The 72,089-nt window shown below is 44.3% G+C and overlaps 1 protein-coding gene across 10 annotated transcripts; it reads right to left on the minus strand.

The window, feature by feature from the left end:
* Positions 1–5,144: 5,144 nt before the first annotated feature.
* Positions 5,145–52,737, minus strand: LOC147619720 (extra-large guanine nucleotide-binding protein 3-like). 10 transcript variants are annotated; one of them, XM_086825549.1, is made up of 9 exons: positions 51,051–52,737; positions 50,828–50,965; positions 50,567–50,671; positions 50,133–50,300; positions 49,587–49,776; positions 7,506–7,753; positions 6,853–6,897; positions 6,683–6,764; positions 5,145–6,382 (listed from the first exon to the last, which is right to left on the minus strand). In XM_086825549.1, exons 1-9 carry the CDS (start codon positions 52,098–52,100, stop codon positions 6,363–6,365), a joined length of 2,046 nt encoding a protein of 681 aa, XP_086681675.1. In that variant the 5' UTR covers positions 52,101–52,737; the 3' UTR covers positions 5,145–6,362. The 10 variants fall into 10 exon arrangements, with proteins under 10 accessions (XP_086681675.1, XP_086681677.1, XP_086681669.1 ...); XM_086825547.1 differs by lacking the exon at positions 5,145–6,382 and adding an exon at positions 6,383–6,496; XM_086825550.1 differs by lacking the exon at positions 5,145–6,382 and adding an exon at positions 6,463–6,491.
* Between the last annotated feature and the right edge of the window lie 19,352 nt (positions 52,738–72,089).

Raw genomic sequence — 72,089 nt, forward strand, 5'->3', positions numbered from 1 at the left:
ACCTAAAGCTTGCAGGAAAAGGAGGCATGTTGTCGAGTATGTAACAAATACCATATGTCCAATCTAGCCCAATATTGAGTGAGAGCATTATGGTGATAAGTGAATCCTAAAGTTCCAACCATAGTAAAAAGCCAAAGATTAGTGCTATTTGTTTGTAGAATGAAATTATCCCAAGCCTGACGCTCAACACATGCACCATATGAGAAAATCCAGATGTATTATCTCCCCTTTGTGGAGAGTTGTTAAAATCTCCACAAACACAAGCATTTGACAACCAAGGATAAGAGTTGAAGAAATTCCAAATCCTTTGCCACTCATGGGAAGATTAAGATGCATACTCTTCTGCAAACTAAAAAATTTCACCTTGCAAAGTATATTGCACAATGATACATTCGCCCAATGAGTCAATGTATTCCAATGCTAACTCTAGTTCATGTCGCAAAAGAAATGTAACACCCGAGAATTGTTTGCTTCCAGTATAAAAAATGTCATATCAACAAAATGGCCAAACTAGCCACCATACTGATGCTGATTGTGTTCTTGCAAACAAACTATATCTGGTCTCATCATATGTACATAATCCCATAAACATATCCATTTATAAGGATTGCAAATAGCATATACATTATTATAGGTGACACTTTATTGGAAGCATCTTATGTACATGACAGAGAAATGAGAGGATTTAACTCTCATCGATATGTGCAAATCCCCCGGATCCCACAATACATTCCAAATAACATCATGCTTGTCAAAGAGCTAAGTACCTGCAATACAAACTTGATTTTATCCATTGTGCCACCTCATTTGCAAGAGGCATCTTGCCTGGAAAGAAGACCTCTGTAACATTTTCAGAGAACTTCTTTAATGGTGAAACCACCTAAGGGAGAGGAATATCATACCTGAAATCCGGATCCAGTAATTGCCATTCTTTTTTATTGTTCACAAAATCATCAATCAACATATCATGAACAAAGCGTTCATCAAGAGAAAGCTCCTGGAGAGATTTACCAAGCTCACTACAAAGAACCTTGTTCTTGTGCTCATCATTCTTGTGAGCATGATGATAGACCTTGATATTCACATTCTAATCCGAAGCCAACTGGTCTGGAGAAGAAGCTGTCAGAATGCGCAACGGAGATGATGACCAAATCTGGGAACACGAGCAAACGCAATGCAGAAAAAACAGCACAAGAGAGGGAGAGAGATAGAAGCGTGTAACTCTGCTCTATATACACAAAGAAGATCCCGAATATGATACACCATGTGGCAAGGGCTGTGGGGCCATTTTATATGGCCCCCATACAGCAGTCGGCCTACTGTAGGCAGCCGACAGGACTCCAAAAGTGCCCACGACTGTAATCACCAGTCGGCCAGCTCATAGGGGTGTCGGCCAGCACCAAGAAGGTCCACGACTTGTCCACATACAATCAGCAGCACTAAGAGGATTGATGCAATCGGCTACAAACAAGGACATCCTGCCACCTCAGGGCTGCCTCCCAAGCCACAGAAAAATGGGAAAAAAATACGGAGAGGGGGGAAAAATGAGAAAACACCTACAAGGGCGAGCATACCCACAACAAAGGCCCTGGTGTCTACAGAAAGACAGGAGATGACTTCTAACACCCCCTCTCAGCTCCTGGCTGTGAAACCAACAACAAGGAGCTAGGGTGCCGCCTGATCAAATCCTGAGATAGTGACTTCGTGAAGAGGTCCACCGTACTGTCCTCCGTCGAACAGAACTCTAGCAAGATGTCATCAGCAACGATCTGCTCACGAACAAAGTGCCTCTGGATGACCATGGGTTCCTCCAGTGGAAGCCCAATCCTGCAATGCAACCTCTGCAACCTCACCACCTCACAAGCAACATCACAAGCAGCCCGGTACTCTGCCTCTGTCAACGACAAGACAAAAGATGAATGCCTCTTACTGCTCCATAAAACTGCTCCTGGGCCTGAAGTAGATCTCGTCGTGTCCGGATCTCTTCCCCAAACTGAGTCACTCCAACCGTGGAGTCGGACTCCTTCCATCAATCCCCCTCATGTGTAAAAGAGTCCATGATCCTTCGCATGCCACAGAAACCACAAGATACGCAATCCTCTCTCCCAAAGAGTCATCTGCAACCATGAGCTCAATTGCCTCATCAGGAAGCTCACGTCCAATCTGGTGTCCATCAACCAAATCAATGAACCATTCTTCTTTCGAGTCAAAGAGACATCACACTACTCACAAGGATCAACACATGTTACGGTGCAAAGCCAAGTTCTGGAAACCTGCTGAAGACCACGCAAGGCCTTCTGAAACCTGTCAACCACCCCCTCTGAATCCGAAACCACAAAGCCTGGAGAATGCACCTCCTTCTGCAAGTAATCAACTGCCACCTGCCTGGCTTTTTGAGAGGTCCCCGTGGAAAGAACATCCTTATCTACAGGAGTTTCTTTGTCCCGAATACTACGAGACATCAAAGCATAAGTTACCTGTTCAGTTTCCTCTGACTGACGAACACAAGAACCACCGACATCAGTACTGGAAAGTTCATGCCAATTGCTGCCGTCTACTGGCAAGCTATCCACCATCTGGTCCTGAAAAGCCTGCACCTGCAGCGTATCCACACTTAAGTGGCCATTACCAGACTGCCACTCATCACAAACTTGAGGACCTGGGAGAGAGTGCTGAAAGCTTGTAAACTCCATTCTCCACTCCGCCTTCCCAAACCACTTGGCCTGTTGCTTTGTCCCGGAGAGCAACAAAATGCTCATCAAACTCCACCCGTACGCCAGTCTTGCAAACTTGATGCTCTGACAACATATGAAAACCAAGTGACGGAACATACAACACCTGGGAGGAATGCTTCCCCCCCTGCCATCGGGAACTATCATGATTGCTGCTGAGGAATCTTCACCCTTCTCGGTCTTCCGCTTGGGACACTGCCTCCAATAGTGGCCTTTCTCGCCACAATCATTACAGGTCCTCTCTGCCTTTAGTTTCTCGCGGTCAGCGATGGACTACTTCTCAGAAGACTTCTCCGATGCAGCCTTCCCTTTGCCCGTGTTACGGCCTTTCGACCATTGGCCAGTTAAGGCCTCTGAACCTCCACCCTGAGGAGGGTTCGTGAATCGTTCCTCCTGGTCGAAGACCATGGGTACAAGCTCCTCCCACGTCATGGTGCTGAGCTTGCCATTGGTAATCAAAGACGAGTAAAATGCTGAGTACTGAGAGAGCAAATGCGACAGCAATGTTATGGCCATGTCCTCTGACGATACCTCTTTCCCAGCCTGAAGAACTTCCTGCTGAAGAGCCTGCAACGTGTTAATATGCTCTCGCATCGTCAACGACTTTGCAGGGCTCATAACCCGCATCTGTACTTCCAAGGAAATCCTCTACATGATTGATTACCTACGGTGTGCAGTTGAGGAAGATAAACGAACGGACCCTGGCGTTGACACGATCCCACATCTATGCCTGTGCCTCCCGGTCCTTTCGGATCAACGGTAACTCCCCTTTCTCTACTTCCGGCCGTGGAACCCCAACAACGATGAAATCAGCAAGGTCGTAAGACTCTAGAACAGATTCCATCATAACCTTCTATATGCCGTAGTTGTTCCCATCCAACTGACGGTAACGTGGGGAGTGTAGGGATCTTCACATGCCTCTTGGCCATCTCTAACAGATCTGCCATTGCGGGGATGTACTCTGAAAAAAGGTGGGTCAGTGGGAACAAAGAAGAACTTACACCTGCAAGTGGCTGTCCAGCAAATCAGCCTGCCGTCCTCTTGCTTCTCCTTTTCCCAAACAGTCCCGTACAGTCCACCAATCAGCAACCTAACAGTCCCCCTCTTGCTCACACAAATCCCAAGAACTATCACGAGCCAAGGGCTCTGATACCATGTCAGAATGCGCAACGGAGATGATGACCAAATCTGGGAGCAAGAGCAAACACAATGCAAAAAAAAACAGCACAAGAGAGAGAGAGAGAGATAGAGGCGTGTAACTCTGCTCTATATACACAAAGAAGATCCGAATATGATATACACCATGTGGCAAGGCCATTTTATATGGCCCCCATACAGCAGTCGGCCTACTGTAGGCAGCCGACAGGACTCCAGAAGGTCCCAACACTGTAATTACCAGTCGGCCAGCTCATAGGGGTGTCGGCCAGCACCAAGAAGGTCCAAGACTTGTCCACATACAGTCAGCCAGCACCACTAAGAGGATTGATGCAGTCGGCTACAAACAAGGACATCCTGCCACCTCAGGGCTGCCTCCCAAGCCACAGAAAAAATGAGAAAAATGGGGGGAAAATACGAAGAGTTCGGGAAAATGAGAAAACACCTACAAGGGCGGGCATACCCACAACAAAGGCCCTAGTGTCTACAGAAAGACAAGAGATGACTTCTAATAGAAGCCATGCTGAACCACGCAGTGAAGAGATACAAAACTATTCACTATACACATGCCCTTACACACACACATACAGTCTCTCTTAGAAAGGGCCGTACAATGGAGCGAAAAAACGTACACACGCACACACATGCGTGCACATATGCAAGCACACACATGCACACAAGTGCATGTGCACGCATACACACGCACACACATGCACGTATATATACATGTGCATCCACAAACACACTCTTGCATACGTGCACATAGACATACACGAGCATACACAGACACATACACGTAAGCACATGCACACACAAGTGGACACAAGATGTTGCATGTGCACAAGTGCTTTTATCAGTACATAATCATATGCATGCACACGGAGAGTCGATACACACAATCTTAGCGTGACGGTAACATGAAAGCTGCCTTCATTAAGGCTTTAATACATATACAAACATGCACACAAAGACATACACGTGCATACACATCGACCCACACACGCGCACGCACACACACATATGGGGCAACACACACAATCCCACACGTGTGTACACAAAGTGCACACGCTCATAGTCTCCCAGACCCTCTTTGCGTACACACTCATATAGTCACACAGACCCTTGCAGTCTTTTGCATACATTAATATTACTTTGATCTTTCTCTCTTTCTCAGAAACCATGCCCCCTATAGAGAAATTTTCTTGTTGAAACCACAAGAAACACAAGTCGATGAAAACCTCAAACGACAAAGCTCTATAAAATCTAGCTGTCGTATCGAATTTAAGAATTCCGAAGCTTCGAGATTTAACTTGTTCATTATAGTCACCTCCTTGTTTAGAAGATCATAAAGTAAAGAAGCACTAAATACAAGGATCTGATCAGGCAGAAATAAAAGGGATGCTGCTTCTCAAAGCAGTAATCGCGGATGCATTCATCTGTGGTCAAGACAGCGGTCGCCTAAGCTCTTGCTTCTGTGAGGATGAGTTTTCATGTACCGGACCCATTACACAAAACCCATTTACAACTATGGCCGTTATAATGAATGACATATTGTTGAGACCTCTATCAGGAAATGATCAATAATCCTTGTAAGATTCTGGTCGAGAGGGCATTCTAAAACCGTTTGGTCTTCAATCTTGTTGGTGGCAATTTGCCTTACATCTACAACATCTTTCCTTTGATGAAGGATAAGACTATGCCAAATTTTGTTCTTGGATGCCCTGTTTAAAGTTTCATCAATCCAATCTACCCTTGTACAAAAGGAGACCCCCTTCTTAGGCGCATCATGAGAGGACTTGGACATTCAATGTGGTTGCTTACATCACGGTGGTTAAACATTTTACACGAAGAAAACTTGCACATGGATTGCAGCAGCTAGCTGCTGATGTGATGTGAGCATTTTGACCTTCACTCAATGTCGCACAAGGGGTGAGAAAGAACTTGTGTCCGTACTGTACATCGAGTCCCCCTGCATGGTGGACAAACTGGCTGCATTCAACTCCCACTTGAGGATCTCTTTCACATATTGAAAGGCAGCATCAACAGAAGATTGTTCCCTAGCCTTCAACAGAAAAGTGTAAAGCTTGCGGCCCATTGGATTGATCATTTCAAAATGCTTTTTGAACTTGTGGGCAACGTAAGTGTAAGCTTGTTGTGCCAACAACTCAGAGGTCTGGGAGGACCTGACAGGATCAAAGTCCGAAAACCATTCACAACTGGTAAGAGGCGCTATGTGGACCTTTTCTTCGAAGGAGTCATACTTGTTCAAGAGTAGGACAACTGGTTTGTTTTGGAAGTAACGATGTTTGAGGATACTCTCGAACAATTGTCGACTCAGCAACATCTTGTTTTGAAGAGGAGCCTTTCCATCGGACCACATTTGGTCGTACGCATCCAAAGCTACACAAAATACGACAGCATGTACATCTTCGAACATTTCCAACCATTTACACCCATCAGCCATGCTGTCACCGTTTATTCTGATGAGATGATACCTGCATAAAATCGCGGCAGGAAACAACAACAATAATAGTGTCACACGAAAATGCAGCCACCCTCTTTTGTGTACTCTAAACCGCCCCGCAGGTCATCAAAGCCAGGTCTCTGAGCTTTTAAGACATGCAAACACACCAAAAATAGTGGAGCAGTCACTCCATAATAACAACCGTATTGTAATCAAAAAGTGATCCTAACATTTAAACATGAAGTAAGGCTGCAGTAAAGCAAGCTGTTGATTTTGCACCCTTCGACAGGAAAGCAATCTGGTCTGGTGATATCAAAGAACGGGTATTCACCTGACTTCTGCAAAAGGCTGGTTAAAGTTCTCGGTGTATGCCCCGGACGTTGCACCATTTTCACCCAGGAAAAACTCAAACTCTGCAAGACCGGAGCCATGTGTGAGTCCTTCGGCATATACAATGTCACGATGCGAAGGGTCGTAATCATTTGATGATATCTCAACCACCTGTAAGAAAATACAGACTTGGCTCTTCATCTGTGCAGCTTTCAGCTGGAATTTCACCAAAAAAGACTAGTAAAAGTGACATCGACTTCTAAAAATAGCATAAAATCCAAAAGACTAGTAAAAGTAACACTCGACTTCTAAAAATAGCATAAAATCCAAAAGAACTACTTATGAGAAACCTCCCTAAGCATGTCATGCTAAGGCATACCAGTTAGTAATATCCTCTTATGTTCAACTCATTCTATGCTCCAGCTGTTAAGACCCTCAGACATGAAAATGCTACAAGCTATTCTCATCGCCAGCCTCGAGACACATTTCGACACCAATCTTATGCATTCAGCAACCAATCTTTATGCATTCAGCAACCAAAGACACCTAGGCTTGTGAGAAGTTGTCATTTCATCCAACTATAGGAACAAAGAGACAGTAATACATCATGGAACAGCCGAAGGAAGACTTGATTTAATTCTTGTCTTCATCCTTGGCTCCTTTTAACACAAGGAAGGTCAAATCTGCAGTAGGAAGGTGAAAAAACCAGCAGAAATCCAAGTTTGCATATGGCATGCGGAACGAATACAGCACACTTTTCTTGAGTCTTCTAGACTTTAAAAATTTTATGTCATCCTAGAAAAACCAGGAGGAATTAAACAAACCCTATCAAGGAAATGCCCGGCAACATCAGGTAGCATGTGCAGTTCAGCCCTTCTTTTATATGTAGCTTGAACTGCAGGATCTTTCCACATTTCTTCAACGAGAGGCGCATACTCCCGAGTTGCAGCAGGAAAATATGCATCAAGGTGTCCATTTGCCATTATATTTAAAAACAAATCTGCTTGATCTTTCAACCTAGCGTTGATAGTATAAGTGCTCTTTCTGTCTGATTGAACTTGTCCGCCATCGCCTGCAATTTACATCAAACTCTATATGAATGGCCTGCCTTTGTTCTGAGATCATAAAAAGGGAGGAAAGGAAGGGGGGGAGCAGGGGCTGGGGAGAGAGAGAGAGAGAGACTTTATTAACGTCTCCTAAAGACCCAATGGGCCTACGAGACCAAGTCTTACGTATGTTTCATGTGTAAACTGAAAATCATAGCATAAACATGGAGACATAGAAAAGCCAAAGAAATAAGAGAGATCTTAGCTCGCTGAAGCTCCCGCCGTCACCCCCCCTGCTCACCCCTCGCCATCCCTCCCTCGCGCCCTGTCCCCCCCCCCCCCCCCCCTTCAGTTCGCCTTCGCGCCCCCTCCCCTCGTCAGCGCCCCGTTCCCCCCCCCCCTCCGCCAGCCCTCTCTCCCCCCACCACCTCTCCTTTCGCGCTGCTCCCGCCCCCCCCTTCTTGCTGTTTCTTCGCCGCCTTACCCCCCCCCCTTCTTGCTGTTTTTTCCGCCCCCTGGGGATCCTTCTTTTTTTTTATCCTCCCGCCTTCCCTCTCCGCCCTTCGCGTGCAGCTCGGTTCTTGCAAGTATTGCTTTCGCTCCGCCTTCGCCACAGCTTCAGACTCTGATGGAGGCTCCTCCCGCCCCCCTCAGAGGGACTCTTCTGCAGCCCCCTCGACCGCCCTTGAGGATACCCCCATCAGGCTTTCTCTTTCGCCAGAAGAGGAAGCGAGCCTCGCCGCAGAGGTGGAACGCCTCCAGGCACATTCCACCATCTGCCGTATAGTCGGCACTCGCCCCAGCAGAGGGGAGATCCGGGATCTTCTTCAGGCCCGCCTTCTTGCAGATGTGGGCAAGATCCTGGATGTACAGCTATTGGGCCGTGGACATTACCAGATCGAGTTCGAGGCCGCCCAGAGTGTTGCCAAGGTCCTTGCCATGAGTCCCCTTGACATCAGGGGTGCTCGGGCTTTCTTCAGACCTTGGCAGCATGGATTTGACCCAGCAGCGGGCGGAGCAGGGAGAGCGCCTTTTTCATGTTACAGTTTGCTTCCCTGGACTCCGTCGGGAGTATCTTCCGCTCCTCCCCCGGCTCGGAGCATTGGTGGGCTCGGTACTAGAGACTGGCCCCTCAGCTGCTTCAGTGGTGGCCAGGGCAGCTGGGCTACCTTCGGTCAGAGTGTTGGTGTCTGACATCTCCTCCCTTCCTAAGGTCATTCAGCTACCTAGGATAGGGGGGGGATGGATAGATCAGAGAGTGGAGTTCTCGGGGCTCCCGAATCAGTGCTTCATTTGCAGGCAGGTCGGCCATCTGGCCAAGGCCTGCCCTCGCAGGAGACCCCGACCCTCACCACAGCAGCAGGCTACTGATGGCCCGCCCACAGATTCGGCTCGGCAGGCTGCCTCCGAAACACCTGCTCAGGCCACAGAGGCCTCGGAGTGGCAGCCTGGACAGGGGCGCCGCCAAGGGAGACAGACTGGGACAGCAACCTGGACAGATAGCGCAAGGCGGCCAACACCAACAGTGTGAACATGCATGACAAGAAAGTATTGCTTGGCTTGGTGTTCCCAGTGGAGAGTAGCATGCGTTTGACATGAAACTGGGGGTTGGGGAATCAGTAACTACTCCTTGGAGTTGGTGGATTCGACTTGGAGTTGGACAGAGAGAGATGATTTGGATGTTTGTATTATGGAGACTCATTAGTCTTGCCCATTTATTTGGGCCATGGATATTTGTATTATGGAGACTAATTAGTCTCACCCATTTATTTGGGCCATGGTTATAATACCTACACTTATGGGACTGTTTTGTCTCGCCCATTTATTTGGGACATGATTATGATATATGGACTTACGGGATTGTATATGGTTATGATATCCAGACTTCTGGGACTGATTTGTCTTGCCCATTTATTCGGGAGATAATTTTGATATTGGTATTATGGAGACTTAAATTTAGTCTCACCCATTTATTTGGGACATGGATTCTTTTAGTTATAAAAGACTGTCTCGTCTCGCCCCTTGATGGGACATGATTTATCTTGGATATATGGCTTGAAGCTTAAAGTTTCAAACAACTTTTAAGAAGCTGGGGAGGATTTCACTAACCCGAACATTTCCCATTATGAGAGGGTTCTAGTGGACTTTAGGACGTCTAAATATTTGGAATGTACAAGCTGGGGATGGGGGTTTATCCAATACAAAACATCTAGCGCCTGAAGCTTGGTCTAGGTGCTCGAGATGGTTTCTTGGACACAGAAATGGGCATTGGAGCTCAAGTGTCAAGTCACAACAAAACGCGGAGTTTCAACCCGAAACATTTCACCCCGTGACAAGTATGGACCGAAACGTCGGACCAAAATGCCTATATATATAAATCAAGAGGTTTCTTTAGTCATTTCAATTTTGAGGTTTCAGATGGCATTTCACTGAAACTCCGACATGTTTCAGCCGTTTCGTGTTTCAAGGCTCCTAAAACGTATTTCACAGTGGCATTGCTTGGGAGAGACCCCACTAGAGTTACATGCTGCATATGTGTACGATCCTTGGTCCATCTAGGGAGCTACTGAGAATCCAATGGGCCATCAAGTCATCTCCAGGGGTACTCTCCTCTGCCACCAAGAATAAGCTCATAATGGAAGGCTGTGAGGTACAATGCTGAGTCCAGGTTCTGTGCTTTCTAAGAAAAGAATCTATATGTGAGTGTAGCTCATCATGAACATCCCCAGGCACCACTAGTCCAAAAGTCAATAATCCTGGATGATGGGCAAAGCCCTCTTCGGAAGAGAGATGAAAATCTCTCCCTGGATCTCATAGTATACTGGACACCTGCAGATGCAGTGCTCTTTCATCTGCAGAGACTAATATCCTCTCCTCCTTAGCAGTCCGCCTTGAATTAATCCCTTGATCTCCAGAGCATATCCTACAAGACAAACACATAGATGATGGTGCCATTGGCACACCTCCCAACCATAGCTACCGCAAAGCACCCTTGAGCTATGAGGCTAGACCTCATGAATCAGAACAAGGGTCAAAAAAAGTTGATACAACTTCCCATGGATTTATGGGTTGATTCAGTTAACTCATGACCATACAAATGTGTACTCCAGGCACTATACACAACATGAAATGCGAATGGCACTAGCGACTCGTGGCAAGCACTCACACACATAGTTTGGCATTTCTATTGAGCTGTGCAGTGGATTGGAGCTAGGTTGTACTTGGTGGACCTCATTGCATTTCAGTTTTTTCTTGGTTCCAACTCCAACCATTATGTTAGGATGGAATTGGATTGGTAAGCAAATTAGCTTATAGGGATTTTGTCATTCCAATAGCAAGGATCTGCTGCAAGGGTTCCACACTGGCTTAAGTAAGAGCCAGGGAACTTAAGCGGATGCTATGGTGGGATATACGAATTCAATGTTACGCTTACATGATTGTCCCCATTTGGATTCACAAGGGCGTGAATCTATAATAAGGGGGAGATAATGTTACATCCCTAACTGAGCCTTGGGCCAATGTTAAACCGGGGTTAGGATAACCCGGGGTTAAGGGCATGTGCTAACTCAAGATTAGGGTTAGGGCTTAGCCAAACATAGGGTCTGATAGGACCCGCCCAAGGGCTAAGGGCCAGCAAGGATGAGATCGAGATTGGCCAAGAGTCAATAAAAAGCTAACTAAACCTAGATTGAGGTTTATCTTACGGAGTAGCCGAGGGTGAGTAGTCTTGAATCTCAGTCCAAAACACAAGAGGATAGTCTCAAGGAATGCTACGTTTACCTAGAATAGTACTGTTTCTCAAAAGAAACAATAATCCCACTACCAAGTTGCTATGCATATATGTGTACGGATGTGCGTATACATAGCATGATGGATATGTTATGCAAATGTGTGATATACACAGCATGACCTATACTAGACTTTCCAGATGCCTATGATTCATGTAGGTACTCTAGCCCAGGATCGTAGCAAATGCAGATGACATGTGTTGCAGGATCTAGCATGTTGGGATGATAGCAGGCTTTCTTAGGGTGCATTGTCACATGCGGAAGCTCTCGGAGTCTTCTTTCAGCCCTGAACACCATACTAGAACATGCTTGATGCAAAACACATACACAAGATAGAGGAGAGAGAGAGAGAGAGAGAGAGAGATAGCTGAGTATTCAGTATATTCATATGGTACAAAAAGGGTACATCTTGGCTAGCCCTTGGCTGCCCCTCAAAAGGTGGTAAATCACCTAGTCTATAACCCTCATGAGCTAATGTGCCCTTTAATAGGGCGTGGCGTGAACTTCCCTATGGATTGGCCGGGCCGACTTGCTATCAGCCAGGTCCCGGACAAAGTCCCTTCAGTTTGTTGCAGCCGATAGGTGGTTCCACACTTGGACGCCCGCCCGTCCATACTTGGGTGTTCGCCCGTTAGTCTATCCCTAACTCAGCTCGCCAATCAGCCTGCCTAGCTCCAAGCTTCCCCAAACCTCGAAGCTAGTCAACACGGTAGATACACACTGTGCACATGACATACTCCCCTTCCTCTAAGAGCTCACTCCTGAGCTCACTAAAAAGCCATGGTAATCTCTCTGAAGAGTAGTCAATGTCTCCCATATAGCATCCTCCTTAACACGATTCTTCCACTTGATCTTGTATTCCGTGATAAGCGTATTACGCAATCTTCTTTCACGAAATCCAAGAATCTTTTCAGGTTCGTGTGGAACAAATGTCATGTCCTCGACATCTATGATTTCTTGAGGAGTAACTAACTGGTCTGTTCCACCCAGTACTTCCTTAAGTCTACTAACATAATATACAGGATGAACTTTCACATGAGAAGGCAAATCCAAGTCATATGCGACTAAACCAATCCATCGTGTAATACGAAATGGTCCACAGTATCTAGGGAATAATTTCGGAGATCGACCTGTCCGTTAAGTCTCGAAATCTTTCGGAACTCGCACATACACCATCGTTCCTTTAGAGAACTCTCTGGGTGAACGATGTCTATTAGAATAAAATCTGTCTCGGTCTTGAGCACTTCTAATAGATTCCTTCGCAACTTGTAACATTTCTTGCATATCTTGCAAAAAAAATACGTCATGCTGAAGTCCTGAGAATCCCACTGTAACAGGTGATCTAGGTTGAAAACCATACATAAGCATGAAAGGACTAAAACCTGTACTCGTATGCTTAGTACTATTATATGCAAATTCTAACATAGGAAGATAATCCTCCCATGAACTCTGTCTTTTGGATACATATGCTCGAAGCATATTCTCCAAAATCTGATTAACTCTTTCAGTCTGGCCATCAGATTGAGGATGATCTGAGGAACTCAAATTCAAAGTTGTTTTCAACTTCTCAAAAACAAGTTTCCAAAAATCACTTGTAAACTTAGAGTCCATATCACTGACTATGTCCTGCCGTAACCCATATAGTCTAAACAATTGCTCGATAAACTGTCTTGCTAATTGCATAGCTGTAATTTTCTTCCGGGTCGGTAAAAATCTAGCCATTCTTGTCAAGCGATCTACCACAACCCAAATAGAATCGTGGCCTTGATGTGTTCTTGGCAATCCGGTAATAAAATCCATGGAAATACTTTCCCATTTATTACATGGGATTTGCAAAGGATGCAACAACCCAGCCTGTCTAAAGCATTCAGCTTTATTTGCTTGACAAACTTGACACTTGAGAACATAATCTTCTACATACCCTTTCATCTTTGGCCAATAAAAAGTGTGTTTCACTAATGATAATGTCATGTGTTACCCCAGGGTGTCCAGCAGAAAGGGCATCGTGACACTCCTTAAGAATCTTGGACCTAATGTCCGGGATCTGTGGTGCACAAATTTTGTCATTACGGAATAGTAAACCATTCCGAATCATCCACTGACCTCCTGCTGCAGCCGGAATGTTAGGCTGCTCAGTCATTGATTCTTGGTTAATCAATGAGCTCCCGTCCTGGATCTTCTGTCAAAATGGACCAAAATATCTATCAGTTCTGCAAAGCCCTCTCAATGACTGAAATAAGTCGGTAGAAATCTCAGTGAACGACAAAGTATTCACCTCTCTAATTCGACTAAGCGCATCTGCGACACTATTCATGGACACTTTTCTATAACGAATCTCAAAATCAAAATCTTGTATTAATTCAGCCCATCGAGCTTTGCTGCCTCTCAACACACACATACTTAATTGACTGATGATCAGTCAAGATCACAAACTTGGAGCCATACAAATAATGTCTCTAAACCTTGAGAGCGTGAATCACAGCATAAAGCTCCTTCTCCAGGGTTGGCCAACGAAATTGAGTGTCGTCTAGCTTTTTACTTTCAAAAGCAACAGGTCTACCATCTTGAAATAGAGCAGCCCCGATGGCATAGTCACTGGCATCAGTTTCAAGAACATAAGGCCGACTAGGATCGGGTAATGCTAAGATAGGTGCTTCCTTGACCTTATCTTTCAAAAGTCTGAAGGCCATATCCAGATCGTTATTCCAAGTGATAGGCTGATTCGACTTACGTCCACAACCTTTCAACAAGTCGATCATCGGTAGTGTGAGCTGAGAGTACTCCCTCACAGATTTTCAAAGAAAAACAATAAGACTGAGAAAAGAATGAAGTTGTTTCACTGTTCGTGGTATAGGCCAGGCCAGAATCTTCTGAACTCGGTCATAGTCAATGCTCAGTCCATCTCTAGTGATCTTGTGTCCCAAGTAAATGATGTCTGTCATGAAAAACTTACATTTACTTAATTTAGCATATAGTCGATTCTGTCTTAAAATAGTTAAGACAATCGTGAGTTGTCTAACGTGATCCTCAAGAGTACGATTATATATCAAAATATCATCCAGGAACACAACCACAAATTTTTCCAAATGTTCACGAAAAAGATCGTTCATCGTTTGCTAGAAAGTGGCTGGAGCATCGGTTAAAAGGTAATACGAGAAACTCATAATGCCCATACCTAATCCAAAAGGCGGTTCTTTTGACATGTCTTTCATGAATACGTATCTGGTGATAGCCAGTACGTAAATCTATCTTCGTGAAATATTTTGCTCAGGCTAACCGATCAATCAGGTCATCTAATCTAGGGAGAGGATAACGGTTCTTAATTGTCAGCTTGTTCAATCTCTTGTAATCTATACACATTCTCGAGGTGTTGTCCTTCTTTCTCCTAAGCAATACAGGTGCATCCTAAGGTGATTTACTTGGACCGATTTGTTCCATCCTCAAATAATCTTCGAGTTGTTTGGCCAACTCATCTTCCTCAGCTTGGCTCATCCTGTAAGGTAGAATACTAACACGGTGAGCACCAGGGATCAGGTCAATACGATGATCTACTGCCCTTTTAGGTGGTAAGCCCGATGGCAGTTCCTTAAGAAATACATCTTGAAACGAATCAAATATCTTCTGTAATTTTTTGCTTTCAAATACACTTAATTCATTGACATCCATAGAAGGGATGAGAAATGAAGAAAGTGGAATCAACACACAATGGAAAGCAGTATACAAAGAAGAATCCATTATATTACCAAAATCAACTGTATTTACAAGAGGTCCCTAAGAGGGATGTATACAATCACCTAAGATACTATATTAGGTGTTCCTATGTTCAAAAGAAAAAATATGACTAGACCAATCTATCTGGACTTGAAGAGTCTTAAACCACTCAATCCCTAATAACAAGTCTACATGTTCTAGGTGCATAATATAGCCTTAGAGTATCTTTGTAGTCCTAAATCCGGATCGGTAGCGTCTCCACCTTTCGATCCCATACTTGCCGACCCGCAAGTAGGCATACCTCATAGGTATGATCGCTGGGTGTTGTGTCAAGACCCAATTTCTGCACAAGTTTGTAATTAATAAAATTGTGTGAGCTGCTAGGGTCTAGAAGAATGTTGATTCTATGGCCATTCACTTCTCCATAAACTCGGAGCCATAAACTCGGAGAAGATCATGCAAGACAAAAACTTTAGAGTTGAACAGACAATCAGAACATAAACTCGAGCGAGAAAGTACAGTAACTGACGTATCTTGCAAAGACAACTGGTTAGCTACCTTTGGCTTGGGTCCTGCGTTGGTCTTTGCACCCTTTTGCTTCGCGCACTTGTTACGCATATGTCCTTTTTCTTCGCAGATGAAGCAACATCTCTCCTTCTTGAGCTTCAAAGCCTTAAGGAGACGTTTTTTCTTCGCTGGGATCGAAGTTGAATTCTTCGAAGGTTGGTTCGAAGACTTTCCTTCTGTCGTGCTAGTCATCGGTGCGGAGAACTTTCTTTTGTGCTTGTTCCCCTGCTCGATAACGGGTTTAGACTTGGAAGAGACCATTGTATCATCATAGATACGAGCGGAATGAATAGCCTCGTCCAAAGTTTTGCATTTATTGTTTTTAACTTGTAAACGGTATGAGTCGGGTAAACCGGCTATGAAGAAACCCAAAAGAGTTGTGGAATCCATCTTCGTAGTCTTCATCTCCAAGTCCCTAAATTTCTGGAGATAGACCTCATAAGTGAGGTTCTGCGAGGTCATGGTCAAAGTAGTAAACCGGGCAACAACATCATAGTCATCCTCTTTCTTGAGGAATTCTTTCTTGAAGACGTCTTCAAACTGTGCCCAAGTCGTTGGTTTAGGGTTGAGTTCTTTCCACCAAAGCAAAGCTTTGCCTAAGAGGAAACGTACTACTAATTGGATCTTTTTTCCATCGTCATATGGATGAAACTGAAAATGGACTTGCCACTTATGGAGCCAAGTATCTACTATCTTCTTGGTACGCTGCTTTTGCTCGCCCCCAAACTGTTCCAGAGTAATATTGGGGCCTAAAGCAGATGCCAAGGTATCCATACCCGAAAGAGTAGATAGGGTAGTGGTCAACAAAGAGATGGAGTTCTGTAAAGCCTGCATCTGCGCGGCGATTTGTGCTTGACGTTCTGAGGAAGAAGCTTCTAGAGCAACTTTAAACTCTTGGAAATCTGATTTTGAAACAAAATCGTCGAAAAGATCGGCATCAATGGCTTCCGTAGCCGGCAGGTCTTCACGTTCGAGAATGGGCTCCAACTCGGATTCTTGGGTCGACATCTTGAAGAGGGCAAGAGGAGAGAAAATATTTATCTTGCACAAGGAGAGTGCTAGAGAGCTTGAGAGATGTGTGGCAAGTAGTCCACTTAAGGGGAATATATTGGCTTCCCCAAAAGCTAACTTAGCTTTTGCTTTTGTGTTTAAAAAATAAATAAAATAAAAATTATATATATATATATATATATATATATATATATATATATATATATATATATATATATATATATATATATATATATATATATATATATATATATATATATATTCTGTTTTCTTTAAAAAAAACACTTATAAAGCAAAGCATGGGCTTTTTAAACCCTTTCTAAGGTTTAGCAAAAAAACGAAAGCTAAAAAAACCTTACCCGACGCTTGCTTTTCGTGTTTTTCTACAGCGCCGACAAGCCACCTTGCGTCCACGTTCCAGCCACCCATACGTCTGCGTGCGTGTGCCGCCTGCAATGATGCTTCACATGTCTACGCACAACGGGTGCCTGCCTGCCTGCGTGTACTCGTCTGTGTGCACAAACACGCCTGCACTCGCCTGCGCATATACCTGGCCGACTGCACCTGCCTACGCATACTGGTGACCGCCTGCGCCTGCCTGTGCATAGCAGCCCACGTTCGCATGTTTTACTTGCCTGGCTGCGTGTACATGCGGGCTTCTTTGCACATAAGGCTGCGCTACAACCTCACAGGCGCTACTTCTCTATCTCTCTCTCTCTTGCATACAGCCGACTGGCTTTTACTTTTTCCTCTCTCCTCAAACTGTTTACACAGTTGAAACACCTACAGCCCTTCTTCTTGCTAAGCAAACCAACCCTTAACAAGACCAAAACCTTCATCACGGGTTCCTACGATGCAAAAGCAACATACTGAATCTGAAAAATCAGCAGTAAAAACAGCAAGCTTCTCGAACTCATAACTTTTCTTTGACCTCTTTCTCTCTACCTACCGACTTACTCATTCACGAGGCTTGCTCTGATACCACTGTCAAATCCCCATAGGATCTCCTCGTGGAACGCTCCTGGTACAAGACTCAAAACCTGCAAACAAACCAAACAAACGTGAAGGGGGTGCAGGCTTGACTCACCTCCCAACCTTGACAGCCGTGGGCAAGCCCACAAGACTTGGCTGTCCCCACCGAGCCACGAGCTGAGATAACTAGATGGGCGTACCGACCAATCTCTACTTCGTGACGTCCCATACCGCCACGAAGCTACCCTCGCGGGCCTCGAGACTGCTGCCGGCCTTGGCTGCATGAAGCAGGTGCACGCCTGTACTAGATCCAAGCTCCTGACCATAGAGCTCTCACAAAGACACGCGAGACTCTATATGACTAATGACTAACCTTGGCCACCATTTTATAGGCTCTTGGCCGGTCATCGGGCGTCCATACTTGGACGCCCGCCCGTTCATACTTGGGTGCCCGCCCGTTAGTCTATCCCTAACTCAACTCGCCAATTAGCCTGCCTAGCTCCAAGCTTCCCCAAACCTCGAAGCTAGTCTTGTGTGCGTGTGGCACACAGTAGATACACACTGTGCACATGACACATCCCCCCTGCTAAACTTGATGACGGTATTTCAACTTCTGACTGTCATCATCCCATTGTCTATTCACAGAGTCCAACCTATCATCCTTTCCTCTTCCTGGCAAACTTTTCACTAAAAACCCAGCCCGGTCTCCAAATCAACTCCAACTTTGATGAAGATCTATACATCCGTTCCATCCTGTCCCCTTTCTCTTCATGCCCTGTCTCTGAACACTTTCTCTAGTCTTCTTTTCCTGAGTATTAAGTCTGGCACTCCCACTCCACCCCTTGGAGGATCATCCTCCCTTGGAACCGTTGCCTAAAAGCCTTTCCTGGTGTGCCCCAAGTGGCACCCGACTCATAGGACTGCCATTCCCCTTGGGTCTCGTGGAACACCACCAACCAACCTCCTCGAAACTTCTTCCATGGCTTGTGTTCCTTTCCTTGGACTGTGCACCTTCATCTTGGACTAAATCTTGCTAAGCCTCATGTTGAAACAATGTTGCTTGGTCCCCACACCACCAAAAGATCAAGACACGGGCGATGGTTTCATCGATGCGCGACTCAGTAATGGTGGGTGGGACATGGGTAGCAAAAATGTCTAAAAACCAGCATGAAGCTCTAATACCAATGTCACATATGGAAGCTCTAGAAGTCTTCTTTCAGCCCTAAATGCCATCCTAGAACATGCTTGATACAAAACGCATACACAAGATAGACAAGAGAGAGAGAGAGAGAGACAGAGAGAGAGAGAGAGAGAAAGAAAGAAAGAAAGAAAGAAAGAAAGAAAGATTTTATTAACGTCTTCCAGAAGACCGAACTCGGCCTATGAGACAAATCGGTGTACCTGTATGGGGTATCCTCTGTCATCCCAACAAAATGAAAAAGTACTGAACTAAAAAGCTGAATCTGGGTGTGCAATAAGTACAATGAGTGGTGAAGGGGATGGAACTCTACTACTAGGAGAATGCAAAGCTATATGCATGGAGTATACAATCATGATATGCAACCTAGCTAGCTCCATCATGTACCATACTGGGGGTATAAAATGGTATACATCAATGAAGGGAGAGAGAGAGCAGAGTATTCAGTATATTCATATGGTACAAAAGGGTACATCTTGGCTAGCCCTTGGCTGCCCCTCAAAAGGTGGTAAAACACCTAGTCTATAACCCTAACATATGACTCAATCCATGAAGGACTGAATGATCAAAACCATGAGCTAATGTGCCCTTTCATAGGGCATGAACTTCCCTATGGATTGGCCGGGCTGACTTACTATCAGCCAGGTTTTGGACAAAGTCCCTTCAGTTTGTTGCAACCGACAGGTGGTTAATCCTCATAAAACTGGCTAACAGCCCCCTGACTCATCCATAAGGTCCTTCTGCCCAAACTAGCAGTAACAACTCCTAAATCTGGTCCTATTCTGGTTCTTTATCTTGTTGCCCCTTCAAGAAATAGCTCTGAGAACAGCCTGTACATGTCTTGCACATGACATCCCCCTTTGCTAAACTTGATGACGGGATTCCAACTTCTGTTCTTGGATGACTGTCATCATTCCATTGTCTATTCACAGAGTCCAACTTGTCATCCTTCCCTCTTCCTGGCAAACTTTTCACTAAAAAGCCAGCCCGGTCTCCAAATCAACTCCAACTCTGATGGCGTGTGTATTGATTACAGGGCGCTGAACAAGAATACCATCAAGAATCGATTCCCCATTCCGAGGATCGATGACATTTTGGACCACTTACAGGGCTCCACAGTTTTTAGTCGGATTGACTTGAAAAGCGGGTATCATCAGATACGTATTAGACCCGAGGATGTGCATAAGACAGCATTTCGAACCACGTTTGGGTTGTATGAGTTTTTGGTTATGCCCTTTGGTTTGACAAATGCACCTGCCACATTTAACAGAATGATGGACAGGATTTTCTGGCCTCATAGAGTGTTTGTGGGCACATTCTTTGATGATATGATTGTGCATTCACAAACTGAGGAGGAGCATAGAAGGCATTTGGCCATTGTGTTTGCAGAACTCCGGAACCATAGGCTGGTTATTAATGGCAAGAAGAGTGAGTTCTTCTTGCAAGAGATACACTTCTTGGGGCATATTGTGTCTAAGCATGGAGTCCGTATGGATCCATCGAAGGTGGAAGCAATTCTTAATTGGCCAGATTTAAGGACCGTGCATGATGTACGCAGCTTTTTGGGATTGTGTTCCTATTACAGGCGGTACATACGGTATTTTGTTGAAATTGCTTTGCCCCTTCATGCCTTAACAAAGAAGGCAACTCCGTTTAGATGGGTTGATTAGGAAATTACAGCCTTCAAAAAGCTTAAAGAAAAGCTTACTTCGGATCCAGTATTGGTGTTACCGGACCTCCGAAAGGCTTTTGTTGTCCAGTGTCATGCATGTGGAAGTAGCATTGGGGCAGTTCTCATGCAGGAGAGACATGTGATAGCCTATGAGAGTAGAATATTGCAAGATGCCGAGAAGCATTTACAGGTTTATGAGAAAGCGATGTTGGCTGTAATTCATGCTCTTTCTACATGGAAACACTATTTGCTTGGGGCTGATTTCACTGTGCAGACAGATCATCAGACCTTGCGTTATTTCCTCACGCAAACTAAGCTTTCAAAGAAGCATATGCGATGGGCAAACTTTTTGTCTATGTTTCACTTCCAGATAGTGCATGTGGAAGGCAAAAAGAATATAGTGGCAGATGCTTTGTCACGCAAGCCACAGGTCTGAGCAGTTTCACTTGCTTATCATCATGAGCTTGATGAAATGAAAGAGCAGTATGCCCATGATGAGGACTTTGAAAGGTTGTATGATCAGATATCTGAGGGTCAGCGGCATGAGCACTATACTCTCAGAGATGGGTTTTTGTTGATGCATGGCAGACTGTGTGTTACCAGGCCATTGCGACTCAAGGTTATGATTGAAAGTCATGATGCAGGTCATAGAGGTATTGACACCACGGTAAAAGCAGTGGAGACTTTCTTTTATTGGCCAACCTTGAGAAGAGATGTTGATGCTTTTGTAAGGCACTGCATCGTATATCAGAAGGTAAAGTTTGACCGTCAAAAGACACCAGGGTTACTACAGCCTTTACCTATTCCAGATAGACCTTGGGAGAGCATTGCCATGGATTTTATATTTGATCTTCCACGGACACAAACGGGTAATGATGGCATTTGGACTATCATATGCAGGTTCAGTAAGCAGGCTCATTTCATTCCCGTGCGTAAGACGATCAAAGTGGATCATATGGTGAGTTGTTCATGGCGAACATCTTCAAGTATCATGGCTTGCCTACGTCTATCATTAGTGACCGTGATCCACGGATGACGAGTTTATTTTGGAGAGGGTTGTTTGACAACATGGGTACAACTCTCAAGTTTTCATCTTCATTTCATCCACAAACAGATGGTCAATCGGAAGAGGCTAACTCTACAATGTTAGATCTTCTTAAATGTTATGTGTCAGAGCACAAGCAACAATGGGAAAAGTAGGTCGGAAAAAAAACGCTCGCTGAAGCTCCCGCCTCCCCTCTCCCTGCTCGTGGTTCTGCATAGCGCCCGTCGCCCCCCCTACCTGCTCGCCCCCCCGCCTGCCCATCGCTCTTTCCCCCCCTCCGCTTGCATTGCCCGCCGCCTGGTTTTTTAGCCCCCCCCCCCCGCCTGCTTCCGCTGTTGCCCCCCCCCCCCCCCCCGCCCCCCCCCCCCCCCGGCCCCGTTTTTTCTCTGTTCCGCCTCGCTTCCTTTCCTCGCGCCTCCCCCTTGTCTTCGCGCCCCCCCTCCACTCTGCTGCGCCTCATCCCCCCCTGCCGCCTGCTCGCTTCCTCCCCTTCCCTCTTGCGCGCAACCCCCGCCTTCCCCCTTTTTTTGGGGTTTTTTTCTTTTTTCTTTTTTCTTTTTTCTCCTTCGCCTTCTCCCACCCCCCCCCTCTTTCTTGCTTCCGCCCCCCCTTGGGGTTTTGTTTTTCTTTTTCGCTCTGTATCCCGCCTCTCTGTGTGCAGTTCGGTTCCAGCAGGTTCCCGCCTTTGCCGCAGCTTCAGACTCTGATGGAGGCTCCTCCCGCCCCGCCTCAGAGGGACTCATCTGCAGCCCCCTCGCCCGCCCCCGAGGTCACCCCCATCAGGCTTTCTCTTTCGCCGGAAGAGGAAGCGAGCCTCACCGCAGAGGTGGAACGCCTCCAGGCTCATTCCACCATCTGCCGTATAGTCGGCACTCGCCCCAGCAGAGGGGAGATCAGGGATCTTCTTCAGGCCCGCCTTCTTGCAGATGTGGGCAAGATCCTGGATGTACAGCTTCTGGGCCGGGGACATTATCAGATCGAGTTCGAGGCCGCCCAGAGCGTTGCCAAGGTCCTTGCCATGAGTCCCCTTGACATCAGGGGTGCTCGGGCTTTCTTCAGACCTTGGCAGCATGGATTTGACCCAGCAGCGGCGGAGCAGGGAGAGCGCCTCTTCCATGTTACAGTTTGTTTCCCTGGTCTCCGCCGGGAGTATCTTGTGCTCCTCTCCAGGCTCGGAGCATTGGTGGGCTCGGTACTAGAGACGGGCCCCTCAGCAGCTTCAGTGGTGGCCAGAGCAGCTGGGATACCTTCGGTCAGAGTGTTGGTGTCTGACATCTCCTCCCTTCCTAAGGTCATTCAGCTACCTAGGATATGGGGGGGGTGGATAGATCAGAGAGTGGAGTTCTCGGGGCTCCCGAACCAGTGCTTCATTTGCAGGCAGGTCGGTCATCTGGCCAAGGCCTGCCCTCGCAGGAGACCTCGACCCTCACCACAGCAGCAGGCTACTGATGGCCCGCCCACAGATTCGGCTCGGCAGGCTGCCTCCGGGACACCTGCTCAGGCCACAGAGACCTCGGAGTGGCAGCCTGGACAGGGGCGCCACCGAGGGAGACAGCCACAGCAACACGCCCAGAGACCGCTGCAGCAGCAGCCACAGTCTCAGCCTCACTGGGTTCCCGTGAGGAACAGCTTCGCTCCCCTTCAGGAGGAGACCCCTGCAGCGACTGAGGACCAGGAGATGCCAGCTCCCCCTCCTTCACCCCCCCACCCCCGTCCCCTCCCACTGCCTCGCTTCCACCATCGCCTCCTCCCGCCCCCGTTTCGGCAGCGGCTCCCTCTCCACCTCCCTCGCCTCCCCCTCCTCCCCCTCCGCCCGCCTCACCTTCCCGGGAGGCCCTGGCAGTTCCTTGGCGCTCACCTGCAGTCCGGAGAGCGCTGAGCACTGACCTCGCTCGAGCATCACAGAGGAGACCTATGCCGATTAGGGCCTCACGGATTTCATCTATCCGCAGTCGGCTGAGTCGCCTTGGCATTAGACAGCGCTCGGAGGCCTTTGATTATACCTTCACTCGGCTTTTTGGAGCAGAGGGCCCCCATGAGCCAGCACCCATTTGAGTTCATGTAGTGATACCTCCGGCCCGCAGGGAGGAGGCACTAGACTCAGCGGTGGCCTTCTCATTCCCTCTTTGTGGACCTTGTGACCGGGAGTGGACTCTAGAGCTCGCTCTCAGCACTTTGAAGACTCAGGCAGTTGAGTTTTCTCACCACATGAGCGATTTGGAGATGACAGATGTGATAGGCCGACTTTGGGAGTTGGCTCATTTTTTCTTGGACCCCGGGAGTGTGGATACCTCAGGGATTCGGCATTTGGTCGTGCGCATAGTGGCAGACTTGGCACGCGACCCTGGATATGTGAGTATACACGAGGTTGCTCTGTCAGAGCAGGAGGCAGTCGCCATGGGCCACAGCCACTGGCGCCTGATCCGGGATTCTTGCAGTACACCGGGTGGGCAGATTCGCAGCCGTTCGGATGGGGACTACTCTCCATCCAAGCCGCTTGCGAAGGCCCGCCGTACGGCTGAGACAGCATCCACCTCAGCAGGGCATCCATGAGGATCATCTCATGGAATGTACAGGGCCTTGGCGGAGCACACTTTATACGCTATCGAGGTTGCTTGAGGCAGGAGCTTCAGAGATGCCTGGTTGGTGGCAGCATTGACATTTTGATGATGCAGGAGCACCACTTGGGTGAGAGCAGGATCCGGAGATATGGTTCGGTGATGCCTGGTAGATGGGACACTTTTTGGTCTGCAGGGTTTGGTCCTTTGGGTGGACAGGGAGGAGTATGCATGGTTATTGCAGATGTATGGCGGCAGGCCATTGTGGATCGAGGGATCATTGTGCCTGGTAGAGCACAGTATGTCATTCTGAGGATGCATGATGAGCTATTGGGTGTGCTCAACATCTATGCGCCCAATCATGCTAGTGCCAGAGCAGAGTTCTGGACTCAGGTTACAGATGCATTGCCAGAGGCCGCACATTGGTGTGTTGGGGGAGACTTCAACATGCTTGAGGACCCGGCAGATAGGGTGGGAGGCAGTCATGTTACAGTGCACGGCACGGAGCTTGCAGCTTGGGACCGGTTTTGCATGTCACTGAGGATCACTGATGCATGGCAGCATGGGGCTTTCTCCCGGTCTCAGGACAGTCTTAGTTTCTCTCAGTCGGATCGCCGGCAAGGAGGGTCTAATCTATCACGGATTGATCGCTTTTATGTGGGCGACTGGTTAGGGGAGCGAGGGGGCTCCGTCGGCATTCTCGCTGGTACCTCATTTTCAGATCATGCGCCAGTTATATTGACACTGGAGGAGGGGACCCGGGAGCCCAGCTTGCAGTTGAGGATCCCAGAGAGGGTACTTACAGATCCCAGTCTCGCTGAGGACATTGAGAGGATCTGGCATGATAGTCAGTGCTCTGACCAGGATGCAGCGGGCCAGTGTGCCCAGGGACTCATTGATCTTAGCCCTTTTCTACATGCTGCAGCTTTGACACGACTGGGAGAGATTCGCGAGCGGGAGCAACGGCTGAGACGCAGCCTTGCTTCGCTACAGCGCCTTCAGGAGCAGCAGCCTGCATGTGAGTGGGTGGCGTCCCAGCTGAGCCAGGCACACCAGGAGGTTAGAGAGGTCGAAGAGCAGAGACATGAGTTTTACTATCGTCGTCAGGCCTCTCAGTGGACGCAGCTTGGTGATAGAGTGACTGGAGAGTTTTTTGAGATCACTGGACCCCGTCATGCGCGAGCAGGAGTCCGCCAGCTTGGTAGACCGGATGGATCGGTAGCTACTGAGCTCGGGGAGATCAGAGCCATTGCTACTACATTTTATAGTGACCTGCTTTCAGCAGAGCCAGCCATTGAGGATCGAGATGTTTGCAGACAGACTGTGTGGGCCCATGTGCAGAGGAGGGTCACAGACCATATGCGTACAGTTCTAGGTGCGCCTCTGTCAGAGATTGAGCTTGCCGAGGCCTTGAGGGTCCTGCCGCGACATAGTTGCCCAGGGGAGGACGGACTGACGCCGGCCTTTTTTATGCGCTATTGGGACCTTTTGGGGCCAGGCCTCCGCAGGGGCTTTCAGCATGTTTTGGACACTGGGGTGATGCCGCAGAGCTTTTCAGAGGGCTTGATCTATCTTATCCCCAAGGGGGAGGGAGTATCAGATGACATTCGACATTGGAGGCCTATTACGATCCTCAATACTGTCTACAAGGTCTTGGCAAAGGCCTTGAGTTTGAGGATCCAGCCCTTCTTGGGGGAGTTGATTCATGCTACTCAGACAGGATTTGTCAAGGAGCGCAGTATCCTTGACAACATCTTTACTTTCTGGGAGGCGACGGCCCGAGCTAGATTTCTTGGCGAGGACTTGGTCGTGATGCTTCTCGATTTTGAGAAGGCATACGATAGAGTTGATTGGGGTTTCTTAGAGGGCACTATGCTTCGCCTGGGCTTTGAGCCAGGATGGATCAGAGGGGTGGCAGCTCTGTATTCCACAGCTCGCAGCCAGGTGCTGATTGCAGGAGGACGGGGGCCAAGTTTTGAACTGACCAGATCAGTCCGTCAGGGGTGTCCTCTCGCCCCTTTCCTTTTTCTCTTCTTTGCGGAGGCTATGAGTATGTATTTGACGGCAGAAGAGGTTGGTTTGAGAGGACTGCAGCTCCCAGTCCGGGGGGAGGACCTGCTTGATGCTGAGTTTGCAGACGACACGGGCTTATTTTTGCATGGCCATGAGGCCAATCTTATTCGGGCTGAGCAGTCGCTCCAGGTTTTTAGTGCAGCTTCGGGAGCATTGATCAATTGGCGCAAGACAGTGGCCTTTTGGATCAGTAGTGCTCCCACTCCGGCATGGAGCCCGGACCCCGGTTTTAGATGGATTCCTCCAGGCACAGCAGTGCGGTATTTGGGATGCCAGATTGGCCTAGATTTGTCACCTGAGCAGCAGATTGCCCCGCTTCTTCTGAGCATTCGGAAGAAGCTATTGTATTGGAGTACAGCTCGACTATCCTTGGCTGGGAGGGTGGTGGTGGCAAATCAGGTGCTATTAGCGACCATGTGGTACATTACGTCTTGCTGGATTTTCTCGAGCTCTTGCATCAGCCAGGTACAGAGACTGATCAGGAACTTTCTGTGGTCTGGGAGGGACGGTCAGCCAGCTCGGGCAAAGGTTGCATGGGCAGTTATTACACTTCCGCTGGCTCAGGGCGGTTTGGGCATTATAGATCCAGTCGATCAGAGTAGAGCCTTATTGGGGAAGCTTATTGTTCGGGGGTTGCTTCCAGGCGCTGAGCCTTGGAAAGAGCTCCTCTTGCAGCGATTACAGGCTCGGGCGCCCCCAGCAGGGGGTACTTGGGCACCAGAGATTCGCTGGATCTTCATAGAGATGAGGAGGACAGGCCTCAGTAGAGGATGGGAGGACAGATTTGCTTTGAGTATCCTGAGAGCTTGGGAGCTGCTGAGACCAAGGCTCTCTCAGCGGCCTCCTTCCTGTGTTGAGGAGCGAGCCAGGCAGCCGCTCATCTGGAGCCCAGCGGTTCGCACGGAGCAGGGTCATATGCTGGGTTCTCGGCCTCGTCTAGCCTGGGGACCTTTAGCGGGCAGGCCCAGCTCGTAGTTTTGGAGACTGGCAGGCTTTCTGCAGTTTACCAGAGGAGATCCAGGTGGAGAGGCTGAGTCACTTCAGAGGGGGGTTGATTATGAGGGATGATATACAGGAGGCACTCACAGAGGAGTGGTTCACGCCTCTCGAGCCAGTGGCCCCACGATGGATGGGAGCCTTTACACAGTTGGAGATCCTCATTGCTGTCAGAGCTAGCACTGAGGATGGCAGATGCCTCTACTATGAGATTCAGGATGAGGGCAGACTCCAGAGAGTGGAGGTGGAGTCACCTTTGGTTGCAGAGTGCACCTTTCAGATGATTCGGGTAGTGGCCGCCGCTTCCCGGAAGTGGCATATTGACCCCGACCCTGCTGATGTGCTCCCGGATTGGCGCATATGGGCATATGCAGCGCGCCCCTTGGCCCGGCTACAGTGGGACCCCGGGGAGTACGAGTGGCATGATCCTTATGCATCCCTTGAGGCCACAGAGATCACCTTTTTTCAGTATACTGTTCGGCTGGGACGGCATATTTTGACGGCGAGGAGGACGGTTTCTCCAGCGGCAGCGGGGCATTGGCGACTACAGGGACTCTCACAGGAGTTCCTGGAGGATTTCTGGGCTCAGCTCTGGGCTAGTCGGCAGGCCCGCAGGATCTCGGCTTTTCAGTGGCTGGTCGCCCACAGGGGCTCAGCAGTTGGCACTTGGCTTGTTTACAGCGGTCTTCCGGCGGCCTGCGTCCGATGCGGCCACCCTATGGAGACACAGAGACACTGCCTTTGGGACTGCCCTCAGGCACAGCAGATTTGGCTGCGGATGCTGCGTATTCTGGCCCCCCTCTCTCCAGAGGGTATGTTTACGTGGGGTGCCGCTGCTTGGTCGACTTCGTCAGGGCCTGCTATGGGCTATGAGATGGAGCAGGGCAGTCAGGCCATCAGATTTATTAGGGGCCAGCCTCGCCTGGTTCCGGCACCGGATTTCTCATCCGCCAGCTGGACACAGGAGAGGGATTTACGATGGGAGCTCCTCAGCAGCCTCACCATCTGGTTCACTTGGAGGGCCCGGTGCTTTACGGCCTTTGAGGGGAGATTGGAGCCACCAGCAGAGACTATACGGGGGATTTGGCAGGAGTTGATCCACACCCTGCGAGGACAGTACGACCGCATCCGGGGAGACTCGGATGAGGCGATCTTACGGCGCCAGGCCTTTCACACCACTTGGCGCTGTGGCCCTTTCTACACCTTACACACGGGATCCCCCCGTTGGCACTACAGGCCACCTGTTTGGCTCTTCCCCCCCCCTATTGTATGATTTAGCCGCTCAGTTCTTTGTACTGATGCTTGTATTTTGCAGCACCTAGGGAGAGTCTCCCGGGCTGCCATGGTGTATTCGCTGCTCTATCTCTCTTAGGAGCAGGAGAGATCTTTTGTAGCCCTACGGGCGTTTTTATATAACTAATGAAAGGATCTTTTCTTGGAAAAAAAAAACAATGGGAAAAGTATCTTCCTTTGGTGGAGTTTGCATACAGCAACACTGTCCATACCTCGACGGGCAAGGCGCCTTTTGAGATTGTGGAAGGAGGGAAGAAGGTACCACCCATTTTGCATACTAAGGATAAGATCTTTGAGGCTGATCAGTATGTGGAAAACATGGATGAAGCTTATCGGAGAGTTAAGTTGGCAGCTTTAGAGTTTGCATTGGGTGATTGGGTTCTTTTGCGATTTGAAAAGGCTAGGCTCAAGAAGATGAAGGGTAAAGAGCGCTTATTCCCTAAGTTGAGCATGCGTTATTATGGGCCTTTTCAGGTATTGGAAAAGATTGGTGAGGTGGCCTATCGTTTGAAGCTACCAGATCACTGGAGGATTCACAATGCTTTTCACGTGAGTCTCCTTAGACCTTTCCGTGGGGATGTGCCTGAGGATGTATCAGATGAGGCTCAGCCGGAAGTTGAGGAACTTGATGAGGTTCTTATTCCAGAGCAGATACTGGCACATAAGGAAAGAAAGGTACGAGGTAAAGTTTCCCGTCGCTATCTTGTGAAGTTCAAGAACTATTCACCGATGGCCCAATTAAATTTGTTTTTATGTCTAGACTACAAGTGGAAGGGTGACTGCTAGTCTACCACACTTTGGTTTCTACCAGAGGCCGGTTTCAACAAGGCTAGTACTATGTAAATAGGATCAATCTATCTATGGGGGCAAATGTATCGTAAAAGTTAAACCCATTGACCAGTGCAAACCCCTTCACCACCATGAGCCTTGCCTCTTGTACTTATGCAATATATCATAAGACTTGTACTTGGCCTTCCAAACTAACTTGGTGCCAATAACCTTCCATTTTGTAGGACAATCCACAATATCCCAAGTGTAGTTTCTCAAAATTTAATTAAACTCTAATTCCATAGTGCTTCCATTAAGCTAGCCATATCGTGTGCTTTGGCCGACAGCAGGTCAGCCAGTCCATAGGGAGGTTCATGCCCTATAAAAGGGCAAATTAGCTCATGGTTTTGATCATTCGGTCCTTCATGGATTGAGTCATATATTAGGGTTATAGACTATGTGATTACCACCTTTTGAGGGGCAGCCAAGGGCTAGCCAAGATGTACCCTTTTGTACCATATGAACATATTGAATACTCCACTATCTCTCTCTCTCTCTCTCTCTCTCTCTCTCTCTCTCTCTCTCTCTATCTTGTGTATGCGTTTGCATCAAGCATGTTCTAGGATGGCGTTTAGGGTTGAAAGAAGACTCCCAGAGCTTCCGCATGTGACATTGGTATTAGAGCTTCAGTCTGGTTCTGAGACATTGCTGCTGCCCATGTCCCACCCACCCTTACTGCATCGCGCATCGATGAAACCATCACCCGGGTCTTGATCTTTTGGTGGTGTGGGGACCAAGCGACATTGTTTCAACATCAGGCTTAGCAAGGCTAAACACTAATTTAGTCCAAGATGAAGGTGCACAGTCCAAGGAAAGGAACACAAGCCATGGAAGAATTTCCAAGGAGGTTGGTTGGTGGTGTTCCACGAGACCCAAGGGGAATGGCAGTCTGGTGAGTCGGGTGCCACTTGGGGCACACCAGGAAAGGCTTTTAGGCAACGGTTCCAAGGGAGGATGATCCAGTGCAAGACTCAGTACTCAGGAAAAGAAGACTAGAGAAAGTGTTCAAGGACATGGCATGAAGAGAAAGGAGACAGGATGGAACGGATGCATAGATCTTCCACGCCAAGAACCATTCTTCTTTTGCACTAAGAGTACAGGTGAGCAAAAGGGTGATGAGCTAGGAGTATTCGTCTTCTGTATCAGACATGCTGCTGAATTTTTCAGCGATGACTTTCCTCAAGTCAACCACGAGCTCACCCCCTTAAGAAAGTTGATGATGGGTCCCGGGGACGGAACCTTGAAACCGGCCTCTGGTAGAAACCAAAGTGCGGTAGACTAGCAGTCACCCTTCCACTTGTAGTCTAGATATAAAAACAAATTTAATTGGAGCTAGAGTGGCCCAAAAACTGTAATGAAACCGACACCTGTTGGCCCCAAAGCTTGGCGTCCCTTTCGGTATTTCTTTATTCAAATTCAAAATGATGTAAAGCTGAGTACAACAAAACCAGCCAGGAGAATACACCTGTATGTCCAATCTGGCAGCCCACAAGACCTCTTAGCACAGAGGATTCACACACAGATCTGTGTCCCACAAAAGCAACACTCTGTGTTTCCCTCTGATCAGCCAAGACCATTCAGCAGGGCAACCATGAGCACACATCTGGCATATCCGAAGTACATGGTTCCACAATTCAGCATAAACATACATCCACTGTCCAATCTCTGTTTCCACCCTTTCAATCTGCCATACCCCTCCTCTCACAAGGGGCCAGATAGCACAACTTTGCAGCAGACATAAGCCAATGGAAAGAAAGATAGATGGACGAGTTCACAGCTTACCAAATCAGCACGTGGTTCTACACTCGAGAAGCCAATCGTACCAATCTATACTTGCCTTCTTGCAACCACTTGTCTGATGTGCCAAATAAACTCTGGGAAAGATTTGCCTGCAGTTGGAGACGCACTGCTCCCTACTGTTCAGGTCTGAACAGATCAGCAACTAGCTGTATCTACCCGTACAAGTCAGTAGAACCCTACTGTACCTGTCCGTATAGTTTCTACAGGCGCCTGTACTGTACTGGTTAGTACAAAATAGGAGCCGCCTGCTGACTGTATCTGTCAACGCAGCCTGCACTGTCCTGTCCAACGCAGCCTGCACCTGTCCTGTCCATACAACTGTACCAGCAGTCGTACAGCTGCCACGTGGATTGTACCTGCAGCTGTACCTACCTGCGCTGCCTGAAACTGCTACTGCAGCCACCTGCAACAGTCAGCAACAGCCGCCACCAGTACCTACTATACGGGTCCCTGTCAGCGCCACCTGTACCTGCAGTCGTACACTTGTACCTGCAGTCGTACAGCTCTGTACAGCCTGTTTTCTTCTCACACACAACAGCAACCAGACCTCTATGCAGCAGTCGACTTGTTTCCCCTCTTCTCCACGCTTGCTTCTTGCACGAATCCCCAAAAGCAAGAGAGAGAGAGATGAGAGTGGCGTGTAACTCCAAAAGTGGAGTGGCCTCTCTCCAAAATTGTCCTAGGGTCCCAACTTTAATAAATATTAAAGTTCCCTAGGGGCCACTTAGGCCTAGGGGCAACCCATGAATAAAACATTAAAATATTAATGTTCTTGTTCCTCTCTTCACACCTGGAGATGTCCACACATCATTATCTCTGTCCGGGCACCCCAAATGTGAATCATTTAATATTTTTGCTCAGCAACCACCATGCCCACACTTGTGCTGCTCCATTTTCACAGGGTCATGACACTTGTCTACTCATGGAAATTTTCTGGTATTGCAAACAAATGTGAAGTTAACATTTATGAATGGCCATCTCAAGGAGGAGGTTTTTGTGGTGCGAACACCTGGGTTTGTGATACCTGGTTTAGAAAACAAACTCTGCAAACTCGGGAAGGCATTGTATACGGTGAAACAAGCCCCTTGGAAATAGTACCATCATAGATGCTTTCTTTTTAAGCGTTAGTCTTTCTAAAAGCCTATGAGATGAAATTTTGTATATTTTCTCTAAGCAGGGTAAGTACATGGGCATTAATGTCCTTTATGTGGACGACAATAGACATAGGAGATATTGAGTTTATATGTTGGTATGATAAACCTTAGCTTATACATATAATTTTTTGGCAAGAGTCAGATGGAATCTTCATTTATCAATAAAAGTATGCTAGAAAAATTTTAAAGGCATTTGGCACGGATCTTGTTGATATTGAGATCAGTGGTTTTCTCGGATAGATTTATTCTGTTGGATTTAGGGATTGTTATATTCCTCACGACTCTGGTTCGAGTTGGTCTGTCTTTGCCTCCACTTAGATAGTTGTATGGACAGTGAAACCGATCCCGTCAAGTGGGAATAGACTCCGTTGGACACCCACACGCGTAATAGCACAACTTAATATCACAATTTGAAATGGACAACTTAATAACAACTGAAAATTGAAATGAAATAGATGGACACCAGCACTGGGGCCGGAACGGGCCGACCCCCCCCCCCCTCAATATATGATATATTATTGGGAGTATTTAACAAATACAATGCTCCATGGGTTCAATGAACCAGATGATGTCCATGTACAAATGAATACAATACCAAACAAAAGGCTCGAAGTAGATGTTCGAAGGAGAGCGACCACTTGAGTGGTCCAGTCTCTACGGTCCTATGCCTTCACTGGACTCCGTGGAGAGCGCCCCACTGGTGTTCGAGGACCACGCACAAACAAGCGCTCCCGTACTAACGCCTGGCTCTCTCGATCTTGGCACCTTCAGACTGTGGTTCTCCAAAAGGACTACCCGGCACCGAACGGGTGTTAGCGGTAGAGAGAATTCTTTATCAGATTTACAACAAAGTTCTTTAGTTAAATCTGAATTCACTTACTTGTAGCTCACAGATGGAAGACCAATACCCGAGGTGTTTGTGCACAGCTACTAGTGGTGGACACCAAGACATGGCAGCCTGTCGAGGAGGATGAGTAGTAGCTGCCTGTGGAGAAGGTGTAGCCACCTGAAGAAGGTAGATGCCACCTATGGAAGGGAGACGCAACCGCCTGCAAAGGAGCACAGCCGCCTGCTATGGAGGAGGCGGCGGCGTAGCTGCCTGCAAGGGGAGGATGAGGAGAGCAGCCGCCTGCAAAGGAGCACAGCCGCCTGCTGTGGAGGAGGCGGCGGCATAGCTGCCTGCAAGAGGAGGATGAGGAGGGCAGCCGCCTTTGGAGAGGTGACGCCTGGCTGTAGGAGCACAGCCGCCAGTCTGAAGAGGAGAAAGTGGCGCAGCCTAAAGATGCATGGAGGAGCATCTGCCTGCTGTGATGCTGAAACCGCCGGGCTGCAGACTGTAGAGGAAGAGGCGTGGAGGAGCAGCCGCTATACAGAGGAGGCAGCCGCCTGCTGGAGAGGAAAGGGAACACCTGGCTGCAGCCTATGCCACCTGCAGTGTAGAGGGCAGCCAGCTGGTGAACAAGCGCAGCCTGCTGGAGAGAGGGAGCCGCCGGCTGCTGCTGAGGTGGTGGAGATGGCGCAGCCTGAAGAGGAGGAGACGATCGCCAGTTCTCCTTTTACGAAGGGTGGTCGCTCTCTTTTGTAGAGATTGGAGAAGAGTAAACGACCACAGCTGGCCGGCTCCCCACATTTGCATGGGGGCGGCCAGCTTCATGGTGTGGTGTGGGTAGGTGGCCATGCACCCATCCCCACCTTGGCCCATATGTGGGTGCTCATAATGGGTGCCCACTTTTAAATGAGTGTGAACTTATCACCTTATAAAATGAAAGGTTAGAAATAAAGCTATTAAACCAACAAGTGCAATACACTTACCACCTGTTCACATGCAACAAAACTCGTCAGAAGACAGAGCAAACTTCACGACTCATTGGCAAGCGTCCCCGCTTAGTAAGTGGCACGTCAAGCAGGCAAACACAAGAATACAAGTCATGCGAAAACAGTTTCGAACATGCAAAACATGAGTGCATGTGCAAATAGTATCATGGACATATCTCCCGTTCATGGAACAAGTACAAAATATCTGTCGGGCACAAAAATAGCACGACATAAAACATAAATTCTGGTCTTCCTATGGAGTGACAGTTCCATAGGTAAAACACAGTTCCAGGCACGAGCCTCCCTATGGAGTGACAGTCCCATAGGCAAGACACGGCACAAATACTGGCTCTTCCATGGCGTGACAATCCCATGGATAGAACACAGTCCAGGTCATACACGGGTGGCACCAGTCTGGCTCCCGTCCATATGACACCATCCTCCTAACACACGGGTGGCACCAGTCTGGCTCCCGTCCATGTTAAGCAAAAATACTGGCCTCTTCACATGAGACACCGGCCTGGCCTCAAGTGAACGAGACACAAAACTGGAGATGGACCAAATGGTCGGCCAATTGGTGACATCCCCCCGGGCTTCTAAAGAGTTGTCCTCAACTGAAAAGCCTCAAGATATGCCTGCAACAGCTGTGGGTAGTCAACAAAATAATCCTCATTTACCCACTTTACATCAATAGGCAAATAATTTTTAAATTTCACAAGGTATCTCCTGGAAAGCTTTCCTGCAGGTAGCTCTCTCTCCTTGTGAAAAACAATTTGTTCTGGCTGGAGGATCTCCTCAAGCTCATCAATCTCTGGCGGATCTTCTGTGAACAGGCTCGTCAGGATCTGGCCCCACATATTTCCGAAAAAGACTCACATGAAATGCGTTGTGAATCTTCCAGTGACTAGGTAAAGCAAGCTTGTATGACACTTCATTGATCTTTTGAATCACCTTGAAGGGTCCATAATAACGAGGAGAAAGCTTAGGATATGATCCTTCTCGTCCTGGCTTCTTCCGAAGCCTAGCCTTCTCAAATTTCAGCAAAACCAAATCACCTTCTTTGACTTGCATGTCCCTTCTATGCTAGTCAGCAGCCATTTTATGCTTATCTTGTGACCTTGCAATGGCTATCCGCACCTGAGCAAAGGCTACATCCAAGTCACGAACATATTCATGAGTTGCAAAAATCTCATCCTTTGTATGAAGGATGGGTGGCAATACCACTCTGCCATAAATAATCTCAAACGGAGCCTTTCCCGTGGAGGCATGGATCGTATTGTTGTAGGCAAACTCAACAAGTGGAAGATACTTCTCCCATGCAGTTTTTTGATCTGCCACATAACACTTCAACAAATCCAACACGGCTGAATTTGCAGCTTCACTTTGGCCATCCGTTTGGGGATGATAAGCTGATGAAAACTCAAGTTTAGTACCCATGTTATCAAATAAAGCCCTCCAAAAGAGGCTCGTAGTCCTGGGATCTCTATCCCCAACAATGGATTTAGGCATACCATGATGCTTGAAGATATTAGCAAGAAAAAGCTTTACCATATGATCAACTTTAATGGTTTTCTTGATGGGCAAGAAATGAGCTTGCTTGCTAAACCTGTCCACAATGGTCCAAATAGCATCATTCCCATGCTGGGATCTAGGCAAGTCCATAATAAAATCCATAGTAATACTTTCCCAAGGTTGTGAGAGAATAGGCAATGGCTGAAGCAAACCCGGAGGTTTTTGCCTGTTAAATTTCACCTTTTGGCAAGTAATACATGCACGTACATAAGCCTCAATGTCTTTACGCATGCTTGGCCAAAAGAAATATCTCTCAATCATACATGTAGTGGGCATCAGCATCCAAATGATACAAATCTCGCATAGCAGATAAGTCCCCATGAGAGGCCACTGAGACTGTAGCCACATAAGGCCTCCTAGATAATGCATCTGCCACCACATTTTTCTTTCCTGGAGTATGCACAATCTGAAAATGAAACATAGAAAGAAAGTTTGCCATTCTCATCTACTTCTCCGAAAGCTTTGTTTGAGATAGAAAGTATCTCAAGCTTTGATGATCTGTCTTGACTACAAATTCAGCCCCAAGAAGATAATGTTTCCATATCTTTAAGGCATGAATTACAGCCAAGAGCTCTTTCTCATAGATATCCATATGAAGCTCAACATCATGCAAACGACGGCTCTCGTATGCAACTGCATGCCCTTCTTGATTTAGGACAGCTCCTATACAATCGCCACAAGCATCACATTTTACTACGAATGATCTTTGCAAATCAGGAACAATCAATACAGGTCCACATATGATAGCATGCTTGAGCTGCAAGAAGGCATCCTGTTCTTTTGAAGTCCATTTGAAAGTGGTTTTCTTCTTTGTGAGATCATGTAGAGGGGTGGCTATCATAGCAAAATGCCTTATGAAACGCCTATAATATGAACATAATCCCAGAAAACTACGTACTTGATGTACGTTTTGCAATTCTGGCCAATTCCGAATGGTCTCTATCTTTGCAGGATCCATTGTTACTCCATCCTTGGATACAATGTATCCCAAATAATGTATCTCTGAAAGAAAGAACTCACTTTTCTTGGCATTAATGAAAAGTTTATGCTTCCGCAACCCTTCGAACACTGTGACCAAATGAGTTCTATGTTCCTGCTCATTCTTGGAGAAAACCAAGATATCATCAAAGAATACTCCTATAAATTTGCGATGGGGTCGGAATATCCTATCCATCATACGATTAAATGTGGCAAGAGCATTGGTGAGACCAAAAGGCATTACCAAAAATTCATATAATCCAAAGGCTGTCCTGAATGCAGTTTTATGGACATCTTGTGGCACCACTCGTATTTGGTGATAACCACTCTTCAAATCAAGTCGGCTGAAATAAGCCGAACCATCAAGCTTATCCAAAATGTCATCAATACGCGGAATTGGGAATCTGTTCTTGATGGTAAGCTTATTTGAAGCTCTATAGTCCACACACATGCGGAATGAGCCGTCTTTCTTTTGAACAAGAAGCACAGGAGAGCAATAAGGTGAGGAACTAGGCTGAACCAAACCTTTGTCTAAAAGCTCATTTACCTGCTTCATGATCTCTTCTTCTTGTGCAGCACTCACTCGGTATGCGGGTTTGTTAGGTGGAGAACTACCTGGCACAAGATCTATGCGATGATCTTCGGGCCGTTGGGAAGGTAATTCACCTGGCAATGCATCAGCAAAACAGTCATTGAATGCATGAAGAAAATTCAGCCTATCATAAGTCATAGCATCCACATTTTGATGACTTGGTACAATGCTATCACGAACAAAAACCAAGTACGCAAAAAGACTCTTTTTCATTGCTTTATTAATTTGGATGTGAGATACAAGTGGGATGGAATCCCCTTCTTTGCCAGCATCAATGAAATGCATGCGGCCTTTATGCATAAAAGAAATCATGTTGGTCTTGTACTCTTTGCGGGGCTCAAGCCTATCATGCCATGGCTTGCCCAAAAATACATCACATCCATTTAGTGGTGCAACTAAGAAATGTTCATTATCAAGGTAGTCCTGATATGTATGCGCAACTTCCCTATCAATGGGGTAACCTGCACCTCTTTACCAACAAAGGCAGCTTAGGCTTCAATCTGAAGTCCCATGTTCTCAACCTCAATACCCAAAGCAACCGTTTGTATAGAGATGAAGTTATCGGTTGCACAGTCATCAAACATGAATAAGGCGGGCTGATCCTTGATTTGACCCCAAGCCTTGCATACCATCCGCTCTTTTGTATCATGATTTGTGTTTCCCTGCACATCGGGAACTGCATGTACATTAGCCTTGGTCTGCTTGTCCTCATGCTTAGGTTTGCGGTCAGGGCATTGTCGAAACATGTGCTCTTTGCTGCCACAAGAAAAACATTTTCCGTCCTTGGCATATTGCTCTCTTTGCTCCGGGGTCAAGCCAAATTTGTTCTTCTTTGGGCCCTGATCTTTAGATGAGGTATTTTCAGCTTTACCTCCCTTGTGGGTCTCCCGGAAGTTCTTTTTAGGTGGTTGTCCACCTTTTTGCACATTTGGGACAGCCTTGTCTTTCCTCTTTGAACCGCCTTGATCCTGCTTAATTTTGAGCACCAATTGCTCCGTAGCAAGAGCAGAGGCTGTGAGCTATTGCAAAGTATGTTTCGTGTGCAGTTCAATGCCCGAACGATAAGCTGGTTGCAATCCGGAGCAAAACTTCCTCTTTCTTTCATCCTTAGTGATTTGCACAAAAGGAGTTACCTCAAGCAACACTTTCCAAAACTTGTTGACATACTGTTGCACACTTTCATTATCTCTTTGCTCAAGTCTATCCCACTTTTGGGTGAGAGTTTGCTCCGCATTTGGTGGCAAAAACTGAGCATAGAATCTGTCCTTAAACTCCTTCCAAGTGCAAATGGGATCCTTGGTGATCTTTTCAGTGATCCACCAATGAGCAGCGGTCCCTTTCAAAAACATGCTAGCATGGCGTACTTTAGACTTCTCAGTGAAGTCCTCATCGCTAAAAGCAATGTCAAATTGTGCCACAAATGCTAACACTTTGGAAGCATCATGCTCTCCATGAAAAACATCAAACTTAACAAACTTGTCACCTACTTTAAATTCCTTGAGCTTTCTGGCATGAGGCTCATGGTCCTCTCTTTTTCTTTTTCCCTTATCCAACGGGGCAGCCCTATCTGCATGGGCTCCATGGGCCATCATGGAAGTTTCATGAAGCACGGTGGCATGTGCTCCACGAACTTGAGAATCAGATGCATGTGACTTTCCTGCATAAGGCAATGTCTCTCCATGAGACAACTCAGAAGGCAAAGCTCTTCTAGTGGCAGACCTGTCACCCCTACCATGGGATACATGTCTTGAATGCATGTGACCATCATGCCCTCCATGAGCACTAGCATACATATACCTGTCAGGCTTTGTGCCTTGTGGAGAAGATGCATGACGAGAGGTGACTGTCACCTCTTCCTTTTGCATAAATGACCTCAACCTTTGAGATGCGGGATCTCCATGCTTCAAGCGAGGTGGATTTCTGAATTTCAGCTCTCCGTCTTCCCCCTCTTTGATGTCACCTTTGCGGAGGAGGTAGGAAAGTGCCAACTCCCTTGGTTTCTTGACCACTTCCCGTGCCATGGACTCAAAAGTCACATCTACCATTGCATCGGCTTTCCTTGCTTCAATGGCACTTTGCACATGGGGATCTTCATGCAAAAATTTCGGCTCTTGCTCTTGTGCCTGCAAAAGCTTTCTCATATGCTCCAATTCAGCCCTCATTGCATCAGGCTCTTCATCTTGTATGACTGTCTTTCCTCGAGACAGTTGTCCCTTTGAATCACTATCATTTACTCTTTCAAGGGGCTTGTGCCTTCCTCGTAGAGCATCAGAACCACGCAAGGCACTTGATGGGCCCCTCGAATTAGGCACTTCCAAAGGGTGGCCTTGGCTATCCATTGTGTTAAGTGTGCAAGAAGCGGGGTGTCCAATACACAAGTTCGTTTCCCCACTAAGAAGCGGGAAACAACCGTGCTCTGATACCAATAAAACCGATCCCGTCAAGTGGGAATAGACTCCGTTGGACACCCACACGCGTAATAGCACAACTTAATATCACAATTTGAAATGAACAACTTAATAACAACTGAAAATTGAAATGAAATAGATGGACACCAGCACTGGGGCCGAAACGGGCCGACCCCCCCCTCAATATATGATATATTATTGGGAGTATTTAACAAATACAATGCTCCATGGGTTCAATGAACCAGATGATGTCCATGTACAAATGAATACAGTACCAAACAAAAGGCTCGAAGTAGATGTTAGAAGGAGAGCGACCACTTGAGTGGTCCAGTATCTGCCTTCACTCGACTCCGCGGAGAGCGCCCCACTGGTGTTCGAGGACCACGCACAAACAGGCGCTCCCGTACTAACGCCTGGCTCTCCCGGTCTTGGCACCTTCGGACAGTGGTTCTCAAAAAGCTTGGACTACCCGGCACCGAACGGGTGTTAGCGGTAGAGAGAATCCTTTATCAGATTTACAACAAAGTTCTTTACTTAAATCTGAATTCACTTACTTGTAGCTCGCAGATGGAAGACCAATACCCGATGTGTTTGTGTGCAGCTACTAGTGGTGGACACCAAGACACAGCAGCCTATCGAGGAGGATGAGGGTGGAGAAGGTGTAGCCACCTGAAGAAGGTAGATGCCACCTATGGAAGGGAGACGCAACAGCAGCCTGTCGCGGAGGATGAGGAGTAGCTGCCGGTGGAGAAGGTGTAGCCACCTGAAGAAGGTAGATGCCACCTATGGAAGGGAGACGCAACCGCCTACAAAGGAGCACAGCAGGCTGCCTGCAAGGGGAGGATGAGGAGAGCAGCCGCCTTTGGAGAGGTGACGCCTGGCTGTAGGAGCACAGCCACCAGTCTGAAGAGGAGAAAGTGGCGCAGCCTAAAGATGCGTGGAGGAGCAGCCGCCTGCTGTGATGCTGAAACCGCCGGGCTGCAACCTGTAGAGGAAGAGGTGTGGAGGAGTAACCGCTATACAGAGGAGGCAGCCACCTGCTGGAGAGGAAAGGGAACACCTAGCTGCAGCCTGCGCCACCTACAGTGTGGAGGGCAGCCAGCTGGTGAACAAGCGCAGCCTGCTGGACAGAGGGAGCCGCTGGCTGCTGAGGTGGTGGAGATGGCGCAGCCTGAAGAGGAGGAGACGATCGCCGGTTCTCCTTTTACGAAGGGTGGTCGCTCTCTTTTGTAGAGATTGGAGAAGAGTACACCACCACAGCTGGCCGGCTCCCCACGTTTGCATGGGGGCGGCCAGCTTCATGGTGTGGTGTGGGTAGGTGGCCATGCACCCACCCCCACACACATAAAAGGTTAAGTGTGGCTCCCCACCTTGGCCCATATGTGGGTGCCCATAATGGGTGCCCACTTTTAAATGAGTGTGAACTTATCACCTTATAAAATGAAAGGTTAGAAATAAAGCTATTAAACCAACAAGTGCAATACACTTACCACCTGTTCACATGCAACAAAACTCATCAGAAGACCGAGCAAACTTCACGACTTACTGGCAGGCGTCCCCGCTCAGTAAGTGGCACGTCAAGCAGGCAAACACAAGAATACAAGTCATGCGAAAACAGTTTCAAACATGCAAAACATGAGTGCATGTGCAAATAGTATCATGGACATATCTCCCGTTCATGGAACAAGTACAAAATATCTGTCGGGCACAAAAATGGCACGACATAAAACATAAATCCTGGTCTTCCAATGGAGTGACAGTCCCATAGGTAAAACACAGTTCCAGGCACCAGCCTCCCTATGGAGTGAGAGTCCTATAGGCAAGACACGGCACAAATACTGGCTCTTCCATGGCGTGACAATCCCATGGATAGAACACATTCCAGGTCATACACGGGTGGCACCAGTCTGGCTCCCGTCCATATGACACCATCCTGCTAACACACGGGTCGCACCAGTCTGGCTCCCGTCCATGTTAAGCAAAAATACTAGCCTCTTCATGTAACACGCGGAAGCTCTGGGAGTCTTCTTTCAGCCCTAAACACTCTTGGAAACCATCTGATGCAAAACGCAGATATAGAGAGAGAGTGCTGGAAATTCAGTATATTCTATGGTACAAAAAGGTACCTAAATCTGCAGCCATGAGCTGCCTTACATAAAAAGGTGGTAACTCACCAAAACAGTCCCCTATGGGACCCCTAATGACTCACACCCCTAGAGGGAGTGAATACCTAGAACAATGAGCAAGTGGACCTATTTATAGCCCTTGGACTCCATGGGGAACTGGCCGATTGCTCGTCGGCCAGTCATAAATTCATTAATGCCCCTTTAACGTAGCCGACTCGTTATACTCCTTGATCATGATTCGCCTGCTGCTCACACACTGTTGACGTCAGCCGACAGCCTTTCTAGCAACCAGCACCACCTGTCCTGCAGCTGACAGCCATCTGATCCATGCCTTGCTCCAAGTCCTGCTCCAGTTTACACTGCCATCAGTGCTCTGTGCTCTATCATCCTGGTTCTACTCTTTATCTGGCTGCCTCTTCTGGATCTAGCCCTGAGAATGTCCATGGCATCTATGATACACATGACATCCCCCTCTGTTAAACTTGATAACGGGATTCCAACCTGCTCTTGGATGACTGTCATCATCCCAATCCTGCCCCGAAGTCCCTCTGTCATCATCCATCCCTGGCAACCTTTTTTCTCTAAAAACCCGGCCTGTTCTCCAAACCACTCTGTCTCTGATGAAGATCTATGCATCTGTTTTCCCTCTAGTCCACAATCCATTCCTGCCCTGACTCTAAACACCGTCTTGGTCTTCTTTCTTGGGAACTGAGTCTGGCACTCTCACATCACCCTTGGCGGATAAACCTCCCTTGGGACCGTTGCCTGAGAACCTATCTGGCTCACGGAACTGCAATCCCCATCTGGCACTATGGAACACCACCAACAAACCTCTTGGGAGTTCTTCCCGATCTGTGTTCTTGACTTGGGCTTCAAATCCGTGTACTTTCCTGTACCTTGGACCTGTACACCATCATATGGGACTGAATCAGCGTTTAGCCTTGCTGAGCCTGATGCTCTGATACCAATGTAACACGTGGAAGCTCTGGGAGTCTTCTTTCAGCCCTAAACACTCTTGGAAACCATCTGATGCAAAACGCAGATATAGAGAGAGAGTAGAGAGAGAGAGAGAGAGAGAAGTGCTGGAAATTCAGTATATTCTATGGTACAAAAAGGTACCTAAATCTGCAGCCATGAGCTGCCTTACATAAAAAGGTGGTAACTCACCAAAACAGTCCCCTATGGGACCCCTAATGACTCACAACCCTAGAGGGAGTGAATACCTAGAACAATGAGCAAGTGGACCTATTTAAAGCCCTTGGACTCCATGGGGAACTGGCCGACTGCTGGTCGGCCAGTCATAAATTCATTAATGCCCCTTTAATGCAGCCGACTGGTTATACTCCTTGATCATGATTCGCCTGCTGCTCACACACTGCTGACGTCAGCCGACAGCCTTTCTGGCAGCCAGCACCACCTGTCCTGCAGCCGGCAGCCATCCGATCCATGCCTTGCTCCAAGTCCTGCTCCAGTTTACACTGCCATCAGTGCTTTGTGCTCTATCATCCTGGTTCTACTCTTTATCTGGCTGCCTCTTCTGGATCTAGCCCTGAGAATGTCCATGGCATCTATGATGCACATGACACTTCACATGAGACACCGGCCTGGCCTCAAGTGAACGAGACACAAAACTGGAGATGGACCAAATGGTCGGCCAATTGGTGACAGACAGTGGCTGGAGATCTAGCTAGTTCCTGTAACAGAGTCATGAGTGGAGAGATTAGACATGTGAACCAGATCATGGAGTCAATTGTCAGATGTAGTTTTAAGTTTCCCATGTTGCCCAGTCTTTCATGTCAATAGACTGAAAGAGATGTTGGGAGCTGAGGATAGCATTGTGATTCCTTAGGAGTTTCTTGAGTTTGAGGACTTATCTTATGTTCCAAGACTCGACTTGGGAGACGGATGCTAGTTTATAGCATAGGTTCTCCGGTTTTCTTTCTTGGACAGATTTTGTTTCCAAGAGTGGAAACGTCTAAGGAGGGTAAGTACGTTATGTACCTCGTTACTAATCCTCATATTAATGGGCCGAATCCAACAAGGTTAGGGAAGCCCTAGGATTAGGAGAAAGCACGCTAATATAGGTGGCTAAGGTTATTATTAATAAATCCATGTGTATTGGCTATTTATAACAGTTTGGTTATTTATAGCAGCGGTGGGCACTATATAAGTGAACCATGGATTATTGTTGTTGTAGCCTCACTTTTGGTCAGAGTTTGGCCAAGACTCCAACCACATATGTGGTAGAGCATAGATCGACATGCCAAAGGACTAGCATGGATCTATGGAAGTCAAGGGGTGGTTTCAAGTATAGAACCTACGGTTGGGAGGTGAGCTAGCTTGCACCCCTCTTAGGGGGTTTGTACTAATCACTCGTGCTTTGAATTTAGGAGATCCATGGGGTTGTAACAACCCATAGAGTGCGTTCTATAACCTGCAAACTTTTCTTCTAGAATCGAAAACCATGAACCTTAGTGGCTGCTCCACATATACCTCCTCCATTGAGGAAAGAAGATTTTACGTCCATTTGTAGAACATGCTACCCCCTTGCATTGTTAATGCAGGACGGTGCAGATTGTGACCAACCTGGTTGTAGAAGTAAAAGTCTCGTGGAAAATCAAAACCTTCCACCTATCCAAAACCTTTGGCAACTAGCTCTACCTTGTGCTTTTGTACCATCAAACCTATATTTGCTTTATAAACCTACTAAGTGTTAGTTATCTTGCATCTTGAAGTCTGATCTACGAGATCCCCAAGTGTGGGTTTTGAGAACAGAGTCATATTTTGCTTGCATGGTTGCCGCCAATTCGGGTCTCCTTGTGCTTCAACAAGGGTGGTAGGCTCCTTAATCTTAATTACCTCTCAAATAAGGGCATAGTTCAAAAGATTCTCCCGTGCTCTGTTTTTCTCCTCTATCCTTATGGATCTACAAACATCCTAAGGTGCATCCTTGATGGCCAGAGATTCTCCTCAATCCAAAAGTTGCATGTACCACTTTGGGAATGGCTTACCCTCTCTCTCTCTCCCTTTACAGTGATGAATTAGGGAATGGCTTACCGTCTCTCTCTTTTCATCCATTAGGAGATTTCATGGACACTATGTACACATCATTTTGGTCTCATAGACCCTTTGGGTCTTTTGAAGATGTTAATATAACTTTCTTTCTCTCTCTTCATAGTGATGAATTAGGGTTTTTATCATGCTTTTTGACCTGAAAATCGGGATTTGGCCACCTACAGTGCTGGGCGAAATTAGGGTTTCAATCTTTTTAGGGTTCCCCATGTTTCTTGCTCTTGAAATTAGGGTTTGTTTCGCTGAAACAGGATTCTCTGTTGCGCTCTAACTCTGTCGAGGGGAGTAGCAGTTCTATTCAGACGGGAGCTACAAGGGAGACTGAGAGTGGTAGCACAGGATCTAGAGGCCAGATACATGTGGATCAGCTTACAGCTCTCACAGGACAGGGTTATATACATAGCCCTATGTTACTTTCCTCCATCAGGATCCTCCTATGTCATTACAAAGGACATGCCACAGGAGGAGGAGACAGGAGCCTCACCATACACTTGTCTGTCAGAGGAGATTATGCATTATTCTACACTAGGGGAAGTATTTCTTACGGGTGACTTCAATGCCCACACACAGAGCAGACAGTGTGAGGTGTATGACTATGATGACATGGAGATCCTCCACCTTGTGGATCTAGAGGAGATAGGGGCTAGTCGAGCATCAGGACACTGGACCAGACAGAGGACATTATGGGGACCACTTACTAGAGTTGGGAGCCAGGCATCGTCTCGTTATTTACATAGTCACAAGGAACGGGGGACGGTAACGGGGGACGGGGACGGGGACGGGGACGGGGGACGGCCATAAGTAGGGAACGGGGACGGAGGAGGGAACGGCACTCAAAAAATGCTTTTTTTTTTTTTAGTTTTTCCACCCTCAGGTAACTACGCAGGCACCGGCTAACTCTACTTTGTGAGTCCCCCGTATATGAGGAGAAGGCATTTATGAGTAGCACGGGTCACCTGATAGGTCCCGGTTTAAACACCGGATGGTGGCCGATTGTGGCCAGATAGCATGAGACGATTCTGGAGAAGGTTGGCACACTGCCAACCAGGCTACATGCATATGCGGTGAGTTATTATACACCTACTGCATATGGGCTGTAAATTTTGGGGCCGTTGCGGCGCGCAGTTTCACACCAGCCTACTTGGGGGAAGGTGCGGAGGGGGGCGTGAGCCCCTCTCTGCAGGGGGTCCGAAGGGCCGTTTACGCTAAACTCCATGTTTGTAGCCTTGCAGCCTTATTCTTATATAGATATTAGATAGGCAAGAGAGAGGCAAGGGCAAGTGAGAGAGAGAGAGGCAAGGGCCAAGCCTCAAGGGCCAAGGCCCAAGGCCCCAAAGCTCAAGCCTAAATGCCAAACCTCAAGGCAAGAGAGTGGCAAGGGCCAAGGCAAAAAACGGCAGGCGCAACGACAAAAAAAGGCGAGCAACAGCTCTCTGCCGTTCCCTCACAGTGCCGTCCCCGACCGGCGTCCCCGTCCCTGCGCCGTCCCCGTCGCCGTCCCCTGTGAGAAACGTGCCATGGGGGACGTCCGTCCGTCCCCGTCCGTCCCCGTTGCTGATGCGTCCCGAAACGCCGTCCCCGCGTTCCAAGCTGCCGTCCCCTCCGTCCCCTGTGACTATGGTTATTTATAACGGGATGCTACAGTGGCCGGGATCAGGAGGGCTGACATGCTTCCCACATGGGGGTCATACACCGACCGGAGGCACGGTGGTGGACTACATTATGGGATCTTTGGAGGCATCACAGCTTGTCACCTCATTCTCCATCCCACCTCGTCCTAATGGGGCAGATCATACATACTTGGCATTTTCACTAGCCGGATCACCAGTATCACCAGCCCCCCACATACCGACGCCACACACTACCATCTACTTCACATGACATGGCAGGCAGGCATCGTCTCGTTATTTATAACGGGATGCTACAGTGGAAGGGATCAGAAGGGCTGACATGCTTCCCACATGGGGGTCATACACGGACCGGAGGCACGGTGGTGGACTACATTATGGGATCTTTGGTGGAGGCATCACAGCTTGTCACCTCATTCTCCATCCCACCTCGTCCTATTGGGGCAGATCATACATACTTGGCATTTTCACTAGCCGGATCACCAGTATCACCAGCCCCCCACATACCGACGCCACACACTACCATCTACTTCACATGACATGGCAAACATATACACTGGCAGAGTAGAGGATGGGCTCCTACTCATGGATCCCCTGGCACCTATGGATACTATTACAGCCCAGCTGGCATCACTCCTACACACGGCTGCATTACAAAGCTTCCCACATCGTGTCCACTCAGGAGAGCCTGCGAGATCTGGGACTATGCCCCAAAACAGATGGTATGATGACGAGTGCAGAGCCCTATACTCACGGCTCCGCATATAGCGAGCCTTGGGAGCCATCACAGAGCAGGAGTCGAGGAGAGAGATGAGGAGACTTACTCGCCGCAAAAGGCCTTCGCAGAGATACAGGAGCTAGAGATCTTTCATTTCTTCATGAGTAGAGATAGCCCTATCTCATGGCGGCACTTCAGAGAGCCCCGGACACCGACACCCATTGCAGACCCACAGACATGGCACACATATGCAGAGGGCCTATACTACGCCCCACAGCAGCCACCTATACCTCAGCCACAGGAGCCTCGACCTACCACAGCTAGCTTCTTTACCCACTCGATGGTAAAGGAAGCTATCTCCAGCATGTGCAGCTCTCTTCTCCCCTTTCTTTTCTCCAAAGCGAGCTGGTCGCCCCTCTACTGGCCGCATCCACACCCGTCCCAAGCTCACCCATCCATAGAGTCAGCCATACTCATCTGCTCCAGCTGTACGGTCACATACAGTAACCTGTCCATGCAGTGTGCGGACCACACAGGTCTGCCCATACAGTACAGCCAGCCTCCTGGAAACTCTCATGGCTTGGACTCCATGTCCATGGCATCGTGTGATGCTGTCCAGCCCCTGTATACATTGTATATACAGTTCTTCGTGTACACAGCCCTTCGTGAGGACCTCTACAGCCCCTTAGGTCCCACATACACTCCAAACAGTCTGCTAACAGACCAGTAAATCCTTGGGACAGCATGCTAGGGTCTCAGAGTAGCACCATCTTACCTCTCTCTAGCCGAGCTTTTCCCCTTCCATCCCGGGCGCGTTCCCGCACCTGCGCCTTGGCTAGATTAGTAGAGCTTGGTGCCAAAATCACTCCTCTTGTAGTTTCTCAAGCCTCGTACCATCAGGTTAGGCTCTGATATCAATGTAAGGTCCACATATCTGGAAACCCTATGAGCAACTCACGTCAAGTCCTGCTGATGACGACCGCAATAGAATTCGGCTAACAACTCTCCTCCCAGCCATAGGTCCCGTTCTGGAATCACCCCCAAGCCTGAGGTCTAGATTGCACGGAGTCAACCAAGCCCCTAAAGCACCCCCTGGTGTCCATACCACCGCATGCCTACCTACAGCTACTCTTGGCTCGCCTTGGAGACGTATCTACCATGAGGATACCTCCTTATATACTAGTAACCAAGCTATATCTAGCATCTTGCTTTATCTATTAATAAGCTTCTTGCTATTATTAGCCCCTAATTAGTGTAAACTCACCCTAGGCCAATCTAGACCTCAACCTTGCTCGCCCTTAGCGTCCTGAGCAGGTCTTATTAGCCCCTATGCCTGGCTAAGCTGTAACCCTTCAGCCATAGCGGATCCTGGGTTAGCATATCTCCTTAACTACAGGTCCTCAACCCTTGATTAACGCTGGCTTGAGCCCAGTTAGGGATGTAACACATGTCATAACACATTCAGCAGAAAACTATACTCCCCCATGCAGGCCAGGTATACACAAATATAAACGCCCGTAGGCCAGTGATCTTTCTCTCCCCTCTAAAATATCCAATTGGGTCTGCCAAATTTTATCAATAGGACTGGTCATCCATAACAAAGAAGATAATGAAGACCAGATCGAGTCTCTAAAACTATCAATAAGTCTCGATAGAAGAAGTTTGATCAACAGAAAAGCCTAATCCTATTTTAACAAAGAGAAATGTGAAGACTCCCATGTCACCATGATGGTAAGTTTGGCAGTCCATTTTGAAGGTACCACTAACCATCTAGCAAACAATCACACAAATAAGGACAATCAGATCATTGAAGATATGCTTTATGAGGTACACTTGTTGTGCAAAGAATAATTACCAATACAAGAGTGCCTATTTAAGATAATGTATGGATCTCAACTCATAGCTTCAAAAGCAGTAGCGTTAGAGAAGGAAAAGCTACACGCAACTAAATCACTAAGGAATACCCAAGATACAACAAAAAAGTTAACACGTACACTTATGCAAGAAGGGTGGCAGATGATGAGGCTCTTTTCAAGGGTATCTAAACCAAGGGGTAAACCCCTAGACCTCTAAAGAACTATATCAAAGCACAATTAATGGTGTGAGTACATGGCAGCCACCAGGCAAGGGGTGATTTAGAAGCTAAAGGTCTCTAGTATGAGAAAGAAGGCAAACATGTAGAGTATTTACTCTCTGCTAAGTTAACTCTGTTAATTTTCTAAATCAGCCTCAAATAAAGATTGTGCTAGTTAGAACAATCAAGACAAAAAAGAGAACTAAATACCTGATTGTGATGGTGCCAACGTTGACAGCATGGTCTCGTCCAAACTCATTTTTGTTGGATTTTCCTCATCCTCAAAGCGCTCACGTGCTTCCAAAAGTATGGTGATATACTTATAGATGTTACCTTGTATCATCGACTTTATATCCTGCAACTCTTTTGAAGTGAACTGCTCTCCATACAAAATCTTGGCCTGTTCAAAATATAGCCACCACCCCAAAAAAAGAAAAAAACAAAACAAAACATAGCAACAACTGTAGCATCTCCACATGATATTCAAATGTATTGAAGAGCACACACTAAAGGCTGACATCCCCAGCCCCTCACACCACCCCCAAGAACGACAATATTTGTTCAGCTCTTCAAACAGGTCAGAGCAGCCTGCTAAACCCTAAATGCTCAGCCTCGACTGATTAATTGCTTACTTCAAATTCTCCCTGCAGACTCTTCCCCACACCTTGATTAAGCTCCATACACAAATACGAATAGCTTTGCAGAAATTCCTGGTTGAGATTAACCAAAAAATCGATGGCTTTTTGGTGTAATTACCTGCTTAAAAATGGTACTTGTCCCACAACCAGCATGCCCTAGGAGTAGAATTTTGTAAGTCTTCTTTTGATCAAGGTATGCAGGTACCGATCTGGACGGTTCAGATGTAATAGTATTGGACTTCCCCGTTGGCAATGAAAATAAAGGATATAAAAACCTTGCTGTGGCCTGCCAAAGAAGCACCACAAGATTCATACACAATTGGACAAGTCACTTATCGCTACCCATATGAGCTGATCTACCAGACCTCTATGCCTTAGAAAGGCAGAACATATCTGGTTACAAAATGAGTTTCACAGCCAGTTCAATTACAACAAAGGAAAGTCTACACATGCTTGTTATAAAGTTCTTTGAGATAAGCATAGAACCTTCTATACATAATACCAGTATTGAAAAACGCTGAGCCTGAACCTGCTCTAAAAGTTAGCTTTTACCTTTCCCCAAATATTGCCAGGGTGGTAGTTCTGACCCTCTTCCTGATAGGCTCCATCAGGATAGACCCATAAGCATGTTTGACGAAGGCACTGTACACCTGCAAACTAAAATATGAAAAGAAGGACTCAGCATTCCTCAACACTCCTATGAAGAAGAGTGACAGAGACAGACACACACACACACACACACACACACACACACACACATACACACAGCGCAAAAAATATTTCTCAACCACAAACAGCAGAGTAGCAAATCACCTTCAGCATTTGTAACTCTATTCTGGTTATCTCTCGCCCATTTATGTACACTTCTGTATTCCCAGCACTGGCCTTCTCATCTAGCTTACCACCAACATTCAGAGAAGCAGTAATCATCTTGTCAGGTTTCTCCCCTTCCTACAAAAAAGGCTTTTCCATTAGAAACTTTCAGCTGAAATGCTCAGAGCTCTGTACAAACCATGAAGTAGAAGTAGAGCCACACCTTCCCCCAATAGCCACATTGACCGTCATACCAATATCTTCCTGGTTTCAGCTTGGATGGAGGATTGCTACATCCAAGCAATTCTGCTAACTCTTTGGCATTTAGGTGTTTGCCATTTACATATAGTTGTTCCGGGCGGAGTTGATTGGCTAAGCATTCTCTTTCCGCCTTCATTATTTGCTGTACTTCCAGAGTGCTTAGAAAACGGTTAAGCAATCTTGATGGCTTCCCTAAATTTGGCCGTCTTAACTCATCAATGGGCTGACCTATGCATCTGACACACTTCCTACCTTCTGGCATTGATCCCATTGCTTTCACCACACAGCTGATGCAGTATTTCGCATTGCAAACCAAGCATGTCTCTTTCTCCTGCATTCTGTTTCCTTTCGAGCACTGGTGGCATTCTCCCTTTCTCCTTTGCTGGTTGTTGGAGAGATTGGAATCTATCGTGGTTTGATCCTGCAATTCTCGTGAGAACCCATTAGTGCTGCCATTGCTGGTGTGAAATGACTGCCGCCCAGAAAACCTGAAATCTGACCTGGTTGAAATGTGGTCCTCTTGTCCAGAGTAGGGCAGGACTTCTACTGTTTCTAGGTGAAAGGAAGCAAACATGTCATTCACAGACACGCTCCTTGCAGCCAAAGAAGGTGAATCTGCAACTACATCCTGCGCTTCTGGCGAAGCCTGGTTTTGCGAAGGGTTGGACAACTGCTCAGAGACAACAGAACCTATGGTTATGGCTGAATTTGAGGTATCAAAAGGGAAGCCTTCGGGAGTCTCTCTACTTGAATTTTCAAGAGATGTATCCACAACCACTTGAGGAGTTGGATGCGAAGAAGGGCTGTGTAGACCAACGACAGCCCGAGCAGAGAAGGGCCTGCTGCTTAGATGCTCTGCCTTGGGCACATCGGGGGGGCGAGGACCAGTGTAAACAGTTGCAAATGAATACTCTAGAGCTTCTTCGTCAGGGAGTGGCATTCCAGGAGGAAGCATGCTCTGGATGGCAGCCTTCCATCCCTGCTCTTTTCTGTTGCCGACCATGGTGGCCATACATCGAACGGAGAAGCTCTGACCAGAGGTGAAGGTTTGTCCCTGACCTTGCTGGCTATGGAAAGGGGTGATTGATCGGCTTCAATGTGAGCTAAGATATGTTTGCTCTCCACAAAATTAAAAAGAATTTACCTTGCTCTGATAAAAGTTAGGGCTTTTCTCCCTGAATGCTGACTGACAAGAAGAGTACCTGACCTGGTGTGGCTATGGCGATGCAAGCAAGGGGTGTTCTCTTCAACAATTTGCACAGATGAGTTATGGCGACGAATTTCCTGTCTGACAATATGATTTATAAGAGAAAACCTGACCTTGAGGCTTGGTGGCTGTGGCTCTGGTGTGTACCTGGCGAGTCGGTCCACTTCAAGGGTCCGTGCTGTCCTCGCCACAGCCCAAGATCAGAGGAAAGAAAGAAAGACAGAGAGAGAGAGTGAGTGTGCGCGCGCGCGCGCACAACGTCTGCACTGAGCAGGAGATGGATCCGTCAAAACCAAAGCAATCCCGTCTCTCGATGATAATGACGATCACCTACGGCGCCTCCGGCAGAGACAGTCAACGATCAACAATTTCATTGGTCGGCGACATTGGTTTATCGAGTAGAATATATTAGAATGTGGATATATATACCTACTAGAAGTTATTCGTGGACGGTGGGGATTGCCTGCCCATGAATTATGGGCGGTGGATACCCTCACCACATCAGCATGGGCAGGCAGGGCTATGGCGATGTGTAATGGGCCTAAGTTCATCGTCACAATCTCCAACATTTGCAGCCAATTGTGTAGGTGTAAACATTACAAGGCTACTTAGAAATATATTCCTTACATGTTGAAAGTAATTCAAACCATGGCTATCTCCTACCTTTCTCCTCTAGACCAAAAATCTCTCAACATTCATACGATATATATATATATAAAGTGAACTCCTCTATCGACCTTTTCTCATGTTGTGCCAAAATCAGCACACTTGAGAAAGTACTCCACACATTGTGCCACTTTCTTTCACATGTTCCCCTGCTCCTATAAATCGAACCTCTATGGGACATTCTAATGTTCCCATAGCCATGTAACTCCACCAAAGCCATGATTCTATGCTTTTACCTTCCAATGATCTAGTTGAGACCCCAAAGGTATAGTACATCATTACCACTCCTAAAGCTAGTGTGCGTCTCCATTCTACCATCCCTTTGGGAACCATGGAGTTGATTTCGTGTTCCTTTTGAATTAACACCAAGTGGGAATAGCCCATTGTAAGAAGGATACTTTTTGTAGCAACATACTCCTCAACTACACACATGGGTAAAGGCCCTAAGTGGGTTCCAACCATGACGTGTGTAGCTAAAAGCTAGGTCATTTTCCCATGTGATAAAAGTTGAAAAAAAGTGCATGGTTTTTTCATGATTCCCTTCATTCTCATCAAGATTTTAGGAGGCAATTATGTGTATAGCACAAGCTAAAGCTTTTCTTGTTTCTTTTTAGTCAAGCGTTTAGGAGGAAATTTAATGCTGGAGCTTTTCTTGATTCTCTTTAGTCAAGCTTTTAGGAGGCTATTAATCAAGCTAGAGCTTTTCATGTTACAAGTATATATTTATTCATAATTTTAATGAATTAATAATCTTACGAAAATATGTTTAGTTTAATTTGTGCAGGATTCAGTTTAATGGAATATGCAAGTGGGCACAAGATTAATGTATAGGTGTAAATGTGCACATAGTCATTTTATGTAACAAGGCCCACCAACAATTTCATTTGGGGCAAAGGTTTTTATATGTACAAACCTTAGGAGATTTCATATGGTAAAAAATGTATAAAGCAATACCCCAAAAGTGGAAAAAGGAAGCCCAATTTGTACTCACCTATTCTTAGCTCTTTGGGCTATTTTTATGAAATAAAATTCTCTAAATACTCATGTCGTGGAAGTGGAGTTACACGACATGGGGGGGGGGGAATTGCACCCAATCTTGTCTTGATGGTGATGTTATTCTTTCTCTCTTGTCTTATGTTATGCTATGTGATTTGATTTTTCAATTAAATTCAAGTCTTTGTTTTAACTTTTGATATATTTTATGAGTTTTTAATTATTTCTTTAAGAAGATTAAAGGGTCCCGTGACAGTGGTATCAGAGCTTAGGTTTAATTTAATCTTCTTGAAGGCGGTCAAAAACTTGTGGACAAAGAGGTGAAAGAGACAAAAACAGAGGTGATTTTGGTAATTTTTTTGGATTTAAATTGAAGAAGAACACGTTTATGGATTTATGTTTATGCATGGTTGAAAGAAAGCTTGTTTTTGACCATTGGATAACCAATCTCCATCAATCTATTGACCAAAGGGTAAAACTAGGTGGAAAACCATTAGTGCTTTTTCAAAACCACAAAACCACCTTCCTCAATACTAATCCTCTTCATGATCTGTTTGTACGGATTGAAAGAGCACGGAGAGGAGTATGGAGAGCCATAGCCAGATTGCTAAACTACTACAACGTCAAGAATTCCATCATGGACGGATGAGGGGCTTCCTTGATTTATTTTTCACCCAATTTATTAATTTCTCTTTTCTCTCTCAGATTATGCACTGAATGCAAAAGTTTGTGAACAAGCTTAAAAATTATGTTATATATATATATATATATATATATATATATATATATATATATAATTCTTTCCTCCCCTTTCTCCTTTAACGGGCGGTAGCGTTTTTTTTCCTTCACGGGCAAGCGACGTCTCTATCCCGCGGCAGCAGCGCACGACTAAATTTTATCTCTCTCCTTCCTCACGCAGGCATCCTTCTATCCAGATTCACTGCGCCGATTAGTTGGCCCATAAAAGTTTTATAAGCTTTTACTAATAAAGCTTATATTAATAAAAAGCTTTGTAAGCCTTAAATATTAAAGCTTATGTTGGCAAAAATGCTTTGTTAAGCTTTAATACTAAAGCTTTCAAAAACTTTATGTAACAAGCTTTACTTAAAAGCTTTTACTTAAAGCTTTTAAAAGAAATAAAATTACATATATATATATATATATATATATATATATATATATATATATATATATATATATATATACATACATACATACATATATATATATATATATATATATATATAAGAGCTTTTAATAAGTTTCTTTATGAAGCTATGGTTAAAACCCTACTACTAAGATTAATTAAAGCTTAGTTTATATATATATAAATATACATATACATATATATATATATATAAATTTTATTTTAAAAAATGGTGGCAGTCGACAACAGCTAGCCCCACAAGAAAACTTTTTTTTGAGCTTTAGATTAAAAAGCTTAAAATTTTAGCTTTGTAATAAAGCTTTTCTTTTATTTATTTAAAAATATAAATAAATAAATCAGAATCCAGGTAAACTTTAGTTTTCTAAGATCTCTATTATTTTCATAAAAAAATTATTTTCTTTTAAAAGGCCAAAGCTTATACTTTAAAGTTTAATCATTAAAGGTTTAATATATATATATATATATATATATATATATATATATATATAATTAAAGCTTTAAAAGTGCATATTTTGTTTTTTACAATCCCCTTGAAGAACTTTTTTTAGATGGCCAGTTCTTTGGAGCAATGACAAGAAACATTACTTCGTCACCATCGAGACTCGGCTCCCACAAATCATTAGCTAAGTCTTCGTTTTTACGATTACTGCTTACCAGTTGTAAATTAATTAAATTATTGCATGCATATTTTGTGTTGTCCAATCAACTATTTTGGAGCCATCGACACGATATCTAAGCTAAGTATTTACTATACTCTCTCTATTTATATTTTTATTTCAAATATTCAAGCATTTTGAGAGTATATTGTTTCCAATTAAACCTTAATTTATTGTTCCTCGATCCTTGAAATTTGTTTAAAATGGTCAAACAGTATCCTTTTAAATCCAAACAAATTTCATAAGTCATTGTTGAGATTATCACTTTTTTTAAAGATGATTATTTCATTTGCGTGTGTAAAATTAATTATTTCAATGTTTATTTCCTAGTTTTTAATTAAAAATTATCTAGAAAATATAGTTTGCATGCTAGAAAAATCCATAAAAAGGAAAAGAAAGCTTTTGTTGAAAACCTCAAAAAGCTTTAGCTTTTGGGAGTAAGACCTTGTCTCAAGGCTTGGAAGAGACCCTAAATCCTTTGTTCGAGTCTAATTATTTTGTGATACAGAGATCACAATATTTTGAGGATAGCCACAACAATGTGCAAAAGTTCAAGGGTTTTCATATTTTTGTGATATTTGAACACCACTTTTATTGTTTATTGTCAACTCATCACACCTTGAGGTAATTTTTCTTATCTATGATTAATAACTGCATTAGATATATCTATATTTGTTTTTCGAACATTTTATCATGTGGATGTGCTTCCCCGACATCATGTGAGTACGTATTCAACCCATTCATTAATTACTTTGCGTGTTTAAAATTGACACTAATTAATTCGAGATGTATGAATCCTGGAACTACATTTAATTTGTTTGGTACCATATAGCATTTCTTTTTTAGAATGATTCCATCATTCCCAAGTAAGTCCCTCTATTTTTCATAATTAAAACATATATATACTTGCGATATTTGTGACCTTTAATGATGTATTTTGTAACAAGGTAAGTTCCTATCCTTCATAGCTTAGTAAATAAATTTTCCAATATTTCTATATAAGTTTATCTTTCAAACGGTGACTCAAACACCTTCCAAGACTCAATATGATCGATGAAGATGAAGAAGAAGAATACCACGACGACTACTCAGACTCTTGAGGTAACATATTTATTGCATTTGATTATTTAACACTTTTTGGTAAACTCAAGGAGAGTTTTTATGCATCAAAAGTAGAACTTCTTAAAGGAACTGGCCCATCCATCTTGAATTATACTTTATGAATTTTTCACTATGTATTAATCTTGTGGTATGGGACATGAGATTAATCCTGTGTGAAGGATTTCGATGCATACTTATCTCTACATCTGTGTGGGATAATTTCTGGTGGTATGGGACACTAAAATTTATTACACATAGAAGTCCTTGATATAATGTATTATGTTAGGAAACATACTTGAATTTATATAGTATATGACAATTGATCTCCTTTGCTGGCATAAGCAAACAAGCATTTGAGGTCAGTTGCTTATCCAAGGAGGAGGGATGTTACATAATGTCCATCCTTTAGTTGTACCGGGATGCCTAGACACTATTGAATTGGTATCGTGGGTGACTCCACATTACATACTGACTACCTTGTGGTATTGGCATAGCTTGAGACCATGCTTGACGGGTGTATGTTGTTAAAGTGTAACAAGTAGTGCCATGCTTGATAACTGTATTGTGGTCAAGTAGTGAAACAAGTGGACTATGCTTTACAACTGCACAATTACAACTGCACACGGTCAAAGTGAAACAAGTGGACTATGCTTTACAACTGCACACGGTCAAAGTGAAACAAGTGGTTTATGCAACATATGTGCCATACTCATTAGAGTGTAACAAGTGGTAGCTCACACCATGCTAGATGATGTGTACATAGTGATACTCTAATCATAGTGAAACAAGTGGTGAATATATGCTGTGTTTGTGCCTATATCAATGTATCATATTGGGACATGTTTACCGAAATTGGTGATGAGCAATGTGTGTGTGTCACACATAAGGGATCTTGTCTATATCATATTATTTTTTATTTTTTGTGATTTGATGATGGTGCGAGCATCACCAATTTTGGTGTCGCACGAGATTTGTTTTTGTTATTGTAGCATTTTCTTTTACGCAATTGAGGACAATTGCTTCCTCAAACGGGAGGACTGTTAAAGGTATATATTTATTCATAATTTTAATGAATTAATAATCTTACAAAAATATGTTTAATTTAATTTGTGCAGGATTCAGTTTAATGGAATATACAATTGGGCACAAGATTAATGTATAGGTGTAAATGTGCACATAGTCATTTTATGTAATAAGGGCCACTAGCAATTTTATTTGGGACAAAGGTTTTTATATGTACAAACCTTAGGAGATTTCATATGGTTAAAAATGTGTAAAGCAATACCCCAAAAGTGGAAAAAGGAAGCCCAATTTTACGCTCCTATTATTATCTCCTTGGGCTATTTTTATGAAATAAAATTCTCTAAATACTCATGTCGTGGAAGTGGAGCTACACGACATGGGGGGGGGGGGAGATTGCACCGAATCTTGTCTTGATGGTGATGTTATTCTTTCTCTCTTGTCTTATGTTATGCTATGTGATTTGAATTTTCAATTAAATTCAAGTCTTTGTTTTAACTTTTGATATATTTTATGAGTTTTTAATTATTTCTTCAAGAAGATTAAAGGGTCCCGTGATGACAGTGGTATCAGAGCTTTGGTTTAATTTAATCTTCTTGAAGGCGGTCAAAAACTTGTGGACAAAGAGGTGAAAGAGACAAAAACAGAGGTGATTTTGGTAAATTTTTTGGATTTGAATTGAAGAAGAACACGTTTATGGATTTATGTTTATGCATGGTTGAAAGAAAGCTTGTTTTTGACCATTGGATAACCAATCTCCATCAATCTATTGCCCAAAGGGTAAAACTAGGTGGAAAACCATTAGTGGGTTTTCCAAAACCACAAAACCACCTTTCTCAATACTAATCCTCTTCATAATCTATTCGTACGGATTGAAAGAGCAAGGAGAGGACATGGAGAGCCATACCAGATTGCTAAACTACTGCAACGTCAAGAATTCCATCATGGATGGAATGAGGGGCTCCCTTGATTTATTTTTCACCCAATTTATTAAATCCTCTTTTCTCTCTCAATTTATGCACTGAATGAAAAAGTTTGTGAACAAGATTAAAAATTATGTTATATATATATATATATATATATATTTTATTCTTTCCTTCCCTTTCTCCTTTAACGGGCAGCATTGTTTTTTTCCCTTCACGGGCAAGCGACGTCTCCATCCGGCGGTAACAGCGTACAACTAAATTTCATCTCTCTCCTTCCTCATGTGGGTGTCCTTTTGTCCAGATTAACTGCGCCAATTAGTTGCCCCATTAAACTTTTATAAGCTTTTACTAATAAAGCTTATATTAATAAAAAAGCTTTGTAAGCTTTAAATAATAAAGCTTATGTTGGCAAATATGCTTTGTTAAGCTTTAATACTAAAGCTTTAATAAACTTTATGTAACAAGCTTTACTTAAAAGCTTTTAAAAGAAATAAAATTATATATATATAAATATATATAAGAGCTTTTAATAAGCTTCTTTACAAAGCTATGGTTAAAGCCCTGCTACTAAGATTAATTAAAGCTTACTTTATATATATATATATATATATATATATGAAAGCCTTTTTCTTTCTTATTTATATATTTATTAAATTTTATTTAAAAAAATGGTGGTAGTCGGCAGCCAGCTAACCACAAGAAAACTTTTTTTGAGCTTTAGATTAAAAAGCTTAAAATTTTAGCTTTGTAATAAAGCTTTGATTAAAGCTTTTCTTTAATTTATTTAAAAAAATATAAATAAAAAATCAAATTCTAGTTAAATTTTAGTTTTCTAAAATATCTATTATTTTTATAAAAAATTTTGTTTTCTTTTAAAAGGCCAAAGCTTATACTTTAAAGTTTAATCATTAAAAATTATATATATATATATATATAAAATAAAGCTTTTAAAAGTGCATATTTTATTTTTAACAATCCCCTTGAAGAATTTTTTTTAGATGGCCAGTTCTTTGGAGCAATGAGTGGAAACATTGCTTCGTCACCATTGGGACTCGCCTCCCACAAATCATGAGCGAAGTCTTCGTTTTATACAATTCTTGTTTACCAGTTGTAAATTAATTAAATTATTGTATGCATATTTTGTGTTGTCCAATCAACTATTTTGGAGCCCACTGACACGATATCTAAGCTAAGTATTTACTATACTCTCTCTATTTATATTTTTATTTCAAATATTCAAGCATTTTGAGAGTATACTGTTCACAATTAAACCTTAATTTATTGTTCCTCGATCCTTTAAATTTGTTTAAAATGGTCAAATAATATCCTTTTAAATTCAAATAAATTTCATAAGTCATTGTTGAGATTATCACTTTTTTTTGGATGATTATTTCATTTGCATGTGTAAAATTAATTATTTCAACGTTTATTTCCTAGTTTTTAATTAAAAACTACCCGAAAAATATAGTTTGCATGCTAGAAAAATCCATAAAAGGGAAAAGAAAGCTTTGTTTGAAAACCTCAAAAAGCTTTAGCTTTTGGGAGTAAGACCTTATCTCAAGGCTTGGAAGAGACCCTAAATCCTTTGTTCCAGTCTAATTATTTTTGTCATACAGAGATCACAATATTTTCAGGATAGCCACAACAATGTGCGAAAGTTCAAGGGTTTTCATATATTTGTGATATTTGAACACCACTTTTATTGTGATATTTGTGATATTTGAACACCACTTTTATTGTTTATTGTCAACTCATCACACCTTAAGGTAATTTTTCTTATCTATGATTATTAATTGCAATCAGATATATCTATATTTGTTTATCTAACATTTTATCATGTGGATGTGCATCCCCAACATCATGTGAGTACGTATTCAACCCATTCATTAATTGCTTTATGTGTTTAAAATACACACTAATTAATTCGAGATGTATGAATCCTGGAACTACATTTAAATTATTTGGTACCATATAGCATTCCTTTTTTAGAATGATTCCATCACTTCCAAGTAAGTCCCTCTATTTTCCATAATTAAAACATATATATACTTGCGATATTTGTGACCTTTTAATGATGTATTTTGTAACAAGGTTGTTCGACATTTGCAAATAGTTCCTATCCTTTATAGCTTAGTAAATAAATTTTCCAATATTTCTATGTAAGTTTATCTTTTAAAACGGTGACTCAAACACCTTCCAAGACTCAATATGATCGATGAAGATGAAGAAGAAGAATACCACGACGACTACTCAGAGTCTTGAGGTAACATATTTATTGCATTTAATTATTTAACACTTTTTGGTAAACTCAAGGTGGTAAACTCAAGGAGAGTTTTTATGTATCAAAAGTAGAACTTCTTGAAGGAACTGGCCCATCCATCTTGAATTATACTTTATGAATTTTTTACTATGTATTAATCTTATGGTATGGGACACGAGATTAATCCTGTGTGAAGGATTTTGATGCATACTTATCTCTACATCTGTGTGGGATAATTTCTCGTGGTATGGGACACTAAAATTTATTACACATAGAAGTCCTTGATATAATGTATTATGTTAGGGAACATACTTGAATTTATATAGTATATGACAATTGATCTCCTTTGCTCGCATAAGCAAATAAGCATTTGAGATCAGTTGCTTATCCAAGTAGGAGGGATGCTACATAATGTCCATCCTTTTGTTGTACGAGGACGCCCGGACACTAGTGTGCCATCCTAGTGAATTGGTATCGTGGGTGACTCCACATTAAATACCGATTACCTAGTGGTATTGGCATAGCTTGAGACCATGCTTGACGGGTGTATGTTGTTAAAGTGTAACAACTAGTGCATGCTTGACAAATGTATTGTGGCCAAGTGAAACAAGTGGACTATGCTTTACAACTACACACGGTCGAAGTGAAACAAGTGGTTTATGCAACATATGTGCCATGCTCATTGGAGTATAACCAACGGCGGCAGCTCACACCATGCTAGATGATGTGTACATAGCGATACTCTAATCATAGTGAAACAAGTGGTGAATATATGTTGTGTTTGTGCCTATCAATGTATCATATTGGGATATGTTTACAGAAATAGGTGATGAGCAATGTGTGTGTGTCACACATAAGGGATCTTGTCTATATCATATGATTTTTTATTGTTTGTGATTTGATGATGGTGCAAGTATCACCAATTTTGGTGTCGCGCAAGATTTTTTTTCTTTGTTGTAGCATTTTCTTTTACACAATTAGGGACAATTGCTTCCTCAAACAGGAGGACTGTTACACGTATATATTTATTCATAATTTTAATGAATTAATAATCTTAAAAAAATATGGTTAATTTAATTTGTGCAGGATTCAGTTTAATGGAATATGCAAGTGGGCACAAGATTAATGTATAGGTGTAAATGTGCACATAGTCATTTTATGTAACAAGGCTCACTAGTAATTTTATTTGGGGCAAAGGTTTTTATATGGACAAATCTTAATTTCATATGGTTAAAAATGTGTAAAGCAATACCCCAAAGGTGGGAAAAGGAAGCCCAATTTGTACGCTCACCTATTCTTAGCTCCTTGGGCTATTTTTATGAAATAAAATTCTCTAAATACTCATGTCATGGAGGTGGAGCTACACGACATGGGGGGGAGATCGCACCCAATCTTGTCTTGATGGTGATGTTATTCTTTCTCTCTTGTCTTATGTTATGCTGTGATTTGATTTTTCAATTAAATTCAAGTCTTTGTTTTAATTTTTGATCTATTTTATGAGTTTTTAATTATTTCTTCAAGAAGATTAAAGGGTCCCGTGACATTTCATGACTCTACCAATAGTGTAAAGAATTTTCATGAATATTTATAACTTTTTAACTCAGTAAATAATGATGCAAGTCCATGCAGCAATTACCTAATTAGAGAAAGAAGGGAGCAAATAGTAATGGGTTGATAAGATTATGTGATCAAGACGAGATTCTCTTGGTTCTTGAGACGATCACATACCCCTATAGATTCAGTATCCCCTTCAATATAGAAATAATAAGTTTTGATGTGCTTTAGAGTTCAAATTGATAATCTCTACTTCATGGTTCATGTGTGCACTTATGTGCATGAGTTTATGTGATGTGTTCTTTTATGTGTGTGTGTACGCCTACGCACGCAAGCACACATGTGCATGCATGTATGTATGCATGAGTGAGTTTGGAGACATGAGCTGTGATTGTGAAAACACGAGCCATGAGTCTAGAGGCATGGGTCTATAGACATCATCCTAGAGACGTGAGTCTAGGTGGTAGGTATCTCTCTACCAACCGATTAAAACCCAACCTTAAAGAGACTTGTAAGGACATACCTACTCATATCCTATAAATATTTTCATGTCGTACAATCTATAATAGCAACAAATTCCAAGGAAAATTCTTGTCCTTTGTAATTATTGAGTACAATTATTGCCTAAAAATTTTTCACCAACTATGTCATAAGCTCAGAGCCCCATGCACTACTTGGAATCCATACTCAACTAAAGACTATTTCATAAAAAATAAAAATCGTTAGCCTATTTCATAAAAGCATCCATGAGCCCCTCAATCAGTGAATCGTGAGTCTAAAGGAATAAGCCTACAGACATGAGCCTATATGTGAGCTGTGAGTCTAAAGGCATGAACCTACAGACGTGAGCCTATAGGTGAGCCGAGAGACATGAGCCTACTAAGCTTGAGTCATGAGTCTAAAGGTATGAGCCTAAAGACGTGATCCTACCAAGCATGACGTGAATTTAGGAACTCACCAGACTTATGTGATATTATTTCATACAAAAAAGGCATGAGTCCAGCTCACTTGTGTAAACCTATTTCATAGAACAAAGGCATGACTCCACCAAATGTGAGTCTACAGGCATGAGCCTACAAATGTGAGCCTAGCCAAAAAAGGGATTCAGAACTCAAACTCCAAAAAAGGGATTCAAAACTCAAAGTCCAAAAAAATACACTTAATTTTACAACTTAAGCAAAACAATATACATGTCTAAATCTATTCAAACATGTGCTCTAAAGACTGATTCACAGGGTGAAACCCTTTAATATGCAAACCGTTTCGGTGGGGACTAATTATTTGAAACGATGAACTCTAGTTGACTATAGTGCATCAAAATACACCTCCTCTCCCAGTAAACGACCAAGACACTCAACAAGTGCTCCCCTATTAAGAAGGAAAGACTCCTTAGGATCTACCTCAAGCAACGAGCTTTGGGATGAAATGAGCCATTTAAACATAGATGTAAGCTAAGGAACAAGAGAGAATAGGAGCCTCTACCCCAAATTCACCAATTGACTTAGTAAACAATGCCATTAACTTTGAAAAGGAAATTAAACTGCTCTATCTTTGGGCAAAACTTTAGTGAAAGAGTAGGATCAGGACTACGAACCTTAAGGTTTGCCCCCTCACGAAGTGCTCACAAACCATGTCAGACGCTAAAATGTTTTAAACCTTTGGTGCCCCAAACTGGCCATGGCTAAGTAGCCCAACAACCAAAATTTACAACAACCAGGACATGTCTCTTTTTTAAAATACCATTAGGGATAAGCATTTCACAAAACACTTACCACAAGCTTGCACAGTACAAGTAGGAGACTGCAAGCAAGATCCCACCTTCTCAAGGAGGCCATTATGCAAGCTTCTTCACCATGGAACCAAGTTCCAATTCCTCTCCATTTAGAGGAGGACATTTGAGAATGAGGAACATGGAAAACAGGGAAGGGTAAAGAGCTAATGATGGGGACTACCTCAAACCCAAGGTTTCCACAAGAGCAATCATATAATCTATCCTCACCCACCATGCAAGCTTGCAGCCTCAAATCTAGGTAGGCATGGGACAAGTGCCTTTGGAAACTGCATAGCCCAACCCCATGGTACAAGCAAAGCCCTAAGATAGAGGGTTTTGCGCAATCATTCCCTTACTTTCCACCATCTGTGAATATGAAAAATACTAGGATGATGTTTGCGATGGGAAGGGGGGTTGCCACAAACATAGCACATATAGACTCAAATCAGGGCAAAATAATGCCAATCCACATCTCAAGGATGATGACCAAATTTGATGGAACTAGAGATCCCATTTAGTACCTAGAGAAGTTTGATCAAGTTTGTAAAGCCATGGGTGGAATTGATAATCCCACCAAGATATGTTCATTCGTAGGGTTGACTTTGCCTTGAAGGCAAAGCAGGCTAGTGGCACTTAATCTCCACTTGGAAAGGCTAGCTATGAGGTCTTGAGACACACCTTCATTGGGGATTCTCACCCAGTGAAGCGAGATGAAGCCCCATTGCACAAATTTATAACCTCAAACAAGAGGAAGAGAGACAATGTGAGATTACATTGCTAGTATCTCCATATGAGATGTAGTCCCTTTGAAAGACCGGGTGACTTATCACTTATTAATCAGTTTATGATCGATCTCAAGAGCAAGAGGTCATGACCACCATCTCTACAGGTCTATACACTACATCTATGATGAGTGTTGCCCCACCAGAGGAAGAGAGACAATGCGAGATTACATTGCTAGTATCTCCATATGAGATGCAGTCCCTATGAAAGACGAGATGACTTATCACTTCTTAATCGGTTTATGATCAGTAGTGAAGTGCAATAGCCCTTCAAAGCGCTTTAGACAAGCAATCTCCCCCACCAAGTTCCAAAATCAACATGATAGCTCGCCCATCCGCTTTCTCCAATGGATGGCTATCCACTTCTTCTCTGCCCATCCCATAATCATAAGGATGCCTACAAATCTAGGCATGCACATGTGCAAAACTCATTCTAGCCCCAATGTGTATCTTGTGGACCATCAATCTTGTCCATCCAACAAATGGTCGTTCACTAAACCAACTTATGCTTATAAACAATCTATCTAAGTTCATCATCAAAATCTCCAACATTTGCAAGTAGGTGTAAACATTGTGTAGGTGTAAACATTAGAAGGCTGCTTAGAAATATTTTCCTTACATATTGTCCAAAGTAATTCAAATCATGGCTATCTCCTACCTTTCTCCTCTAGACCAAAAATCTCTTGACATTCATACGATAAAAAAAAGTGAACTCCTGCCTAAATTTTACAGAGATTTTACTATCGACCTTTTCTCCTGTTGTGCCAAAATCAGCACACTTGAAAAAGTACACACATTGTGCCACTTTCTTTCACATGTTCCCCTGCTCCTATAAATCGGACCTCTATTGGGACATTCTAATGTTCCCATAGCCATGTAACTCCACCAAAGCCATGATTCTATGCTTTTACCTTCCAATGATCTAGTTGAGACCCCAAAGGTATAACCCCAAAGGTATAGTACATCATTACCACTCCTAAAGCTATTGTATGTGGGCCACGTGTCTCCATTCTACCATCCCTTTGGGAACCATGGAGTTGATTTCTTGTTCCTTTTGAATTAACACCAAGTGGGAATATCCCATTGTAAGAAGGATACTTTTTGTAGCAACATGCTCCTCAACTACACACATGGGTAAAGGCCCTAAGTGGGTTCCAACCTTGATGTGTGTAGCTAAAAGCTAGGTCATTTTTCCATGTGATAAAAGTTGAAAAAAAGTGCACAATTTTTTCATGTTTCCCTTCAATCAAACTTTTAGGAGGCAATTATGTGTATAGCACAAGCTAAAGCTTTTCTTGTTTCTTTTTAGTCAAGCTTTTAGGAGGAAATTTTATGCTAGAGCTTTTCTTGATTCTCTTTAGTCAAGCTTTTAGGAGGCTTTTATTCAAGCTAGAGCTTTTCGTGACTCTACCAGTAGTGTAAATAATTTTCATGAATATTTATAACTTTTTAGCTCAGTAAATAATAATGCAAGTCCATGCATACAATTACCTAATTAGATAAAAAAGGGAGCAAATAGAAATGGGGTTGATAAGATTATGTGATCAAGACAAGATTCTCTATGTTCTTGACCATCACATACCCCTATAGATTCAATATCCCCTTCAATATAGAAATAATAAGTTTTTAGTGTGCTTTAGAGTTCAAATTGATAATCTCTACTTCATGTTGCATGTGTGCACTTATGTGCATGAGTTTATGTGATGTGTTCTTTTATATGTGTGTGTGTGTGTACGCCTACGCATGCAGGCACACATGTGCATGCGTGTATGTATGCATGAATGAGTTTGGAGATATGAGCTATGATTGTGAAGACATGAGCCATGAGTCTAGAGGCATGGGTCTATAGACATGAGCCTAGAGACGTGAGTCTAGTAGTAGGTATCCCTCTACCAGCCAATCAAAACCATGTCTTAAAGAGACTTGTAACATACCTACTCATATCCTATAAAGATTTTCATGTCATACAATCTATACTAGCAAAAAATTCCAAGGAAAATTCTTGTCCTTTGTAATTATTCAAGGATTAAGTATAATTATGCCTAAAAATTTCTCACCAACTCTGTTATAAGCTTGGAGCCCCATGCACTACTTGGAATCCATACTCAAGTTAAGATTATTTCAGAAAAAATTAAAAACGTAAGCCTATTTCATTAAAACATGCATGAGTCAATCAGTGAGTCGTGATTCTAAAGGCATGAGCCTACAAACATGAGCCTATAGGTGAGCTGTGAGTCTAAAGTCATGAACCTATAGACGTGAGCCTATAGGTGAGCCCACAGACATGAGCCTACTGTGTGAGTCATGAGTCTAAAGGTATGAGCCTACCAAGCATGACGTGAGTTTAGGAACTTGGCAGACTTATGTGAGCTTATTTCATACAAAAAAGGCACGAGTCCACTAAATGTGAGTCTAGCTCACTTGTGTAAACCTATTTCATACAACAAAGGCACTCCACCAAATGTGTGTCCACAAGCGTGAGCCTACAGATGTGAGCCTAGCCAAAAAAGGGATTCAAAAGGCATCACTCCACCAAATGTGTGTCCACAGGCGTGAGCCTACAGATGTGAGCCTAGCCAAAAAAGGGATTCAAAAGGCATCACTCCACCAAATGTGTGTCCACAGGCGTGAGCCTACAGATGTGAGCCTAGCCAAAAAAGGGATTCAAAACTCAAACTCCACAAAAAAATACATTTAATTTTACAACTTATGCAAAACAATATACATGTCTAAATCTATTCAAACATGTGCTCTAAAGACTGATTCACAGGGTGAAACCCTTTAATATGCGAACTATTTCGGTGGGGCTAATTGTTTGAAACAATAAACTCTAGTCGACTATAGTGCATCAAAATACACCTCCTCTCCCAATAAACGACCAAGACACTCAACAAGTGCTCCCCTGTTAAGAAGGAAAGGCTCCTTCGGATCTACCTCAAGCAACGAGCTATGGGATGAAATAAGCCATTTAAACATAGATGTAAGCTAAGAAAAAGGGAACAACAGGAGCCGCTGCCCCAAATTCACCAATTGACTTAGTAAACAATGTCGTTAACTTTGTGAAAAGGAAATTAAACTGCTCTATCTTTGGGTAAAAATTTATGAAAGAGTAGGAGCAGGACTAAGAACCTTAAGGTTTTCCCCCTCAAGAAGTGCTCACAAACCATGTCAGAAGCTAAAATGTTTTAAACCTTTGGTGCCCCAAACCAGGCATGGTTAAGTAGCCCAACAACCACAATTTACGACAACCAAGACATGAAATACCATTAGGGATAAGCATTCCACAAAACACTTACCACCACAAGCTTGCACAGTGCAAGTAGGAGACTGCAAGCAAGATCCCACCTTCTCAAGGAGCTTGCACAGTGCAAGTAGGAGACTGCAAGCAAGATCCCACCTTCTCAAGGAGGCCATTATGCAAGCTTCTTCACCATGGAACCAAGTTCCAATTCCTCTCCATTCAGAGGAGGACATTTGAGAACGAGGAACACACATTTCTGAAAATGCATTAATAGAAGATATCTTTAGTGCAAAGCTTAGAAATCTATGAAGAAATACCATGTAATGCACGATATTCAATTCACCCCATGTGTTGACCACCACGTTAATCAAGCTTGCAACTCCGCTTGAAATTGTTTGCGTTGTTTCTCAGTTTTGCTACTTAGATTCATCAACTGCACAACCTTGCTGAAATCTGCCCACACCTGCTCACGTAAGACAACAATATTTGCATCCAAGCAGTTTGAGGTAGAACAAGCAAAAAGGTCTTTCCACAGCTCCCATCTTTTTTGAGCTATGATTTCCACACCTTCCTTGTGTGCATTTGCTAGAACCTTCTTGCATGTGTTTGCAGGGGCCGCTGGAGAAACCTTCTAGCTTTTATGCCACTCCTTGTTGAAACCTTATGCGCAACCATATGAGAACCTCCTGAGATATTTTGGTTCACTCGAATCTCCACGTTACCACCATGACAACCAATCTCATTAAGAATGTTCTCTAGTTTTGTAATCGCCTCATCTTGTCGAGCTTTACCAGCCATAGTGAAAGCATAGTCTATGTGAGACTTTAAGAGGCGGTCAAAGATATGTGTGAAAGCATGTAAAGTACAAAAGTGAACATTCTTAAGAGGAAAAGGAAGAATGGGGTTCCAACTATTATCCTGCAAATCCCTCGTTGGAGGCACCACCATAGGTGATGAAAGTACACCACCAACCCATTCACCCTCGTCGCAACTGCCCATCTCGTCACATTCATCTTCAAAAATGTCCCTCCCCTTGCATTTCTTCTTGCCTTTTTGTTTCACTCCATGCATACACCAAGGGCATGGATGAGCAGTATTTGCACCTTGAGCGCAGCAAAGCATACACTTGATTGTCTTTAGGTCCGCACCTAGAGGCCAATCAATGGCAAAACCTCCTAGACCCTCAACATCCAAGTGCTCCCCCTCTATTTGTGCCTTAATCACATTACTAACCCAAGGCAATCTCTCAAAAACCCATGCTAGCACCTTGTGCGTCTCCTTGGGAATCTCAAAGGCTCCCAACCACCATATTTCTTTCTCTGATTGAACACTGAATGAAAAGTTAATGTTTGTTCTGCTCTTATCACTAGCTTCATTAGTAGCTCCATCAATCTCCCAATCACTAGTTCCATCACTCTCTAGCTCCGCACGACCATCTAGCTTTAAAGACTTCTGGCATAGCGCAGTTCATAAGTGTAATACTCACTCTCTCTAGCCTCCTTCCATTCACTATCTGACACTCATCCAAATTCAAAACGAATGAGACTGTTTGACCTATGAAATCCACAAATAAACACAATGTTATGCTCTTTGCGAAAACGTGCACACGAACAAAAAACATTATAATGTTACAAACCCCACTCACATCCTACAGGCAATTCATAGAATAATATCATAGTCTTTTGTAGCATCTGTAGGTCCAAAAATATGTTGTTGAATTTGTTGGTAAGGGAACAAAACCATATCATGTGTGGTCTTCTTTTTTCCCCATGCTGTATTGGAGAAGGTGTCGTGGATGTGACAGTACTCACCAATCCTGCATTTGACATCTTCATTGCTTACTCCCTTAGCTAATGATACCCTCTTAGGCAGCAGCAAAAGGTTGTGTGTAATACCTTTCTTGGGAAGGGTGTCTCCTAGCAACTGATGAAGTGCCTTATAGCCCTTGGTGCTAATGCCTACCTCATCGCATGCATTAATAACTTCAACACTGCTAATAGTTTGGGCTACCTCGGACATGATATTATTGGCCACCGCCAAACGTATCTTCTTGCCATAGGGATCCTTGATCATTTTAAGCACATTCTTCCTCGTTTTGTGATTGAGTGCAAGAGCTCATTATAGTTCCCAGACATATTAGCACCTGTAACATCTTGGAGGAATACCCTATAAAGCAAAAAGAAAGCATTGACATTTCAAACTTGGAAGTGCATTGACAGTGCATCGACATTACCAATGGAATGGTTAAGAGCCATACCACGCTGCGTGAACTCTTTACTTACGAGCACCCCCTCCAGCAGCAAGTGTTTCAATGTGGTTGAGTGGCCTCTTACGCTCCATGTCTCCAACATGGGTGTTCTTCATGTGGTTGATGGTCTATCTTAGCTTTTCAATGCATGCTGCACCCTCTCGCTTTGCATCCTCAAGCTCCTTAACCTTGGTGTGAGACTGAAGTAGGGCTTGGTGCAAACCAGCTAACGTACCTTAAAGAGCATGCAATTGCGAGGACAAGTTGACATTAAGGGAATTTTGGACTCAAATTTGGGCCCTCTAAGAAGTGCTAACTAAGCTTAGAGAGAGATAATCCAAAAAGCCTAGAAAATAAGGTGAAATTGATTTTGGCGTATTTTCTCTTGGCATTTTCATGAGATATAAAAGATATATTTCTATTCTTAAATGTACATAAAAATGATAGAATATTGCTAGTTCTCGAAGTCTTCAATCCATTCATGTACTATATGTACTACGTGAACAATGAATTGGTCAATTCTCCAAGTTTAATGGCTTATATCTTAAAATCTCTACGTACAAGCCAAAATAGAATATTTGTTAAAATTTGAACCAAGGATCATCCAAAAATAGTTCGAGTTCCTTCCCTGCAAGAAACTTCACCTCAAATTTTAAAGGTTTTTGGGTTCTCTCCCTGCAAGAAACTTCACCTCAAATTTTAAAGGTTTTACATATCAAAGTTGCAGGTATTGGTACCTTCAAAATCAAGGTTTTTCTCGTAAATTAGTTCGACTCTTTACTTCTTTTTACTATTTTGGCACCTTTCTCTTTCCATTCAGATTTTTCTACTGATCAAGAGCAAGGAGGAACACAAAGACGATCAAGAGGATGGCAGAGGGATCAAGAGCAAGGAGGAATACAGAGAAAAGAGACATCTACAACCTGCACATCGAGCTTGAAGGTTCTGTCATTGATTCTTTCTCAGGGTGCAATAATGATCTGATATCAGATTGAAATGCAAAAGTTGATATACATGAACATGATGAACGAGAAGAAATATAAGAAGGTCTCAGAAAAGCAAATAGATGACTTTTTTATAGAGAATCAACTCAATCCGCAGGACATCCAGGCAATACTTGATGAGAGGATGGTATACCACACAAAGGGTACTTAGCCAAAATTGATCTACATGAACATATGCAATAATGATTGCTATTCATAAGTCTTATGGCACACATTTAAGTCTTCTTTTAGATCGCCAGTATATGCAGAAGCACTGATGAACGAGAAGAAATATAAGAAGGTCTCAGAAAAGCAAATAGATGACTTTTTTAAAGAGAATCAACTCAATCCGCAGGACATCCAGGCAATACTTGATGAGAGGATGGTATACCACACAAAGGGTACTTAGCCAAAATTGATCTACA

The sequence above is a fragment of the Cibotium barometz genome, chromosome 32 (assembly GCF_041138505.1).
Source record: "Cibotium barometz isolate CiBa-2024 chromosome 32, ASM4113850v1, whole genome shotgun sequence".
Classification (NCBI taxonomy): Eukaryota; Viridiplantae; Streptophyta; class Polypodiopsida; order Cyatheales; family Cibotiaceae; genus Cibotium; species Cibotium barometz.

Coding starts and splice junctions, on each gene's coding strand:
- LOC147619720 (XM_086825542.1), bottom strand. CDS start 52,100: ATGGCCACCATGGTCGGCAACAGAAAAGAGCAGGGATGGAAGGCTGCC. Junction 49,777..50,132: donor CAAGTACCATTTTTAAGCAG/GTAATTACACCA, acceptor TATTTTGAACAG/GCCAAGATTTTGTATGGAGA. Junction 7,754..49,586: donor GTTGGCACCATCACAATCAG/GTATTTAGTTCT, acceptor TGTAAATTGCAG/GCGATGGCGGACAAGTTCAA.